Consider the following 71817-nt stretch of genomic DNA (forward strand, 5'->3'; position numbering starts at 1 on the left):
ATATATACATGCCACAGACATCAGGACATCCCAGTCCTTGAATGAGACCAGTTCATGCATGAGAACAGCTGGTTAAACTTAACCTATGCAATGTAGAAGTTATGGTGGTTGGGAGAGAAAAGCACATTGAGGAATCTTCAGTCACTGTGCAGTCTCCTTTGGCTGAAGACATATATACTCAACTGGTCAATTCTGTCCATAGTTTAGGAGTGCTACTGGATTCCTCACTAATGCTAAGCTCTCACATAGCAGTGTCCACCTGTATTTGGCAAGGAGACTCCATCCTATCCTGGAAAATGATGACTTAGCTTCAATTATACATGCCTTCACCACTTTCTGTCTGGACTACAGCAATGCAATGCACCTGGGCAAGAAGTCATCAGCTCTTAGGACATTCCAACTAATACAGATTGCTGAAGTGCATGTCCTCAGCAACATGTCTGTCCCAAGCCCATCAAACCTGTCCTCTGCTCTCTGCTCTGGTTTCCCGTGGACTATAACAAGTCATGTTCAAGATCTAGGTCTTTATCTTCAAGCTATTCTGTAGCCTGGAGCAAAGATACCTAGAAGATCACCTATGGCTTGGCGTGAGGATCATGGGTGGCTCAGGCACACTAGAACTGACTGGCACAAGGGCAAAGTGTGCCTGTGTAGGGGACAGAGCTTTCTCGGGTGCTGGCCTGAGACCATGAAACCCACAGGAACTAAGGTCCATTGCAAATCTCACCACTTTTGGCAGTAAGTGCCAGGCTCACTTCTTCAGCCTGGACTTCTCTAATACAAACACACAGCGTAGCATGCATATAATGATGTAAACAAAACTAACCACTACACACAATATTCCCCTGGGAAGGGGACGAGAGAAAGTCAACCACATGCGACAGAAGTTGTCACATCACTCACTGCACTTCTGGGAGTGCACACTGCACTCAAATACTACAGTGATGAAGGTGGCATAAGAACCTGAATAGAATAGCATATTGACTCAGCAACCCTGAGTTTCTGGAATACCTGTCCTCCTGCTGCTAGGAATGCCCATAGATTGGGCCCCTTTCAATGAGGATGCTAAGTAGAGCTCATCAGAATTTTCCAGAGGAATGATTTTCCAGCAGAAAATTCAGTTTCTGCAAAAATCAACATTTTTTGTGGAATAATTTCAATTTTGCCACAAAATTGTTCCCAGCTCAGTGGCTTCCCTGCTCCTCAACAGCCCAGCAGGTGGGCTGCCATGGAGCTGGGGTTCCCAGCACTTCCACTCTCCTGCCAAGTGGCCAGCCAGGGAGCTGTGGATCCCAGGGAACATACTGCATATCAGAAACACCCACATTTTCCTGTGGTGGGAACATATGGGTGCTGTTGAAAGGAAACATTGCAGAATTTCAGTTACTCCAAAAAATTAGAGTTGCGGGGCATTGTCCCAATTTGGGATGAAAACATACATAATCTGAAAACTCAATTTTGGGAGGAACTGAAATTCTGTTTTCTGGCCTGCTGTAGTGTTGAGGCAATTATTTTTCAAGTGCAATTAGAACTGCACTGGAATCTGTTTTAATGTTGTTCTCTTTTGCTGTACTATTGTTTCATTTATTGTTCTAAATGTGTGTTATTCTAAGTGGTGCCATATCAGTATTATAACCTATGTATAAACTGGCTTCCCAATTTCCCCCGATAGCTAAAATTCATGAGAGCTGAAATCAGCCTATTTATTATGATAAACAGTTAATCATTCCCCACTCAGCTGGTCCAGAAACAGAAAAAAATGATGTTATCATCATGACCTTTGTGTACATAATTACCATGGCTTTTTTCATTATCATCATCCTCTGTTTGCCTACAGCTGGTTCAATGAATGTCACCTCCTGTTTGATCTGTTCCATAGCTCTGATCTGAATCTCTGTTGGTTTTGTGATTTCCACTGTATCGCCAGGGATTTTGCAGCCTTTGTTGCGCTTTTAATGTCTGGAATCACGTCTAAGTATCCTTTTATTACCTACCTTTCTGATACTGCTGTGTGTTGGCCGTTGCTATTTGCTGTGTCCATCATCACAGTGGTTTATATTGCTTCAGCTTAACGAGATCAGTTGGGTTACTGTGATCAGTTGGGTTAACATTTATTACCTGTTAACAATTAACTCTTGTTATTGGTTAACATAAGTATAATTGCATGCTCGATTACTCTGTCTCTCTGATGGGGTCAGGGCAACATTCTTCACATCAGTTGTCAAGAATCAGATGTCTGTCTTTTCTGGGGGAAATGTGAAAATTGCCATGGGCAACAATGTCATAAAAGTTAGAGATGGAAAAGACCTGGCAGATCACCAGGCCAATCACTTTGTCAGTACAGGACTGTTCCTTTCTTTCCCCTTCTCCCCTCCCCCCAAGTTTGTCCGAAAAACAACCACTAAGCAATTTATTTATGATTACAGCTCTGGCTTTTGAGATGGCCCAGGGACGGGGAGCCAGTTTGGAGGATGTTCCTGAACAAACGTAGGCTGGACTTGCAGTTAAGTGTACAGCGTAACACTCTGCTAGCTGGCTCTCTTCCTATAGCCAACTGAGGGGATGTTTAGAGAAGGAGCACCTGGCAAATGTTAGTCTCTAAATTGGACAATGCTCCACACAAATGTGGTGTCCCCCTCATTTTCATTGCTGACATTTATTTGCATCAGACATGCAGAACCATGACACTGAGGTTACAGCAGGAGTTATTCACACACGGTGGATCGATCTCAAAGTATTTTAAGTTTCCTGCATTAACAGTTTTTTAGCCTTCATTTTGGGCCCGTATCAGACATTGCATCCCACATATGGGCCTTGTCAGGCTGAGGGGCAGGAAGGGAAGGAGACACAGAAGGGATGTGATCTCCTAAAAATAATCTCATTGGTGGGAATGAAGAACAGCTATGCCCGTGGGCCCCAAAATCCAAACACAAAAATCCTCTCTGTGGTGAAAGATACTCCATGGAGTCACACAGAACATGAGCCTAACATCATCTCAGCAATTAAAATGAAATGAGGATACACATTTGAATGAATATTTAAATAACCGTTTCTTTCAATTAATTCTATAGACTTCAAAAAACATTTTAAAGGAAATTAGACATTCTCATCACAATCCACACACTATAAATGTACAGTAAAGGTCTGAAAATGTTTTTTTCTTGTTCATTATAACACATAAACACTCCAGGAGAACTGACCTTTTTCAATTGATAAAACAAAAGATGGGTCCAAGATTACATGTGAAGTTATTTAGTAACAAGTTACTTGTTCGATGCCATCAAAAAATCTGTATGAGGTTGGGCAGGTGCTAAATTGCAACTACTACTTACCAGAAAAAGCTCGCTCATTTCAGTTACCTTGTCATCTCATTCCCATCACCGACCATTTGTTTGTTTCATCCAAGTGTTGCATCATGCCATAAGCCATGTTGTGGCAAGGGCTAGCTTCTTAACTTCAGGACTATACATAGTCTAGCACAATGACATCCTGTTGGGGTGTTATGGTGATACAAGTAAAAAATAACAACTCATGTGCAGACAGCCCAAAGCTTTTCCATGTGTCAGCAATAAAAAAAAAACATTCAGATCAAGTTACTGTAAACCAAGAAGTTATCGGCAAAGAAAACCAAATCTTCAGCAGGTTATATACCTGCAAGGGAGGAAGGAAGTCACCATCCTGAGCTAACCACACAATGTATTTTTATCAATAAAAATGCAATAATTAGAAAAGAAGTAGTAGAAACATTTTAATAAGAGAAACAACATACAAACCCTTGTCATGCTGCATATTCAAACACATTGGTCAGAGCATGAATAATAACATAACCCAACGGAGTTAGACCATGAATGAATTTGGTCCACTGTGGCAGTAGCTAAATGTTCTCACTGAGGCTTCATTGCCTTAATCGCCTTCTCCAAGGTTTAGCATTTAACACAGATGCATGGCAAAATCCCTTAGGAGCACTAAGAACTAAGATCTCGTTTTTTTAATGGACCAGCTATTGATTTTGTGAGAAACCCATTCTCCAGGATTTACCACAAGATTATATTGTGCCAAGACTATGCCTGTTATAATCTTTACCATGTGTGTGCCAGGGTGTCAGTGCCAACTGGCAGAGGGCACACTATACCATAACTCTCATCAGGCCTGATCCACTCATTGCCCCAACTCACTGTTGTCATAAACTGTATCTAAACGGTATCGTGTACATTGTCATATGTAAACTGGTGACATGCTGGTCATTAATATTTGTTGCTTGATATATGTATGGGCGGTGCATAAAGAAGTATAGATGCGTGCTGAAAATATTCCAAAGTAGCAGCCGTGTTAGTCTGTAGCCGCAAGAAGAACAGGTCCACAAGTACTCCTGTTCTTTTTGCTGAAAATATGTTCCTCCAATGTGTCTGAGCACAGCTTGGCCTAGACAAAGGCACGTTGTTTTGCCAGCTTGACTGTGTCTTCAATGTAAATTAAGCAAAGCGTGACCTAAGACAATGAAAAGCTCATTTACATGCAAGGTAAACTAGCCATCAGGCAAGCAAGTGGGGGAAGATGACCATTTAATATTCTCGATGGGGGATGGAGCCTGCACCTCCAGGAAGCCTCCTTGCCTCTTGAAACAGGGCCAATGAACTTTGGAAAGATACAAGCAGAGATAAAAAGCCATTTGGTCATTCAGCACTGAGGGGACAATAGGGTACAGCATCCTTAGAGCCTGTGAAATTTGGGTATCCCTAGCAGGAGGACTAGGGATGCTGATTCCTTACTTACATCAAGTTAACTGCTCAGGCAAAGCTTATAACTTGATAGAATGACATTTTAGTCACTATAAAGTTTGTACTATAAGAGTGTATAGAATCATAGAATCATAGAACTGGAAGGGACCGTGAGAGGTCATCTAGTCCAGTCCCCTGCACTCAAGGCAGGACTAAATATTACCTAGACCATCCCTGACAGGTGTTTGTCCAACCTGCTCTTAAAAATCCCCAATGATGGAGATTCCACAACCTCCCTAGGCAATTTATTCCAGTGCTTAACCACTCTGACAGTTAGGAAGTTTTTCCTAATGTCCAATCTAAACCGCTCTTGCTGCAATTTAAGCCCATTGCTTCTTGTCCTATCCTCAGAGGTTAAAAAGAACATTTTTTCTCCCTCCTCCTTGTAACAACCTTTTATGTACTTGAAAACTGTTATGTCCCCTCTCAGTCTTCTCTAGAGTAACTGAACCCAATTTTTTCAATCTTCCCTCATAGATCATGTTTTCTAGACCTTTAATCATTTTTGTTGCTCTTCTTTGGACTTTCTCCAATTTGTCCCCATCTTTCCTGAAATGTGGCGCCCAGAACTGGACACAATACTCCAGTTGAGGCCTAATCAGCACGGAGTAGAGTGGAAGAATTACTTCTCGTGTCTTGTTTACAATACTCCTGATAATACATCCCAGAATTATGTTAGCTTTTTTTGCAACAGCATTACACTGTTGACTCATATTTAGCTATGACCCCCAGATTCCTTTCCACAGTACTCCTTCCGAAGCAGTCATTTCCCAGAGTGAGGTCTGTTCTGAAAACTAATGACACATTGATTATTAATACTATTGTGAAATGTATGTATTAACACTGCATAAAGAATTATGGATACTCATTGATATTAGGCTGTACAGTCTGCCCAGACAGGAGGGAATGTCACATCTATCTGTCTGTCTCCTATGTAAATTAAGTATAGTTGAATCAAACAATGGAAGCTTCATTTACATAGAAATCATGCAGGGGGATGGGAAGCCCACAGGAAGGGAATAACCGTGTGAGGTCATCCTGCTTCTTGAACCAAGTTCATTGTACTTTGGGAGATATAAGCAAGGACAGAAGCCATCTTTTGGCATCCATCATTAGACACACACAGGAGGCCAGATTCTTGCAGGCTGAGAACTATGGGCCCTTCAACGAAAGTGGCAGGGAGGGAGGGTTGAGATCTCTGGAATTGAATATAGGTAAGAAACCTTCTTAGGCAAAGATCTTTCACCTAAGAAGACAAGGGAAGCCAGCACCTTGTACTTTTGTGGAAGGTTCTGCATGAGAGAGAGTCAGCCATGGCTGGGAAGAAGAATGACTGGTGAGAGAAACCATTTTGAGCAAAGCCTGTATCTTGCTAGATTAAGTTTTAGACTTTTAGATGTGTGTTTTTACTTTTATTTGCTTGTAACCCTTTCTAACTTTATTCCTTTTATCTAGCATCACTTAACCTATGTCCTATTGTTAATCAATTCATTTTAGTTTACTATAAACCAACTCAGTGAAATGATTAAAGGGAATTGTGTATTCACCCCCAGTTAAGTTAATAAGTTGGGATGTGATTTTTAGGCTTTAGAGGAACAAACGAACCACATTATTTCTCTGAACTGTTCAGGAAAGGGCTGGACATTGCAGAGCACATGGTTTTGGGAAAATTCGGGACTAGAAGTGTGTTGGGGCTCACCCTGCAAGTAGTAACCAAGGCTGGTAGAAGCCAGAGCAGGGCTGTGGACAGGCTGCTGGGGTCGGAGCTGCTGAACCACGGCCGTCTAGCACACAGACAGTTAGGGTGTGACCTACATGCTGATAGGTTGGTTGTGAGTGGCCCAGATTTAGAGCTACAGCAGAAAAGCATGGTGAGGACACCCAGAGTTACAGAGCAGGTGGTGACACAACCCCTCACTGGTCTGGATTGCACTCCAGAACGTGATTACCTTCAAGTCACCTTTCTCCCCAAGGGAGTTAAAAAGAAGGTATAATGAATTTAAATGTACTTGGAAACCAAAGAATACTTGCCTCATATCAGACAAAAAAAAATATCGCCTGCTCCTGCTCCCATTGAAGTCTATTACAAAGCTCCAACTTCAGGTGCATGCAGGAGTGGGCCCTTATATTGTAACAGGTTTTTACAACAATAATACACAGAACAGGGAACACTGTATTTTTCTGAATATTCATTTTAGTACAAATCAGAAATTCATTTTAATGGTGTTCATGATGGTTAGTATTCATTTTCCACACATATTCAGATGATGGATTTATTTTCTTCGCATGTGTGTGAAGAAAGCAAGTCTCATGCCTACTTGTGCAAATCTGTCTGCTGAAACTTTATGCTGGAAGTATTCATGAAGCCATTTGAAAATGTCTGTGATTTCCATCCTCCCAGTTCCCAATTAGATAGCAGAAATATCATTTGACTTATATAACCATGTACACACCATAAATAAATAAGTAATGCAAAATGAGGCGTCAAAGCAAATAATTTGGATACAACCTATAGGCTGGAATAAGATTGCCCAACAATTCTGAACAGTAACCAAAAAAAACAGTCTATTAGTAGCTAAAGGATAACATGTCTGGAGAAATAATAAAGCAATTATGTCCTGCAAATAGCCACCCCAGTTCTAAATCTGGCTAAGTCATTCATAGAAATTTAGAAATTAGATATGGAGAAGACCATTTAGATCATATAATCTATCTCCCTGACAATGCAGTGTTTCAAATTGGCTTTGCAGACATTTTCAGGGGGAAATCTTTTTCAGGAAATGCATTTATACAAGTAGTTATGAGACTTTCTGCTAACATTTGTGTTACTAAAAGCAATTACTTCTACAGGTATTCATGGCAAATGCATAGAAAGGTTCACAAATACTTTCCAAGTGAATCTGTAGTTTTTATTCAAACTAAATGATCTGGGAAAAGGGTAACCAGTGAGGTGGCAAAATTTGCAGATGATACAAAACTCCTCAAGATAGTTACGTAGGGTAACCAGATGTCCTGATTTTATCGGGACTGTCCCGATATTTGCTTCTTTGTCCCGCGTCCCAACCAATGTTTGGTCGGGACACTGGACAAACAAGAAATTTTGCCCTCCCGGAGGGACTCTCGCCCCCGGCTCTGCCCCCTCCTTCCCCCATTGGCTCCCTTCCCAAATCCCCGCCCTGGCCCCACCTCTTCCCCAACCACGTGGCATTCCTGCTCCCTCCCAGGTTTGCAGGTGCATGGCGGCGCAAGCCGGGAGGGAGGGGGTGGTGGCAGCGGCGCCTGGATCCTGGAGCTGGTGAGTCAGCTCCAGCACCCGGGCACCGAGCGGGCAAAGGGGGGCTGGCAAGGGAGGGAGGGAGACGGGGGGGCTCAGCTCTGAGCCCCCCGCCACGCCAGAGGGCTCCTGCCCGGCCCCGGGGAGCGCAGCGCGGAGGCTGCTCCAGCCCAATATTATTTTGCTGTTAGACCATGACCTTCAAGTTCTTTTTTATGTTGATTACTAACATAGATAAAATAAGAAGTCTCAGTTTTGTCTTTTTGCAAGTCCTCTTTCTCCTTTTGTTCACAGCAATATATATGCTTGTAAGATTAATAAGAATATAATTCTCAGAAATGTCAACCAAGTATTATCTCAGCACATTTCTCCAACCATCAGCGACTGTAAGAGAAGTTTAAAAGGAAGTCTTGCAAATGTGCCTACAACGTTTTCAAACAATGAAATACTGACAGATTTAATTTAATATCTTTTTCTGGAAACAGCAACTGTGCATTAAAGTCATGCAACAATGCCAGGTGAAAAGGAAAATCAATGACAAAATATTTTTTGTTGACAGCCTCATATCTGTCCTAATTCCCTGCTTATTTTAAGACCATCTTTCTATTTTGTTGAGGTTAATACTTGGAAAACAAATCTGAGATTCAAGCCCACATAATAAACAGGCACTATAAACAATATTCAAGCATACACTTATTCGGTCAGTGAAGGAAACAAACTATAGTTTAAAATGCAGCATTGTCCATATTTATTCATGAATCACAAACAAAAAAGTTTCCTGTGTAACTACCTGTGTTTGTTAATAACAATGTTAACGAGTGGAGGGATAAATAAATAAAATACATTTGCACATTTCTGGGAGCAGGGTTTTATTCTTTGTTTTTACATCTTACGCAGAGAATAAACTCTGGAGAACTATACTGGACCCCACTCCTGAAAACACTTACATGCATGGGTAGCCCCAATGGCTACTTAATTTCACTCATAAGTATAAATGTTAATAGGATCAGAGTCATTTATTAATCTATAAATGTCACCAAGTAGTGTAGATCCTACTACTTTTTCATTGTAGTTGTGGGAAGAGCTGGACAGGAATTTCCCAACAAAAATGCCAATTCATTGAACCTGAAATGTTTTGTGGAAACATAGAAATCTAGGGCTGGTAGGGGCTATGAGAGGTCATTGAGTCCAGCCCCTTGCACTGAGGAAGATGAGAATCAAGTCTAAAATGGCTGATTTCCCTCTTGTTGCTCATATGACCCTATTATAAATTTTCCACGTGTCCCACTACCCCCAACATCTAGCCCTCTGTTAAAGTTGCCTTTCTTTTAGGTCACCTGAGCGCTTTTGTCACCTGCCTCCTTTGAATCTAGATTAAAGCCAATTCCTTGGGTTTGAAGTCAGTGTGCAAAGATGCTCTTCCCCTTCTTGGACCCCAGTTCTTCCCAGCAGTCCTTCTTTCTGAAACAGCATTCCATGGACAAGGAAGCCAAAGTCCTCCCATCATAAGAACATAAGAATGGCCATACTGGGTCAGACCAAGGGTCCATCCAGCCCAGCACTCTGTCTGCCGACAGTGGCCAATGCCAGGTGCCCCAGAGGGAGTGAACCTAACAGGTAATGATCAAGTGATCTCTCTCCTGTCATCCATCTCCACCCTCTGAGAAACAGAGGCTAGGGACACCATTCCTTACCGATCTTGGCTAATAGCCATTAATGGACTTAACCTCCATGAATTTATCTAGTTCTCTTTTAAACCCTGTTATAGTCCTAGCCTTCACAATCTCCTCAAGCAAGGAGTTCCACAGATTGACTGTGCGCTGTGTGAAGAAGAACTTCCTTTTATTTGTTTTAAACCTGCTGCCCATTAATTTCATTTGCTGGCCCCAAGTTCTTATATTATGGGAACAAGTAAATAACTTTTCCTTATTCACTTTCTCCACATCATTCATGATTTTATATACCTCTATCATATCCCCCCTTAGTCTCCTCTTTTCCAAGCTGAAAAGTCCTAGCCTCTTTAATCTCTCCTCAAATGGGACCCATTCCAAATCCATAATCATTTTAGTTGCCCTTCTCTGAACCTTTTCTAATGCCGTATATCTTTTTTTAGGTGAGGAGAGCACATCTGTATGCAGTATTCAAGATGTGGACGTACCATGGATTTATATAAGGGCAATAAGATATTCTCCATCTTATTCTCTATCCCTTTTTTTAATGATTCCTAACATCCTGTTTGCTTTTTTGACTGCCGCTGCACACTGCATGGACGTCTTCGAAGAACTATCCACGATGACTCCAAGATCTCTTTCCTGATTAGTTGTAGCTAAATTAGCCCCCATCATATGGTATGTATAGTTGGGATTATTTTTTCCAGTGTGCATTACTTTACATTTATCCACATTAAATTTCATTTGCCATTTTGTTGCACAATCACTTAGTTTTGTGATATCATTTTGAAGTTCTTCACAGTCTGCTTTGGTCTTAACTATCTTGAGCAGTTTGCCACTTCACTGTTTACCCCTTTCTCCAAATCATTTATGAATAAGTTGAATAGGATTGGGGTCCTAGGACTGACCCTTGGAGAACACCACTAGTTACCCCTCTCCATTCTGAAAATTTACCATTTATTCCTACGCTTGTTCCCTGTCTTTTAACCCATTCTCAATCCATGAAAGGATCTTCCCTCTTATTCCCTGACAATTTAATTTACGTAAGAGCCTTTGGTGAGGGACCTTGTCAAAGGCTTTCTGGAAATCTCAGTATACTATGTCCACTGGATCCCCCTTGTCCACCTGTTTGTTGACCACTTCAAATAACTCTAGTAGATTAGTAAGACACGATTTCCCTTTACAGAAACCATGTTGACTTTTGCCCAACAATTTATGTTCTTCTATGTGTCTGACAATTTTATTCTTTACACTTGTTTCAACTAATTTGCCCAGTACTGACGTTAGACCTGTAATTGCGGCGATCACCTCTAGAGCCATTTTTAAATAGTGGCGTTACATTAGCTATCTTCCAGTCACTGGGTACAGAAGCTGATTTAAAGGACAGGTTACAAATCATAGTTAATAGTTCCTCAATTTCACATTTGAGTTCTTTCACAACTCTTGGGTGAATGCCATCTGGTCCTGGTGACTTGTTACTGTTAAGTTTATCAATTAATTCCAAAATCTCCTCTAATGACATTTCAATCTGTGACAATTCCTCAGATTTGTCACCTACAAAGGACAGCTCAGGTTTGGGAATCTTCCTAACATCCTCAGCCGTGAAGACTGAAGCAAAGAATTCATTTAGTTTCTCCACAATTACTTTATCGTCTTTAAGTGCTTCTTTTGTATCTCAATCGTCCAGGGGCCCCACTGGTTGTTTAGCAGGCTTCCTTATTACCTTTGGAGTTTTTGGCTAGCTGTTCTTCAAACTCCTTTTTGGCTTTTCTTATTATATTTTTACACTTAATTTGGCAGCGTTTATGCTCCTTTCTATTTACCTCACTAGGACTTGACTTCCACTTTTTAAGATGCCTTTTTATCTCTCACTGCTTCTTTTACATGGTTGTTATGCCATGGTGGCTCTTTTTTAGTTATTTTACTGTTTTTTTTTAATTTGGGGTATACATTTAAGTTGGGCCTCTATTATGGTGTCTTTGAAAAGTGTCCATGCAGCTTGCAGAGATTTCACTCTAGTCACTGTACCTTTTAATTTCTGTTTAACTAACCTCCTTATTTTTGCATAGTTCCCCTTTCTGAAATTAAATGCCACAGTGTTGGGCTGTTGAGGTGCTCTTCCCACCACAGGAATGTTAAATGTTATTATATTATGGTCACTATTTCCAAGCGGTCCTGTTATAGTTACCTCTTGGACCAGATCCTGCGCGCCACTCAGGACTAAATCAAGAATTACCTCATCCCTTGTGGGTTCCTGTACCAGGTGTTCAAAGAAGCAGTCATCTAAAGTATTGAGAAATTTTGTCTCTGCATTTTGTCCTGATGTAACATGTTCCAGTCAATATGGGAATAATTGAAATCCCCCACTATTATCGAGTTCTTTATTTTGATAGCCTCTCTAATCTCCTTTAGCATTTCATCGTCACTATCACTGTCCTGGTCAGGTGGTCGATAATAGATCCCTACTGTTATATTCTTATTAGTGCATGGAATTACACCTCTACCTCGATATAACGCTGTCCTCGGGAGCCAAAAAAATCTTACCACGTTATAGGTGAAACTGCGTTATACTGAACTTGCTTTGATCCACCGGAGTGCACAGCCCCGCCCCCCCGGAGCACTCTTTACCGCGTTATATCCGAATTCGTGTTATATCAGGTTGCGTTATATCGAGGTAGGGTTGTACTATCCATAGAGATTCTATGGAACATGTAGATTCATTTAAGATTTTTACTTCATTTGATTCTACATTTTCTTTCATTTTCTTTTTTCATTTCCCCCTTACCCCCCCCCCCCCCCCCCCGCATGACCGGTTCTGTCCTTCCAACATATTTTGTACCCCGGAATAATTGTATCCCATTGATTGTCCTCACTCCACCAGGTTTCTATGATGCCTATTATATCAATATCCTCCTTTAACACGAGGCACTTTAGTTCACCCATCTTATTATTTAGACTTCTAGCATTTGTGTACAAGCACTTTAAAAACTTGTCACTGTTTATTTGTCTGCCCTTTTCTGATGTGTCAGATTCTTTTTTATGTGAATGTTTCTCATCTGATCTGGCCCATATTTTATCCTCTTCCTCCTGACTAAAACCTAGAGAATCTCTATCAATAGACTCTCCTCCAAGAGAAGTCTCTGTCCGATCCATGTGCTCCTCTGCAGCAATCGGCTTTCCACCATCTCTTAGTTTAAAAACTGGTCTGCAACCATCCACACAATGTGTGCAGTCACGCATTCATGTCCAGGATGCACATGTCCCTGCTTGGGCCCTTACCCTCAACCAGGAGGATAGTTGAGAACATAACCTGTGCCCCCCAACTCCTTCACCCTCATTTACAGAGACCTGTAGCCACTGCTGATCTGCTCAGGGTCAGACCTGGCAGTATCATTAGTGCCCACAAGGATGAGAAGCATGGGGTAGTGGTCAGAGGAATAGATGAGCCTATGCAACCTTTCCAGAATGTCTCAGATGCAGGCTCCAGGCAAGCAGAACACCTTTCAGGACATCATGTCAGGTTGGCAGATGGATGTCTTCATATCCCACAGAAGGGAGTCCCTGACTACCAGCACCCTTCGCTTCATCCTCTTGGGTGCAGTGGCCATTGGCTTGGGCCCTGGGGCAGGTGGATCCTCCATCACAGCCACTGGGTCCACTCCTCACCTTCTGTTGCCAGTACAGCATACTGGTTCTTGATCACAATGGCCAGGGTACCTAGGTGGGAGGTGGAGCACTATCTACTGCCCGAGGTGGCCAGCAACCACTCTCTTCTCTGTAGAGTAGGTGCTCCTCTGGTGCTGCTGTAGACATCTGTAGCCAGCCAGCATCCTCTGTTCCAGACATCGCACGTGCATCCTGTCAAATAAGTCCTCATGCTCTTGGATGCTATGTAGATTTGAGTCACCTCTTCCCACAGCTCTCTTATCTGCTTCCTTATCCCACCAGGGTCACAGTGCAGGGTGCTAATCTGTTTTTAAATTACACTTCTGGGGGTGCTCATCAACCCCTGGGAGGAGAAGTCAGCCTTCTAGAGGGGACTCAAACACTAGGTTCTGGCTGGTTATGGCCGGCCAGCCTGCCAGCCAAATGGAGCAACTACCGATCAGTCAGCACTCTGGAGTTGGAGTCGAATCACTGACAGGAGTTACCAGGTAAAGAATTCTCCCTCCAATCAATTTTGCCATGACTTGGCTTATCTCTGGCATATTCTGCGGATTATGATTTTATTTTCATAAATAGCCGTGCATTTTCGGTAAGAACGAGAATCATAGCTGTAAAGAAAACAAGAGACAGTCAGTGAAGCTTTGTTTTACAAGTAAACTTTGAATCAGGGCTTCCCCTAAGGACCAAACTGACTGTGAATTGATAGTGATTGAGGCCTTCCCCTATGTTTACTGTAATGAGGTAATTTCTGTTTGTTTATTAACACTAGGAAGTTCCTAATGAGACCCAAAGGCTTTTTATTCTAGAGAGAAGCAATTACCATGAAAACAGATGGTATCATTTAAAGTGTGGATCTACCCAATAATGCCACTCTTGGGGGAAAAAGTCAGGATCAAGGTGTGTGGATAGCCAATCTTGGGGTTTGTTTTAAATGTGAATTTGGGGTGGTTGGGGCCCCTGACTCAGCCTCTCCTTTTTCTCCTTGTTTGTAGGTAGGAGCTTACCCAAGCAGACTCCTACATCACTGCAGAGGGCAGAGAAAACTGGAGTAACAGTCTCCAGAAAAGGGAGGGACTCAGAACAATCAGAAACCTGCCAAGGGAAAGCACCTGTGTCCCATTTCAGAGAATCTCTAGTAGCTAGTGATGAAGTGGAAGGATGGAGAAGGGTGGTTAAGAGGTATACTGTACCAGGCAGTTCCCTTTTTATCTCTGGGCATTTTGCCTACCTAATTTTCCCTATGTTTATAGCTGGCAATGGTAGTCTGTATTTCTTCACCTGTGCTGTTAAACAACTGCTGCATTTTACATAAGGTAGAGACAGAGATTCCCTGTTCATAGTTTGCAATGAAAGGCTTTGAACTACAGCTACTCCTCACTTAATGTCATAGGTACGTTCTTGAAAAATTCGACTTTGAGCGAAATGATGTTAGGCGAATCCAATTTAATAATGTACTCACCAATGATGATTGTGAAGCTTGGCTGAGGCAGGGGCGTAGCCACAGGAGGTGGGGGGGGGGCTGCAGCCCACCCACTTAGTGTCCAGGCCCACCCACCCGCAGCCCCAGCCCTGCTCCAACCCTAGCACTTGCCCCGCTCTGCCCGCCCCGTGCTCCAGCGGGCAGCACAGTCAGTCATTCTGAAAAAAATAGCTACAATTATCAATGCTTTCTTATTGGATCTCCAAATGACCAGAAGGCATTCCTTTGAAAATCCCTTGAGAGCTCCTGGTGTTTCGGAGTGGTACCTTGTCAGCGGTTTCATCTTCATATCTCTGGCAGCATTACCACATAGAAGCAAGGTTAGGTGATCTTTAGCTGCTTTAAATCTAGGTGCTGTCTTCTCCTCTCGGGAAATGTAAGTCCATTCAGGCATCCTCTTCTAGTAGAGCCTGTTTCATCGACATTAAAGACTTGCTTAGGTGAATAGCCGCCTTCCTCAATTATTTTCGTGAAATAGTCAGGGAATTTTTTAGCTGCTGCAGTATCAGAACTAGACGCCTCACCGGACATCTTGATGTTATGCAAGTGGAAGCACCTCTTGAACCGATCAAACTAACCCCGACTTGCTGTGAATGTCTCTGTCTGTGATCCTTCACCTTGGTCTCTCTTCAAATTGTCATACAAAACTTTTTGCCTTAGCTTGTATCACTAGCAAACTTAGAGGTATGTTTTGCTGGTTTTGGTCCTCTATCCACACTGAGAGAAGACACTCCATGTTTTCCATCAAACTACTTCTTGATCGACTTATTGTAGTACCACTAAGCGGTGTTACACACCAAGCACTAGTCCTGATCTTGTCGGCATTACTCCAAATTGTTCTCACAGTGGTCGGAGTAAGACCTAGAGCAATGCCAATGTCTACCACATGCTCGCCTGCATCAAAACGTCTTAAAACATCTAATTTAATACCCAAACTAATAGTATTTCTGGTTTTCTTACTGCTACTGCTAGACACTCCACTATCACATGCTGGGCGTTTTTGACTCATGATGCTGGGCGATACAATCACGAGTTAGAAATGTTCAGGGAATACTTGTACCGACATAATGTAAACAATAATGGCTGCCACACTGAAGCGGGAGCATCACTTGGCTTACGTCACAAAGTAGTTACCTGCTAGCAGGCGGTGGCCAAACAATGTTATAACCAAACATTGCACTTTAAACGAGTATGTTCTCTAATAGATCAGTGATGTAATAATGAAATAACGTTAACCGGGACGACATTAAGTGAGGAGTTACTGTACTATACATTGTTAGTTTTGTTATACTATTTCCTTCCCCACTCAGTATTATTCCAATTATTTTAGGGTAAATATATATTATAAGGTGTTTAAAATGATAAAATATTTAAGAATACCAAAGTTTAAGTAACATATTTAAAGTGATTGTTGGAAATGTCATACTATTTTAACACATTAAGTCACAATCCTGCAAACATTTATGTGAATGCTTAACATTACGCACAGGACTTTTTCTAAAAGTAAAAAACAACCAAGATAAACAAACCTACCTTTTGAGGCCTTCTTCATTCATCATCAGAAATGCACAACAACAAACCACAGACACCCATTTAAAAAAAAAATTCCTTTGCAGTCACCTTTAAAAAAAAATTTTTTTTTTTCAACAGTTTATGCACCTGATAGTCCATGAATAATATAATGTAACTATTAGCATTATTTAATATCTCCCCATGCGCCCCCCGCCCCAACCCTTGTTTTCTACAAGGAACTCTGACAAATACAGGGATTTAAAAAACAAACAAAAAAAATACTTTAATCCATTCTCTAAGGAATGACTCATTTTAAAGTGGAGTGTAACACGGTCTAATTATAGCTGCCAGGATTTTAGCTGCTCGCTAAACTTCACTCATGCTCTTGGAATAATTGCAGCCTGTCCTCCTGCACCCTTTAAGTTTTTGTTTCCAGTCTCAAAATGCAAGTTAATGGAATCAGTCTTCAAATTCATTACCTCAAGGCTCTTCCTCAAAATATACTTTGAAACTTAGATGGCTCACCGAATTTTTTCTTTAGTCCCAGTTGTTTCCCCTCCGCTAAGCCTGGTTAAAAGAACAGTCGTGAAGAACTGATCAATGCCATACATCAAGCAGCAGGTCTCTGCTTTGAATGCAAATTAGGCTCTGGCTTCTAGAAGTTTTGTATGCCTTCTTTTTGGGGGGAAGGGACACTTTTTTCAGTAAAAGAAAAAGATCTGAGAGCAACTTATTTTACCAAGCAACCAGAACTTAATTGTATTACTGCTAGATCCAATGTAATAGTTTAGTTATCTTTCACAAAGTCCTGGTCTCTGCTACAGCTGGGTAGCCCCATTAACTTCAATAGGCTCTGCACAGGAGTAAATGGGAGGTTATTTGTTTTTAAATACTCAGCTATAGACACTGCATGCATACATCACAAAGCAAAACTTATCCCTAACAGTTGTGCAGCCTTAACATTCCATGCATTTGGTTTTAAACAAGAACGCAGTATCATTCAATAGAATTCACTGTGTAAAAGTAATGACGTCTCCCTTTAAGGCTATTGCAACCTAAGAAACCCCGCAAGAGTGGAAATTAGTCTGGTAAATGAATTGTTGGGTCATGGAACAGCTTGCTACAACTCTGCAAATAAAGTGCATTAATTCTATAGCTCCATTTCTATAGCTCCCTCTCCAAGGGAGAACACAGGAAATTAATTTCCCTGCAGGCTTGGTGGAATTTTAGGGTTCCTGGATTGTATAAGAGGCCGGGAGATGACCGCTGTTTGAAAAGAAATAAGCAGAACAACCTTCCTGGCATCTACTCAGCAATTCTCTCTGTCTGGAAGAATAGTTCACAGCTGTTCCACAATCCACCACCACCTGAGCTATGCAAAATAGATCAATGAAGCACGAAAGCCTCAGGAATTCAGGCAAGCCCGACATCTTCCATACGCATCTGAGATATCAGAGGAGCGGGCAAAAAATACACCCCTTACTCCCTTCTGATGACAGCCACCCATCACTTCTCACTTGGCTCTTGCCACTGTCTAAGGTATTATCTGTCATGGGGCCCTTTGAGTTAAAAATGGTGTAAAAATCTAAATAGTTTGGATCTCCATTTCATAGGCTCTCTTATTGCAGGAGATCGATCCCGGTAGCTGAAGAATACCTCTGATGCACCCACAATGAGGCAGGGAGCAACAGAAATCTCTGTATCCTCATATCATTTAGATTTCACCATTGCACTGTTCCTGTGACACCCAAAAAGAACTGAATAACCAGCTGGGTGCTTCATTTAACACTGAACAAGCTTCTTTCCTCCCTCACACAAATCTCAGTCATAACATTCTTTATATCACCCTCTTCCTCAATATTTGTGAAGATTAAATGGAGAATAATAGGGTAAACTTAAAGAGAGCATCTCAGGAAGAGAGCAACAATTTATTATTAAACTCCCCCTCAACCTAGCATGACCATTCTTTTTCTCCTTTTTAGAGAAAATATCTAGATCTTACTGGGATCATAATGTAATTAAATTTAGCATCATTGTAGGTGGAAAATACTAGGAAAAACACACCTCAGCACACTAACAATTAACTTTAAAAAAAGAGAACTACACAAGAATGAGGGTGCTAGTTAGATGGAAATTAGAAAGAGCAGTCACAAGGGTAAAATGCCTGCAAGTAGCATGTAGACTACTTAAAAATACCATAATAGAAGCTCAGACTAAGTGTACACCTCAAATCAACATAGAACCAAAAGAATGCCACCATAGCTAATCAGCAAAGTAATGTTAGAGGCAAAAAGGCATCCTAATCCTAATAAGGAAAATAGGAAGGAGCATAAAATTTGGAAAGTAAAATGTAAAAGTATAATAAAGCAGGCCAAGAAAGAATTTGAGAAGCAACTTGGTAAAGACGCAAAAACTAACAGTGAAAATATTGTCACATGCATCAGAAGCGGGAAGCCTGCAAAACAGGAAGATAAGGCCATTGCAGTGAAGCTAAATGAATTCTTCACATTAGTCTTCAATGCAGAGAATGTGGGGGAGATACCCAAAAATAATAGCTCTGTTGTGAGTGACAGATCTGAAGTACTGTCTCAAATCCATGTGTCAATAGAAGGTGTTTTAGAATTAATTGATAAACTAAATAAGAAGTCACCAGGACCACCTGGTATTCAGCGAAAAGTTCTGAAGGAACTCAGATATGAAATTTACTCCTGAGGCAATTCTGAGCCAAAAAAATAAAAATTCTGCACACAATATTTTAAAATTCTGCAAATTTTATTTGTCAATAAATAAATGTGGAGGCTCCAGCATAGCAATGGGGAGCACTGGCGACTAGCTACACAGAGGTAGATCACCCTGCAGCCCCTCCCAGTCCCCTGGGATACAAACTTGACGGTGAGGCTGCACCCAATCCTGTCACAGAGCAAGGGCTGGGCCTGCCCCAGAGGTCCATGTCCCAGGGACTACAGGGTGCAGAAATCTGCATGGACCAAATTCTGCACACATGCAGTGGCACAGAATTCCCCCAGGTGTAGAAATTATAGAACTACTAACTGAGGTATGTAACTGTCACTGAAATCAGCCTCTGTACCAGAAGACTGGAAGATAGCTAATAAAATGCTGATTTTTAAAAAGGGCTTCCAAAGAAATCCTGGTAACTAGAGGCCAATTGATTAAACTGAGAATAATAGTTAGTGAGCCTAACTTTAGCACTGGTCAAATTGGCAGAAACTATAGTGAAGAACAGAATTCTCAGACACAAACATGAGTTGTTGGGGAAGACTCAGCTTGGCTTTTGTAAAAGGAAATCATGCCTCACCAATCTATTAGAATTCTTTGAAGGTCTTAACAAGCATGTGGATAAGAGTGATCCAGTTGATATGGTGTATCTGGATTTTCAGAAAGCTGTTGACATGGTCCTTCACCAAAGGCTCTTGAGGAAACGAAGTAGCCATGGAATAGGAGGAAAGGCTAAAAAGATTAGGTCTGATTAGCTTAGATAAAGAGACAACTAAGGGATAATATGATACAGGTCTATAAAATTGTAAATGGTGTGGAAAAGTGAATAGAAGTGTTATTTACTCTTTCCCACAATTCAAAAACCAGGGGTCACCAAATGAAATTAATAGGCAGCAGGTTTAATATAAACTAGCAGAAGTACTTTTTCACACAACAATGCTGTTGACTCAATAGAACATTGTGATGCCAAAAGTATAAGTGAGTTAAAAAGAGAGCTAGGTAAGTACATAGAGGATAAGTCCATCAGTAGGTATAGCCTAGATGATTATGGATGTAACCCCATGCTCGGAAAGACCCTCAATTTGTGACTATCAGAAGCTAGGAGTGGAAGACAGGGATGAAGCACTCCGTGGTTGACATGTTCTGTACACTCCTCCTGATGCTCTGGCACAGGACCACTGTTGGAGACGGGATACTGGACAAGATGGACCATGGTCTGACCCAGTATGGCAGCTCTTATGTTCCTATGACATTAAAGAGGGAGCAAGCTTGTATAGGAATCAGAATCATAGAAGATTAGGGTTGGAAGAGACCTCAGAAGCTAAGTTCCCTCTAAGCTGTGCAGCTGCCTATTAACGCAGACCTGCCACGGCCAGGAGAGGCGCCCCTCCCCGCTGGCCCCAGCGCAGACCTGCCACAGCAGAGAGAGGTGTCTCTTACATACAGTGCAACTCCCCCACCTTTGCTCCCCTCACCGGTCCTTCCTGAACAGTTTATACCCATCCATGACAGTGCTCCACTCATGTGAGTTACCCCACCAAGTCTCTGTTATTCCAATCACATCATATTTCCTTGACTGTGCCAGGACTTCCAATTATTTGTGCTTGTTTCCCAGGCTTCTTGCATTTGTTTACAGGCATCTAAGATAACTAGCCGATTGCCTTACTTTCTCAGTCTGACTGGTGGCCAGCCCTGGAGCCACGGATCCCGGAAGCCCGGCAAGCAAGCTAGTAGGAAACTAGACTTGTAGTTTTGTCAACATTGTTTAATTTAACCTTCTGAGACAGCATCCACTCACTGTTCCTCCTCTCTGCCTCAGGAACTTGTTCATATTCTTATTTTTTCCTAGTATCTTTCAGACTGAGGCCTGATCTACACTACAAAGTTAGGTTAATATAAACCACCTGGGGTCAACCTAGTTGTGCATGTGTCTACACTTAAATTGGTCTTCCACCCATGTAAGCTCTTCATTACACCAACATAGTAACACCAGCTCCTGAGCAGTGTAGAGCCATGGTCACTATGCTGAGGTTAACACAGCACAAGTGTAGACACTGTTAGCTATGTTGACAGCAGCTGTCCCCCAATGCCCAACACTGACCACTCATCACAATTGTTAACTCTGCTCCTTATTTAAGCAGCAGAAAGAAGAGGACTTGGGATGTCATGGTCTCTGAGATCTTGCAAGCCAGTGCTGCATCTGACCATGAACAGAGGGCCTGAAGGATGAATATTGCATACTGTCTGGAGAGGGTAAGAGCAGACAGGAGAAAGGTGCAGCAGTAAAAAGAGATGGAGAAGCACAAGGACATAATGGGGCTTCTCTGGCAGCAAATACAGATGCTGCAGCATTTTGTGACCCTACAGCTTCAACAATCCCAGACTCTCCTCCATTTGGAGTCCATGGAGACCTTCAGCATAGCACTTCCCTAACCCCTCTCTCACACACACACACACACACACCTTCCACTTGGCATCAGAAGTTGCATCCCTACCACCACAACAGGGGACAATAAGGACAACCACAGCTTCACACTCTCACTGCTGGGAGGAAGGAAGCCAAGTAGATTTAATACAGGATAAAAAACCATCCTAGAAACTTGGATGGAGAAAACACAAGCTAAATGGCGTAACTCTGCACTGCCAGGCTCCCTGTGCAAATACCATGATAGGAACTTCATGGGATATCTCCAGTGGAGTTGGGGAACAGCTACAATCCCTGGCACCCTCAGGCTTCTCAGCACAGGAAATATTCATATCAACTTCCATTGTATGTTAGCATTTTCATGCTCTATATCCAAACCACCCTGATGTTACATAGGTGGGACTGCCACCTGCATCTTTATTATATAATAGTAACTTGCCACAGAGCTACTTTAGTGTTTCCTTGACCTCACCGAGAACAACATTGGTATGGAGGAGAATATTCATTAAAAAATAATCCACATCATGGGCCAAATCCTGGCTTGGCTTTGCTCAGGCAAGTGTTCCTGCTGACTATTTCAATCAGTTTGGGGAGCAGAAGATGATCAGCGCCGTTTCACACTCTTCAAAGGAAAGGCTGCACACAATGTGTAAGAGCATTCTTTTCCACCTCTGCATCACTTTAACTGGCTGAAGTAATTATGTGAAGACTCTGTAAAAATATTATCATAGTGACACTCTTAAATGAAGAAGCCATTGCTAGTAAGCACTTAGTGTAAAGTTGACTTTTGTCCTTTTGCTACAGTTTCCCTTGCTATTCTAGTGCCATTAAACTCAAAGGACTTCCATTCCTCTCTTTTCAGTTATCTATAATTTAGGTTTATTTATTTCAAACAACAAATTAAACTGAATATTGTAGCTCAAACAAGTTTGTGAAGGTGACATGCAAAAAAATTTTAATTGGATTCATGCCCTTTTTTATCGTCTATGAAGGCAACCTAAAAAGGATTCTTCAAGACAGTTTCCCAAGCCAGATTTTATTTCTGCTCTTTAAATCTATCTATATCTATCTCAAGACTCATGGTCTTCCCTAGATTAGCAGATTTCTCAGCTATGTATTTGTGAACTATCATGCTTTCAAAGCTGCATCTTCAGTTAACGTCCCAGACATCTGGTGATGTTAAACAGGTGTTAATTTAAAAAAATTAAGTAGACTAGAAATCCCTTCCCATGAACTACTCAGGTTCTTTAATCTTATATAATAAATTCACTAGTTCTCCTATCCCTATAGACTTTTCCAGGCAAAAAGAGAGAGAACCAAACATGGTTTTCCTTTGCAGTCACCTCCCAAAATACCCCTTCACAGCAACTTGGGAAAATTTAATGCATAACATATACTTGTTTAAAGAATTTATTGTATAAAATTATGATTGGCATGAAATAGTTCTTTTTAATGCATATTTCCCATTAACCTGTACACAAGTATTACAAGCATCAAGCAAAATGCAATAATTCTAAGAACTAATTCCATACTACAAAAAGCATTCACATAGTGAAGCTACTCTGGTTACAAAATATTAAATAAAAACACTTCAAAATATGTATTTGGGAAATGTTATTAAATGATCAATGCTTGCTTAAATTATTTAAACAAATAAGACACCTCTCTCACACACACACACAAATACACCTTTGTTGGTTCAACCCACATGGAGTAAAGTTCAGATCCATTCATTTACTGGGATTATTCTTGGAAGAAAAAACTTTGTTACTAAAGGGATCATGCCATCAAGAAGTAAACCAGTTCTCTCATGGTTTTCATACAGAAAGGAATGCAGTTGTTGGGAGGCCAACATGTGCAAACACACACACCTCAAGGCATGTACCGACTGTCTCTTTAAAAAGACATTTCGAACTTAACTGTTTAATTTAACTAATTCAGCTCCTGAGGTCACAAGACCGAAGAACAGGGGTCTACAAAGGATACTTGCACTACTGCGAAGTCTGTAGGTGTCAATTTTTTTTTTTTTTTAAGTATGATACATCCTCACTATAAGACTGTTAAAAAGTTATCAAATCTCTGCTCCCCAGCTACCTTTAAGGCCCTTGTCCTCTACACCAAGTGATTTATTTAATCACTGGTAAATCCTGTGCTTGCACATCCCCAGAACAGCCTTACACAAAGGAGGCACTGTAATAAGCAATTACATTCTAACACAAAATATCAAAAGACCAGAAATGATTTTTACAGCTTAAAGCAAAATAACTACAAAGGTCATTTCTCAAAAGAAAAGGTAATAAATCAAGCTATTTTTGTGCCAGTTACTTTTCATCTGTTTGAGGCAGCTGAGTAGTGTTTATATGTATATCTACAGTATGTAACTCACACATACATATATGTATAAACACAAAGGTACTGTATCTACACACACAAGCACTAACATACTGAAGAACAATCCACAGCTCACACAAAAGGAGCACTATCCCATAATTCTAGTATAATTTTGTCTTTTTCAAAATGGATTCTGAATTCCTGAGTCTCAAAGACATTGCTGTCCTTCTCTATTAATTGATCTGAAGGAAAGCCTCGAGTTTGCATTTCTACCTAAGGGTACAATAGTTTAAATATTTTAAAAATGTAATGGGAGGGGGAAGCGTGACTGGAATTAGTTTGATTTTTAAAGCATTTTTAAAAGGAATAAAGGATCTTCACCACTATATAATAAAGGCCACCTTAGTCTAAGACCAATTATGCTAGTATCCCAACATTTTTGTGGCAGGGAGAGATTTAGATCCCTATTCTTACTGTACGCATCACGCGCAATGAAAACAAAAATCCATCCTTTAAATATTTTTTTTTAAAAAACCTTTATAAATAGAATTGCAATGGAACAGCCCTTTTGTTACAATCCATGTGGTAAAGTCACTGGAGCAGATAATTCATGAGTTCTCCCTCAAATAGTGCTATATTCACCATAACCCATTATGTCCTCTATAGTTTCCCTTTTACTTTGCATATTACAGTGTAACTTAAAATGTTATTTAAGAGCACTTCAGTCCCACAATGTAGGATTTAAGCTTGTGTGAATAAGTACAAGTGGCTCTGCAACATTTCAATGATTTACAAAAATACATTCAACCAAAAATTTATATAAGGTTCTCTTTTTTAAAATAAAAAATGAAGGGAAAGTCAAATGGTCCCATAATTGGCAAAGTAATACACTATATCATTTCTGGAAATATTTCCAAAGCAAAGCACATTCAAGAGTATTGTACATTGAACTGCATACTTTTTACTCATTCATCTTTATCAGTAATAAAGGTCTACTGTATATAATTATTCAACATTATAAATAATGCTAAGCAGAAAAATATTTACCTCTGGGCCATTTTTATCAGTTTCTTGGAACAAACACAAAACAAAATCTAAAGTGCAGGCTACAGATCATGACAGGCATAATAAAGGACAAAAGGTGCAGTAATTTGCATCTACATTTCAAAGTTGGTTAACCATCTATTGTTTCTTGCTAAATATCACCCTCCTTGTGCAATTTAATAACTGGTGAGTTGGTCTGTGTCACAGTACAACCTGTAACCATTTGGGGTTTTTGTTTTTTTACACTGGTTATAGTTGTCCATAGACATTTCTAGGTAATAGCTTACATTTACAAAACCTTACATTTTTAATACTTTAAATCACACAATATTGATCCCACCCCCTGAAAATGTTATTGTCCTCTTGTTGCAGAATGTTGTTGAAGAAGTGATGCTTGGTTGGCTGCCTGGAGCAAAGGAAGTTTTCATTTCCATTTCACATGCCACGATAGCTGCATTCAATTCCACTTGAGCTCGGTGAACAACATAAAACATGAGACCGATGCTTATAACAATCTATGAATAAAACAAACACACTGCAGTTGAAAAAAAATATATATAGCAAAAAACAGGAATACAAAGCAAATACTTTAGGTGAAGCATTAAGATAAGGCGTTCTCAGTACACAGCTTTATAGATCACTTGTTAATGTCTGGAGGTAAATGCATTCAGAGGAAGATAAGCCTAACCAATAGGATAATCCACATCTAATACACTGCCATTGATATGTGAGAAGCCAGAGATTAGATGGGACTTCAGAATTGGCAGGTGCTGTAAGTCTAGGTGCTTTCTTCCATATGTTGTTATAATTGACAAACTTGTAAAGGTGGTTTTGCTATTCATCTCCTGGTAAAGAAATCCCTCCCTCTACCCCGCAAGAAAAGGTGTACGTGCGGGTGAGAACCACAGCACTTCCCTAGTAGATATTAAGTAAAATTAATTCAAATGCTCAGTTACATTCTGATGAAGGTGTGTGATTTGCAGAACAGTAGAGATAATACTCTACTGATGTCGGGGACAAAAGGAAACAAGCTATTTTCTCTCTTGGCCCTCCATTACTGAACACATCCAGAAACAACAGAGCATTGCCTAGGCTCCTGCAGTTCCTGTATAGTACAACACGATGAAATAGACTAGGATGGTGTTCAGGAAGTTTATTTAACCCTGCCCAGGAAGGAATTTTACAGCTGCACATGTGGGGTGGATCTCTGCAGTACCAAAGAAAAAGTGAATCCAAATGGTTTAATGGGGAGAATAAATATCCCAAATAGTGTATCATTTATAGCAACAATTTATAGGAAAACTCCAAGCCCATTACTGCAGCCCAACAGTCTGAATGCTCACACAGGAAGGGGGAGGAGGGGAAATCAAATGCACAACTACAAAAATGCAGAATAACGGGCTCGGTGGTAATACTGCTAAAAAGGATCTGGGGTTACAGTGGATCACAAATTGGATATGAGTGAACGATGGGAAGCAACTGTGAAAAAGTAGGATTACCATTCGTCCAGATTCTCCCGGACATGTCCAGCTTTTTAGGTTAAAAATAGAGTCGGGGGGGGGGGGGGGGAAAGAAGAGGGGATTTGTAAATATCTTAAAATGTCCGCCATTCTCCCCCCCTGTAGAGCACGGCGCGGGTGATAGGGCGGCTGGCTGGATTGAGCCACTGGGATGGTGCTCCAGCAGCCAGAGCCTCTCCTCCGCTTCCCCCTCCTCTCCCCTGCACTTCAAATCACTGGGCAGGCGGCCTCCGGCAGCTCTAGAGCTCCTCCCTCCTCCTCCTCCCTCTCCCCTGCTGCCCAGCGTGCTGCTCCCTGGGGAGAGCCGGGGCACGGCTGTTCTAACCTGCTTTTGCAGGGGGGAGAGAACCGCCCCGCAGCAGGGAAAACAGAGAGTTTAGCTCCTGTCTGGAGCCCAGGTGTCCGTTTTCTCGCGGGGCGCTGGTCGTGCTCTCGCTGGAACGGAGCGGGGGCAGGGGGAGAGTGACTGCGGGGTACTTGACCAATGGAAAGGACGCCTGGCAGCAGTAGCCATGCCCAGCCTGGTGCTGGGCGATAGATTTTTGGGGAAGATTTAAAAAACTATAAGGGTAGTTAAACTGTGGAATAAACTTCCAAGGAAGGTTGTGGAATCCCCATCACTGCATGTTTTTAAAAACAGTTTGCACAAGCATCCGTCCAGGGATGGTCTGGGTTTACTTGGTACTGCTTCAGCCCAGGGGACTAGACTTGACTTCTCAAGGTTCCTTACAACCCTACATTTCAAGGATTCTATCATTTGTGAGCTTCACTGGAAATGTAGCTAGGATGGAGGTCTCTTTTGTATAGATGGAGATTAGGCTGGGTTATAAAATTAAGATTGACTTTAGGAATTAATCTTCAAATTCCCTGCTTTTACAGCATGGAGGAGGGTTGGGATTTTTTTATGTTGATTTTAAGGACATTATATTCTCAATCTTAATTGAATGTGTGTCTGGGATTCTCCCCCACCCCCCAATTGAGGCCTTTTTTATGCTCTTGTAATTAAAAAACATCTGAATGGGTTTTGCTTCTTAAGGCCTATATATCTCCAGTGATGTCTCAAAGTTAACTCCAACAGCATAGTGTGTTGTTTCAGTGAAGCCTCAGCTATGGTTGTCAGGGGAACGACTCACAAAACAAAACTGCTTTCCAGCTGTTCGAAACACAGGTTTTGCCTAACAGGAACCACTTGAAGAGGTTACCCCATTTTAGATTATGTCTAGCAGAATTAAACAATCCCAAACAAACACACTTTAGCTCAGGTAGAACTTCCTCTGACCCTCCAAAAAACATAACCCCACAGAATCTAAAATTCCCAAATGTAAGGAAATTGAGTTTGCATTAAGGACCATCACATATAAAATACTTTTATATCAAGCCATCTGAAGCAGCAGTGGACAAACTAAAAACACTTCAGTACAAGATACGAAAAAAAAACCTGTTTCAAACATCCCAACATAAATTAACTTCAAATGTTCCATAGAGACAAAATTATTCTCTGAGCAAAGGCTACACTTGAAAGTTTTCAGTCAGAAGACAGTTTTAGTCAGAAACTTACAAAGAGGTACAAGGAATTCAAAATAGGGCTTAGAATACAAGTTGTTTTGCAAACGGAAAAAAAGATTCTGGAAGGGTGAAAGTAATTTCAAAATATTGCTTCCTACATTAAACACACCACATACTCATAGACAAACAGGAACACCACAAACCAAAACTGTTATTAAATCTTAGCTGAATATTCTCACTACTCTTGTTGCTCACGTTTTCATTTAACCTCATTTAAGGCAACAGTCAATTTCACCTTTAGGTTCTGCAGCAGCACAATTTGAAATGTTTTGTTGTGAACACTGCAGGGAAATGTTAATTGGCTTGAAAACTGTTTCAGCTGAGATTTAAACAACAAAAACCATAAAACATGGCTACTCTTCACCTCTATTTTAAAAGTTTATATGGAGATATAAAGCCTAAATTTGGAGTCACATTTGACCTAACATTGTCCCTCTATGTCAGTGTTCTCAAAGCCAGGGGGCTGCGGGAAGCGGCGTGGGCCAAGGGATGTGCTGGCCGCCCTTCCCGCAGCCCCCATTGGCCTGGGACAGCGCACCACGGCCAGTGGGAGCTGCAATCGGCCAAACCTGCAGACGCGGCAGGTAAACAAACCGGCTCGGCCCGCCAGGGGCTTTCCCTGAACAAGCGGCGGACCGGCTTTGATAACCACTGCTCTATGTGGTCACCAGAGGCACCAGCTTCCTCTGAGCCCCGGGAGTGCTCAAACCCCCGCTTTGCCCCAGGCCCCACCCACCCCCTTCCCACCTCCACGCTGCCTCTTCATGAAAGGTTCCACCCCCTCCCCTGACTGCAACCCATCCTGCTCCTCCCCCTGCCCCCCAGCGCCTCCTGCACCCACACAATCGGCACCTATTGGCACTATTTGACATAGGAAGCATTCACCACTTAAATAGAGTCGCCTCCAGGGTGAAATGTGGCAAATCATTCGGCACCAAGGATAAACAATTGTTCTTAGAAAAGCAAATTAATAAGAACTTTCCAAGTGGAACTACAGAAGGAATTACAAGTAGGCAGAAGTAACTACTAACACTGAAACTGGGCAAGGGCAGCAAGATTAATACCATTCAAAAAGTGCTGCAGAATATTTAACAAGAAATGATCAAATTCTCATTTAAGCTGCATCTGAAAGACAGCACTTCCAGCAGAACAATATCCCATACATAGCACAAAGCTGAGGATGGTTCACTTCCAGTTCAGAAACCTGCCAACTATTACCACCACAAAAATGAATCAAGGGCTGGGGGAAAAAATGCCTTACAGTGACAGATTTACAGAGCTCAATCTGTTTAGTTTATCAAAAAGAAGACAGAGACAGTGTAATCAAGTCACCTCTCAAAGTATCACCACAAGGAAAAGATACCAAGTTCTACAGGGCTCTTTAATCTAGTGGAGAAAGACAAAACAAGAACCAATAGCTGGAAGCTGAAGCCAGACAAATTCAAATTAGAAATAGGCACACATTTAAACAGTTAAGGTAATTAGCTATTGGAACAAACTACCAAGACAAGTGGTGGGTTCTCCATCTCTTGCGGTCTCAATCAAGACTGGATGCCTTTCTGGAAACATCTTTTAGCCAAACAAGTGAGGTAACTGGGTGAAATTATATGGCCGGTGTTGTACAAGACATAAGGCTAGATGATCTAATGGCCCTTTCTAGCCTTAAACTATGAACCTACTCAATAATTAATGGTAATTGTTGCAGCACCTGATTTTCTTTTGTTGAGGACAGATACTGACAAGGGCCAAATCTATTAACTCCATAAAGACTAATAAAACAGTCAACAGTGATATAACTTCACACACTTCCTGTCTGAGTGGCATACTCCAGAGGTCCCAAACATTCAAAACAGCATTTTACATTGGTATCCTGCAAATTACAAATTAAAGCTCTGTCCTTACAATTTGCTGCATGCAGGCGGAGATCCTCTGAAGTCAATGGGGCTCCATGTGGGTGAAGGGATCCTTTTGCATACAAGTTACGGGATCAGTGCCCAAGATATTTAACATTTATTACTAATCTTACACATTGAAATATATGATTTTGACTCTCCCCACACCCCAAACCAGATTAACTTCTGCTGCTGTTTGATAAAACTGGGTTAAATAGTACAATTTGACAAATTTAGCCTTTGTTTACAAACTGTGCATGGAGAGTTTAACAAATTTGGGAAAATTTTATTCAGGATTATTCACCAAACAGTTTCTAAAAATATTTGATCTGTCAATTGAACATTCATACCAAAATGTTCATAAGCAATGTTCAAAACATTTAGTTTCAGCAAACATTACTGCCAGTAAGCTTGTCCCTTAGAATATTCTTTGAAAGCAACCACAAAAGTAGCTAAAGCAAATCACATTTCGTATTTCAGAAATGTTCAGAGTAGTTGTTTTTTCGAGCTATTTACTGAGCTCTAAGTTACTGATTAGGGCCCAAATGTCCAGCCCTGGTAGCCAGGCAAAGTGCTGGGAAAAAGCATTAGAAGTGGGTGGTGTGAATTAAAGGATTCCTCCAGTAACTGATCCTTCCCCCCTCTTCAGTCACCTCCTTTTCTGAACCCTTCCTATATTCAGCCTCCCCAACGTGCACCTGAACCATGACAGTTCCACTACATAGGCAGCCTCTGTACCTATGAAGGGGGTGGCTGGATTTAGCCCTTAGCAATTCTTAAAACAAACCACAGAACTAGCACAGTAACAGAACTTCATAAGTAAAATGAAAGATGTTCAAATAACCTTTTTATTTTCTCTCATCTTTCCAGTTTATTTAACCCATGCTGTTACACAAATGTCAATATTCTCAAGCAAGCTTCATCAGCAAACAAGTAGCACATACAGATTTATTTAAATAGGGCCTGGTGTTCATTTTGTATCTTATTCTTTTTATAAAGAGATTTTAAGATTGTAAAAATTGAACAAGACAACTACAGTATGATCTGCAAATTTGCAAGCAAATGGTTGTAATTGCTATTCAAATCCAAACCGAAATCAAATCAACTGACAGTGTCAGGTGATGCTTTAATGCCTCTTCTGCTACTGGTATAGCAATGCCAGTTCACCATGCTCCCCACTCAAGGGATCTAACAACATTGCTCACTGCCTAGGATTTCATGACAGGTTGACTGTAAATCAACTTTCGGGTAAACAACAGAGGTCTATAAAATCATGACTTGTGTGGAGAACGTGAACAGGGAAGTGTTATTTACCACTTCACATAACACAAGAACCAGGGGTCACCCAATGAAATTAATAGGCAGCAGGTTTAAAAACAAAACAGAGGAAGTAAAATTTCACACAATCCACCATCAAGCCATGGAACTCATTGGCATGGGATGTTGTGAAGGCCAAAAGAGTAACTGGGTTCAACAAAAATTAGGTAAATTCCTGGAGGATAGTTCCATCAATGGCTATTAGCCAAGATGATCAAGGGCACAACATCATTCTCCAGGTATCCCTAAATCTCTGACTGCCAGAAGCTTTGACTGAACAGCAGGTAATGGATCATTCAATAATTGGCTTTTTTTCTTCATTCTCTCTGAAGTATCTGGTACTGATCACTGTCAGAAGACAGGATACTAGGTGCTAGATGGACCCCTGGTCTTACCCAGTATGACCATTGCTATAGAAGTTCTTAATTCATACTTCTCATTAAGTCAGAATTACTTTCTAAATGGGGATGTTTCCAATAGGCCACCACTACAACCACTTATTTCTATAGCAACTTTCATCTAAAAACTGTATAAGCTGGGATCATGCTATACTCTTTTAATACTGAAGCACAGCCAATACTGGAATGGAACAGGGCAGATATTCTGGGCTTAAGGGAGGCTCCAAAGTGGAGTGAATGGCTATTGCTCTAATGGCTCACTACAGCAGCAGTGACTAGCTGAGCTCATTAGCACTCCAAACACAACCTCTCTCATCTCCCTATATTCCCCTTATATTGGAGGCTGGAGAAGCTGGTGGAGGAGGAGGAACCAGCTATGCTGATTCCATGTCAGATGCACACACACTGGGGGAAAATCCCCACCTGGGAGATCCACTGGCTTTTACATCCTTTGCACCACCAGAGGCACAAAAGGTACAGATTACAGGAAAGACTCTTTCTTGTCCAACAGCATAGTAGTACCTAAGATCATGTCAGGACATTGGTTCTGTAACAACTCAAAGAAGATTGCCCAACCCACTGAATCACCAGTATTTCAGCTGGATTTTCCTAGAATGTCTCCCATTAGTTGGAGGACGAACAAGATCACAACCCTAAAGTAGTATGGCCACATGCAAAAAAAAAATACAAGTTTCCAAATGTAACTGCTTTGTCTCCAGAGTCACCCAAACTACAATAAATATACTGGCTTTAAGATTAATGACTATGACAATAATATTATTAAATAATTTTTAAAAACCACTCACCTGTAAAGTAAATATAAAATAGCCACTAACACTTTGCTCTGCAATGACATCTTCCATAGTTCGCAAGGTGGTGCCTAAGTAGGAGTTTAGGAGCTGAGTAGGAAGCAGTCCAACTGAGGAAGCCATTAGATAGTTGGGTAACGATAGATCTGTAATCTAAATGAAATCAAGTGTGAAAAGCAATGTACAATTTCGATATAATTTTCCCATAACCAGTCTTGACTGCCTCCTCCACAACGGTCTAAGCAAAAGTTTAGAATTCATTATATTACAATATTCTGAAAATGACTGAGTGCAAAAGTTCAGTAAAAGATCAGTTCAACAAGGCAACACTTTTAAACTTGCCCTTTTAAAATTCTGTTCAATTATATTTCATCTTTTGTTGGGCTGCATCTTCAACTGGACATCCTAAGGATGCAATTACACTATCCCTTTGCTTAGTTAAAATGCATGAAGTGTAGCTACAATATTTTTGTAAGGAAAAAAATATGAATCATTTAAAACATCCTTCATGGAAGGTTTTTTTATATTACATTTTAATTGGCCAAGGCACAGAATTAGAGCTAGCCAGATATTTTTGAAAGTGGTGATGAAAAACAGGAAAAAGAAGAAAGTGTGAATATTCTTTTGAGTCCCCCTCTCCTGCCCCAACAACCCCCGAGTTTCTTTTTCCATTTTGAGTAGCTCTTAGCTATTATGCAGACAATTTGTACTGGGGCAAGGTACACAGTACCAGCTAAATAAAGTCAAATGGGATCAGGAGAGGTTGAGAAATACAGAGGAATGTAAAAGATGAGAGTCCAGAAGGGCATAGGATGCATTCATGCAGGCAATGAAAACAGAAGGCAAGAGAGTGGGTTAAAAATAAAGTGAATACAATTTTATGGATGCTAAGGGCTGGTCCCCACTTAGTCCGGACTTCGGACTAAGGTACGCAAATTCAGCTACGTTAATAACGTAGCTGAATTCGAAGTACCTTAGTCCGGACTTACCGCGGTCCAGACGCGGCCGGAAGTCTCCCCCCGTCGACGCCGCGTACTCCTCTCGGCGAGCTGGAGTACCGGCGCCGACTGTGAGCACTTCCGGGATCGATCCGGGATCGATTTATCGCGTCTTAACCAGACGCGATAAATCGATCCCAGAACATCGATGGCGTGCCGCCGGACCAGCCGGTAAGTGAAGACTAGGCCTGAGGGACATAAACTAATCTACAAGCAGATCCCTGGATTATTTTCCTCTGTGATTATGAAAGCTTTAGACACTGAAGTTTTCATTCTCTCCTGACTCCAACAAAACAGGCTAAGCATTGGCAATAGCACATTCCTAGCCAATGTGATTCAATCCTTACTTGAAGGGACCACTTTTAGGGCTGAGAGAATAATTCAACTGCCAAACTTTTAGCCATGACGTCTCTGTGGAAGCTGTCAATAATGATGCCAACTGGCATCAACTCTGATGTGACAATCTAAAAACAAAAATAAGACCACCAACTCATTTCAAATAAAATCCCTGAAAAAGGTTACCAGAGGTTGCGTGTTGGGAAAAGGTTTCCTTCCACTGATTTTTATGAACTGATGTTTTGAATACATACACTGCAAAATTTCTCTGATAAAGTCTTAGGCCTCTCATTGTGGTTGTTTAAACTGCTTAGCTATAAGTAAGTGGTGTACATATCATAACATTAACAAAACAGCCCACAAGACCAAGTTGGATCTTCAGTTTGTAGAATGGAGGTAAGTAAAAATAGATCCTCAATATACCGATCAGTCACAATAAATGATATGGTATTGACACATTAATAAAAACCAGTCTGTTAATGATAACACTGACAAATACTAGTCTTGCCAAAAAGTCATTGTCAAACATATCTATTGACTTTGGAATGGGTCTAGCAATGTGTGCTTAAAGACTGGATTGCTGTGATTATTTGATTCATACACCTGTCGGAAGTTTGACACAAGCTGTCCGTTGTTCCTAAAGAATTTCTGCAGACTATCCAACAGAACACATTACATGAAAGAAAACAACTTCTAAAGTTCTAATTAAGCAGAGTCAGTGCCACTGAGCTTCTACAAGGAAATAACTGACAATGGCACAAATCTGTAAAAAGTCAAGGACAAGAACAAAGACATCAACAGAGTTAAGTTATTTTAAGGGCTGTGCAATGAAATAAGTGACTAGTCTGTGAGTGCACCATTAAGGGCAGTGTAATTATTTTAAAACAACAGATTAAATAATGTAATATCATAGTAACATTATTTTGAAAAGTTAAAAGTCACATTGCCAAAATCCCAAAGAGTTCTTAGCATGAAATATTAGTGAAAGGTTTTTTGGGGAAGGGAGAGGGAAGATGGAAAATAAAAGACTAGGGTTTGGTTTTGTTATTCCACTGGAAGAAAATAATTTCCCACTCTTCCCAAGTAACTTAGGAAGACGCTTCCAAAATACATGTTGCAAATTTTGCTTGCTAGATTTGAACATATGCCAGCAACATGACTAATATATTTTCTCACTGTGGGTGTATTGACAGATTACTCTAGACCTAATTATTTGACAGATGTTCTCAGAGGAGTACTTCTTAAAAAAAAAAAAAAAACCACACCAGTAGAAATCTGGGCCATGGTGGAGCTATGCACAGACCTCCTTTATTATCAAGAGAATGCAGTCAGTGCTATTACTGTCTTTAAAATACTAAAGCAGATATAAGATTTGCTAAATAGGCCTTGTCATTAAATCTAATGGAATTGGGAAACAAATCACAAAGAATCTTTGGGGAACTTCTTCCCTTTGTGAATATATAGTATAGCATTTTACTTGCAGATACCTAAGTTTGCGTTTCTGATTTTGTCCCGCAACAAGGACATAGGAAAGACCATTTCCAACTGAAGGAGAAACAGACAGTAAGTTTAAAACTGATGTACATCCCATCAACCCTGAGACCAAGAGGCTCGTGCCAGAGAAAACAATGCAGCACACATGCCTTTTGCTCACAGTTTGCAGGATTTGGGTCTATGCTGATACTGAATAAGGGGCTTCTGCTGGTACTGTTTCCTTTAAAAGGGATAGGAAGTAGAGGCTGATAATGCTTATCGCTGATAAAATGTTTGTACCCAAAACCTTTTCCATGGGGGATAAGAAATCCCCAAAGACTTTATAGCAGACCTGGTTTCAACTGTTTGTCTAGAACCTCATCTCTTCCTCCACCACCAAAAGGGAGGTCTTATACCTGGATTTTTTTTTTCCTGGCAAAGCACTTCTAAGTAATCACACAGTTTACAGCTCTAGATGACATATTAGAAGTAGAGGATACTCTCAAGGTGTGTTTTGCAACAAGTTGACCTTCAGCAATAAGGGCTTTGGCCAGCTGGTCTTCCACCAGTGACTGGACAAACAATGCTATTTTCTCCCACAGGTAACATTGGTATCAGGCAGTAACGTCCAGATAAGTTGCCACACTAATGCTGAGTGTGGCAGGTGAGAACATCTTTCTACCCAGCAAATCTAACTTCTTACCCTCTCTATCAGAAAGGGTAGAATGGACTTGATCCCCTTTAGCTCTTTGAATGGCAGTTGCCACCACCAATGAATTTGCAGCTAGGTGAGTCCAGAAGAACAAGAACCCCTCAGGAAGCAGCTGGTATAACTTTTCTTTTTTAGAAGCTGCCTGTGCTGAGTTTAACTAGATAAATTTTAGCATCTGTAATAAGCCATCTAAGACTGACAAGGCAATCTTCCTCCAAGAGAGTAAGCCCAAAATATTGAAAAACAGCTGTGTAATTTACTCTAAGGTTACTGAAGGGTTGTTCAAGACAGTAGCTATCCTTTCCATAAGTTGTGAAATTGGAGCATACCTTCTAGAGGGGAGGAAGATGATGCACCCACATTGTCATTTGGAGAAGTTTAACCATCCAGATTTGTACCTACATTCAGAGATTCAATGGGCCCCCTTTAGTTCTTCTTCAGACTGTGTGTCTGGGACAAGCAAAGGAGACTGTTTCCTTGGTACCAGTGAGAGCAACAGGTCCAGCGAAGAATATTTCCCTTGAACACTTTTTGGAGAAGGCTCCCTTTCTTGCTGCCTTTCTTCAACCTTTTAAATTCAGAGTAATACCTAGGGGAAGGCCAATATGGCCACACTTCCTTTAGTATTCCTCCCAGTATCCAGTGAGAAATTTCCTATCAATCCCTTGATGAGGGAGGATGAGCTTGTGGTTTGAAAGGGTGGAACAGTGAATCTCATAATGCTCTCCAAGTTATCTGATCCTTTTCCTTGGCGGGGAAGAGCAAGGAAAGGTACCAGGCTGGTCATGGTACAATTTCAGGTCAGAGTGCAATCCGAAAGAGGTTTCCAATGGTTACAACAAATGACTTGGTTAAGTGAAAAGCCAGAAGTTGTAAAATATTTCTGTGGGAAACAAGGAGGAGAGTCATGCATCTCCAGCAAGATTTGCATAGTTAGGGAAACATATTAAGGAGTATTCTAATGAGAAAACTGTATCACCAAAGCTTAAAAATGTGCTTGAAAACTATGCTAACAATACAGTACTTGACACCTTACACGAAAAAGTCTCAATTTTTTCAGTCAGTTTCTACAGAAATCACAACTTGGACCCTATACATAGAATTTATTTTGTGTTTGTGTATATTGTTAACTTGTGTGAATACTATAGCTGCATGGGAGCGCTACTATAGTTAAGGTTGCATCATGACATCTGTTTAAAGGTCCACTGAAGTTCCCTAAAATTGGCATTCTTAGTCAGATTCATTTAAAATATAGTGTGCATCAAGATTAATGTTAGTGATCCAAATTTGGAGTCATTTGAGTTAGGGCTTGAGGAGATATAAGTCCAGGAGGAAAAAAGTCATTTTTCAAAAAGTTGCCAGGTGTTTTTTGGGTTTGGTTTGGGGTTTTTTTGCTCAGAGCTACAGATCAAACTATTGATGTGATGCAAGTCAAAATGGTCTCAAACTGTTGAATATTAACGAAGGTAGTGCATGGCATACATTCTATCTTTGGGGGACTTGGACTGAACAGTATTTAAGAAAATTTTTACTCTGCACATTTGCTAATATAGAAAAATGACTAGAGGATTTAAAATTCAACTCTTATACGTGCTTTAAAATCTAAACAGTTACTCAGATTGCTTTGAAATATGGTGTGCCTCATGGGGGGGGTGGTAATGTTAGTGATCCAAATTTGGGGTCATTTGACAGAGGGGTTCCCAAGTTACAACCCCCGCATCCAAAAAAACCTAGTTTCCTTCCGTCCACTGCCTTATACTGTGGCTAGAGATTGCTACAATGTGAGAGTCCAGGTGGCAATTTTATTTTGGAATGGAATGTAAATCAAAGTATTTAATTAATTTAATTCTAGTCCCACCATTTTTTAGGCTTTTATATGCACACCTCAGCTCTGCCAGTGCACCCCAACCTACTGTACCTGTCAGCTCTGACTACACACAACATGCTGAATACATAAAACTAAACAAACCCCATAATTATTACCATCTTTCAGTTATGACAATCTTAGGTTAAAAAAATTCAGAAAGAAAAAGATTTTTTTTAAACTGCGTCCATTTAGTTTTATCAAGGGAATCTGCATCCTTCCTACCAAACTTGCATTTTAATCAGACTTTCTCCAGATCTAGCCAATCTCATTTAAAATGAGACTCATTCATTCTGAATCACTTTTAAAAGGCAGTTCTTTTAAAACTCTCTCTTCTGTGAGATTTGCTTTATACTATGTTCCTTTTGCATAATATACAAGACTGAGAATCTTCTATCACAACCAACATAAAATGATTCCAGCAAAATCTCAGCTAATGATGTCTTGAGAATCTTTCTTTCTCAAGCAATCCTAGAGGTGGCCTGTAATAGCAGATGGTGGGGGAGAACAGAATGCCAAATCTATCGCTGGAAGAGAGACACCCTAATTGGGAGATTAATTTTAAAAGACTACTCAATGTAATGGTCATATTCCTGTCCAATTTTTTCCTCTATTATTCAAACAACACTTATGATTACTAGAACCGGAAGAACTGAAAAAAAATACTGTGGTTTCAGTTCGCTTACTACGTGCGAGTCACAGTACTTTTCACTGTTTTACAGCACCACCTATGAGGCCCAGAGCTGGCAGCCAGAGCAGTGCTGTCCTATTGAAGTCAGTGGGCAGTAACATGGGCCCAAGGGTCCATCCAGGCAGAGTTGACTACAGGATCAGGCCCTGATCTTGCAACCGCATCCCTGAGGGCAGACCTTTGCCAGGCGCATGGATACATTTGCCTAAGGCAGTTTCTGTTTGTGAAGGTCTTTCACACAGCAACAGAGGAAAGAGGCTTCCAATCTAAAAAAACTGTGATTATGAAACTGCAAAAGCAGGGAACTCCGACTACGAATAAGTTATGTGTTTTGCAGTGTTCAGTGGTGTGAAAATCAGTGAAATTGTCAGTTCCTACAGCTCTGATATGGGCTCCATGGGGCGAAATCATGGCCTCACTGAAGTCAGTGGGAGACTCTCATTGATTTCAATCAAGACACCCCCCACTCCCTACCGCCACAGGCAGGGCCCTGCTCGTGGGAGCCACTCACCGAGAACACCGCGTTTTGGAGCCCGAAGGGGATGGGCGTGAGCCTGGCCAGGGCCACCACTTTGAGGCCGCTTCCTCCCTCTACTACGCGGATAACGGCGCTGAGCTTCTCGCTGCCCTGGATCCTCGCTAGCACCCAGCGGGCCAGCAGCTTCTTGCAGACCACGTGGGCGATGAAAGTGCCGATGAGGACCCCGAGCACCATCAGCCCCATGCCCAGCACGAAGCCGTACAGGTAGCCGGCGGCCACGTTCAGCACGATGTAGCCCCAGCCGCAGGGGAAGGAGACCACGATGAAGCCCACGGTGAAGAGCAGCACCCCGGCCACGCTGTCCAGGCTCTCGGCCCAGAGCAGCAGGTCCCGCACGTACTGGCGCACCAGGGCCAGCGAGGCGAAGCACAGCGCGGCCAGGACGCACACGCCCAGGCAGCTCTTGCACCAGCAGGTGCCCAGCAGGCAGCACGAGCAGCGCCACGTCCTGGCCTCGGGCAGCCCGGGCCCCGCGCCACCCGCCTCGGGCAGCTGGCACAGCAGCAGCTCCGAGTGCTGCAGCCCGTTCTGCTCCGGGTACGGCCCGCGCAGGAGCCCAGCCGTGTCTCCCTGGGCTCCGCCGGCCGGCTCCCCGCCTCCGCCTGCCCGGGCCAGCCAGCGGCTGAGGTCCTGCCGGGCTCCCTGGGCAGCCGCGAACTTGGCGGCCCGGCAGAGGAGCTGGAGCACGGCGCCCCCGGAGCTCCACATGCCGCCGGGCCCGGCAGCCGGCTCTAGCCCAGCAGCGCGCTCCGCCGGGCGGGGATCGAGCCGCCGCGCTGGGCCAGTCCCCGCTCCCCGAAGCCACTGGGCAGGGGCGGCCGCTCGTTCATCGCCCCGCCATGGCCCGGCTCCCGCGGCGACGAAGAGACCGAGCTGCTGACGGCGGCGGGAGAGAGGCGCGCGCGCTTCGCGGAGGCCGGGCGGGTCCCGGGTGCTGAGCGCGCGGGCGGCGGCTCGGGTTTAGGCGGCGGCTCCGGGCTGGCGGCCCTGGCAGATGGGGAGTCCTGGGGGGCGGCCTTGGCGGCAGCGGGGCTCCATCTCCCAGCGCGCTCGGCTCCGGAGGACGCTGAGCCCGGCGGTGCAGATGTGGCAAATCCGGCGGCGGCCGTGCCGAGCAGGGGGCGGCGCCCAGTTGGGAGTGGGGGAGGAGGCTCGGGGCGGTGCCTCCTCCTCCTCCTCCTCCTCCCCAGCGCACGGCCGGGGGCAGGGGTAGGCTCCGGTGCACTGGTCTGGCAGCCCATTGGGAGCGAGCTGGAAGCGCGTCTCACCCCTAGGTCCTGGGGATCCCTTCCTTGCCCTAAGGGGCTCCCTCCCACCCACTACTGGGCTGTGCTGCTTTGACCCCCCAATGGCCGTTCCCAACTGCCGCGGACCTTTCCCACCACGGGACAAACCTTGAACTCGGTCGTGGCGGCTGACTGAGGAAAACCAACAGCCCCCCCTTTCCCTGTCTGCTGCCATGGTTCTTCCTAACTGCAGGGGTTGGAGGATTACAGACCCCACAATCGGGCCGTAGGGTGACCAGATGTCCCGATTTTATAGGGACAGTCCCGATTTTGGGGTCTTTTTCTTATATAGGCTCCTATTACCCCCCACCCCGGTCCCGATTTTTCACACTTGCTATCTGGTCACCCGGGCCCAGAAGTAGGGTTGCCAACCCACCACAATTGTCCTGTCCTGTCATCTCCAGGAATGAAAGATTAATCTTTAATTAAAGATTGTGCCATGTGGTGAAACCTCCAGGAATATGTCCAACCAAAATTGGCAACCCTACAAGAAGTGTAGCTCCGGGGGCATCTCTGACTGTGAAGTTACTGTTCGACTTCTTCCACACAACTCCAGGAAGGATTTTGTGTGTTGCTGAATATTTTGAAAAAAGTTTAATGATATACAGCTGAGAGACACTTTCAGATGAAGCACTGACCCACATTTTTTAGTGCAGGTTAGGTACTAAATCTCTGCCTAGGTGGAAAGATGAGCTGTGTTGCAGATAGGATGACCAGATAGCAAGTGTGAAAAATCGGGACAGGAAGTGGGGGGGTAATAGGTACCTATGTAAGAAAAAGCCCCAAAATCAGGACAGTCCCTATAAAATCAGGACATCTGGTCACCCTAGTTGCAGAGGTTGTTTTGCCATATTCAGAAGCCTTGTTTATGCTACCCAGGTTCATACCTACAAGTCTTGTTGGTGCATAATTACTGATGGTAGCAAGAGGGAAGATATAGGGTGGAAGCCGACTCAGGCATCAGCATCCACTGGGAGCTGCACTGGTGAGGAATTTCTTCAATTAATGTTGCAAGCATAGACAGAGCCAGAGCAGGTGTGAAAGTTGGGAGGTGGAAGAATGATTATCAGATTATATAGACCAGTGGTTCTCAAGCTTGCGGCCTAATCAGCACAGAGATGCGGCCCATGTGACATCTTCAGGGCCATACAGGTAGTATTAGATGTGGCCCACCTAACACATTGTGGGCCACATATGTGCCCACAATGGTAAATAGGTTGAGAACCACTGATACAGACATACACATGCATTCGAGAATGAAGAATTAGACTATGGTCTGAAGGACTTGCCACAAATAAGTGTGTTTACTATTATTACAAAATACATCTCTTCATTAGAGACAATAAAGTAGGAGTGGTCCAGGAAACAGAAAAAGCAACAAAGGACCTTTGAACAACACCATTAGGAAGTTCCCAGACCTGAAGAAGAGCTCTGTGTAGGTCGAAGGCTTGTCTCTCTCACCAACAGACTTTGGTCCAGTACAAGATATTACCTCACCCACCTTGTCTCATCATTGGGAGAAAACATTTCCGGGAGACTCCATCTTATTGGAAAGGTTGTTGTCCCAACACAGTCTGTCCTGCTTGTTGTTATCCATTGTCTGACTCTGATCTGCTTTTTGGGGTGCTCATGCCTCCCTACTTATATTACATACTCACAGAGGGCATCAGTACAAAAATAGCAATAGATAAAAAAGCACTGCATTATTGTGCAGCAAGGATTGCATGCACCAAACATAAATCTAGTAATACATTCCAGCAAACTGGTTTGTAAAAGATGTTTGGCCATAAACAAGCAAGGAAGACAGAACAATTGGTTTAATTACAGTATATGGGCAAACATTAAGGTAAGGCTCTCATGCAGAGCCAGTGTATGCACAATTTTGTTGGGGTATTTTTGTTTGTTTGTTTGCTTTTTCAACACATGAAAAAGCATCCCTAATTGAGAAGCCTATCAGGGTTATGTGCTTTAAACTGTCCATCAATTTCTCCATTCAAGTGCATAACTTATGTGATCAGTCAAGTCTTTGTGCTGGAACAGATCCCATGGGGCCTCTGATGTAAATGTTACAGGGCTATATGCAGAGTCACATTATAGTATCAGGTCAAGTTCAGAGGTGTAAAGGGAGGGAGTATAAATTACAGGTTGGTAAATGTGTCTGAGTTTGTCGGTCAGTGAAAGTTTAAACACCCATTTTGACTTCCTCCCAACTCACCTCTAATTTGGGGCTGATGTCTTTCTTGACTCAGTATTCTATTTTGATACATGTCAATAGAGGGGTAGATTGTACAGCCAGTGTAGTATATTGCTTTGAAAGAAGTGTTTGTTGTACAAGAGTGCTTTTAATATGATACAGGTCATTTCCTAAATGGAGGGATTTTTGCTACATATACGGAAAGAATGAAGACCCCAGAAGGACATATGATGTTTCTTTGTTCCTGCATCAAGGATTCAAAATCTGGAATAGTAATTTTCAAATGATTGACACAGGTTCCGTACTCTTAAAGGTCTACTGTTGACCCGTCAAACACAATAGAAAATATTCTGTTTAGTGACAATACTGCTTTCACCTACACTTCATGTATTTCTCTTGCCTCAGTTTTATTTCAGAGAATATTAACAAGAAAACAAGATTTGTATTTTTAAATGAACTTCTACTGCTGCTTAATCTGCACTGATGCCATATTCTGTTCATGGCCTTATACTGCATCCATCACTGTGTTATTTGAGCACCTTTCAAATATGCATTCAGCTGCATGACTAGCATCTTTCGCTTATGGTGCCTTCTCCATTCCTGTCCCCTCCCCAGGGGGAAAAATTGGGTTTGAACTGTTGTTATGAAGTGCTGTATACTTTTATTAGGCTGAAGAAATGCACCTTGCACTTGTACAAAAAACTGTAAGATTTGCAGTGGTTCTTAGGACTTGATTCTGCAAATTGCTGAAGTCTCTGGCCCTGATCCAGCAGAACACTCATCTTGGAGCCAATGGCACAGCTCCCATTCTTAAAGTTAAGCAGGTGCTTAAGTACTTTGCTGGATCAGGGACAGAGGGCTTGGTATCTAACACCAAATTATTTATATTTCTTCACGTGTTGCAGTAAGGCTGTTACCATATTTGACTTACTAGACTTACTCACATTTAAACAAACTCCCAAAAGTTGCCTTGACATATTGAGCATACATTTCTCAGATTATGGGAATATATAGTCTTCATCAAATTAAAGTTATTGCTTAATAAATCTGATAGTGTGGGGACATGATTATAATTAGCAACATATTAAACTCAAATGTATTAAATAACAGAGAAATAGTGTGATCAGAATCTCACTGTGTAAAAATTAAAAAAAAGATACCCATCTGAAGCAGTGACTAATCATGTCCCAAAAATAATTCTAAAAGAAGAAGAAAAGCCAATCCATGATATCAGAAATGTAAAAAAGAACAAGTAGCATATTTCCCTTCAATAAGGTCCTGATTCAGTAAGGTACTTAAGCCCATGCCTAACTTTAAGCACATGAGTTGTGCCAAACCAATGGGATGATTTATGTCCTTTAAGTTAGGCATGTGCTAAGATATCTTGCTGAATAGGGGCTCTGAAGCCAGAGACAACAGGTACATTATGCCAAAAATGAGTCAGAAGCTGAAATGATTCTGACTCTGAGTTGCAAACTACTGAAACTTCATTGTAGTTATCGTCAAGTTAACTTTTTTGGGGGGGTCAGAGGTAGCTGATCTGTGGGTAAGCCTTTTTTGTTTGGTTAGATCATAACATTAAGGGGTTTATATGTGGGTCAGCTTATATGTGAATATATATGCTATTTTAACTCCACAGATAATAAGGTGAATGTCCTTCCAAAGGAACGGCAACTGAATGACTTAAGCTATTATATGTTAAAATATGGATATATTCAAGAATTTGTTACAGGGAATGGGAAGTGTGTTGGAGGGAAAAAATGCCAGTACGTTACTAGAGGAGTTGCAAGAGGAGGGATGGCAGCATTACCAGTTAAATCAAAGTATAGATTACTGTCAACTTCTCACAACTCATGGTTGTCCAGTGTTTTCATTTTTCGGACCAAAAAAACAAAAAAACCAAAAAATTGATCAAGGTATAATAAAGCTAACACTTCTTTGCCTTCACGTGTTGATTAGGAAAGAATCTTAAATACTATATATACAAAACATTACCCAAAGTTAATATGAAAGACCAGTAAAACCCAGTTTTAAAGATATACTCTTTTTAAGGATTGGGTTGTAAATCAGGTATGTGTTGACTTGCATCACAATTGTGTTTGAATTGACTGAGTTTCCATAGCAGCCTGTCAGATACATGTGTGACTAAAAACTGTAAATGTACTTAGAGTTGCAGTCTCCCAGCTAGATGTATTGAGGTCATTTTGAAAACATTTCATTAATTCAGATATGCACTCATACATAATTGTGGAGATTATGGAAGAGGGGGACACGCATCAGGGCCCCAAAGGTGCCCTGTGTGATCGCTACTTCCCACCACCCAACACAGATGCAATGAGGTTGAGTAGTGTCCGCAAAAGAGAAATTAAAACAACTAATTATTCCTCAAAGAAGGTTTTTTAATGATTTACGGCTATAAAGGCAACACAGACAGAATAGGAAAAGGAAAATTAAGGACCAGCACTGAATAAGATCAATATAGATAACTAAAGACAGGGACAGCAACTTGCCAAGCTATTATCACTCATTAACTATTAACTTCACATGCACTGTGTCCGTTCCCAGTAAACACAAGAACATATGCAGTTATTATATATTGATTAACTTTTTACTACTACCATTCCTAAACAATTTTCTACTATTATTAAACTTTTTACTAATATTCTTAACCCTATAGTATTGATACAGACTTAAGAGTAACCGGCTGGAGCACAATCAGACTTCTTTACTCCAAAACATTACCCTACATTTTCCCGAGAATGTTACTCTTCAGTCGACCACTTTCCACACTGGCCAGGCACAGATAGTTGATGAAGCGCAAGTCCCTTCGGTTCAGGGTGTGTGTGAGAGCCCAATCAAAGAGAGATCTCTTTTAGGTCAATACACACACACACACACACACACACACACACACACACACATGCGTCTTTGCACCTTTTTATACATTACTTGTTGGCCGTGTTTCAAAGCAGGTCAACCAATTAAGGTGGCCAAATATTTTAGTGTGGTAGTTTGCGATTGTTTTGATCTTATGAACTGTGCACCTGTGCCCAGCTCATCTTTTCTTTATGCGGCCTGTTGTCCTAATTGTGATCAATTTGCTAGACTCAAAAACATTCGAGTCAGCCTAAAAAAGTATCTGGTTGCAGTGCATAGTAACCACAAGTCTGTATCTAATTTCACAGAATTTCATTTTTGCTCAATCTTAGTCTATAAAGCTTCCTAGCTAGGTTTTGCTTATGCCTGTAGGATTTTATTGCGCTCACTCTTTGCAGCTCTCGGAAGTTTTAGGCCTAACACTGACAATACTCAAGTATCAGAGGGGTAGCCGTCTGGATCTGGATCTGTAAAAAGCAACAAAGAATCCTGTGGCACCTTATAAACTAACAGATGTTTTTCATTTTAAGCTTGACAATACTCTTGTTCAAATTATTCACAATAATTAGGAAACTGTATAATAGATGATTATGCATCCATTTACACAGAAAAACCATACAGATTTTTTAAAACTATATCTGTAAGAAACTTTAAACCAATAAGTACAACATGTAATAGTAGAACACAGTTAAGTAATGTATTGAAACACTTTCTACTCTGGAGGAGACTCTGAGACATTTATCACCTTGGCATTATATATTTTATAGAAGAAGTACCAGCTGGTGTAAATCCATTTCAATGGAGCTATGATGACTTACATTTACACCAACTGAGTATCCAGTCCAAAAAGGGTAAATGAACAAGATCCTGAAAACTTATAAGTAAATTAAAAATGAGGCCAGATTCTCAGTCCAGCTGCTGCTGCTTTGAGCTGCTCCAGAAGTGCAAAACAGCCCTCAATTCAGCTTAAAGTGTCACTTGAGGTTCTTCCTGTAAATGGCAACAGAGGGTCCTGTGGCACCTTTGAGACTAACAGAAGTACTGGGAGCATAAGCTTTCGTGGGTAAGAACCTCACTTCTTCAGATGCAAGTTATGGAAATTTCCAGAGGCAGGTATATATCAGTATGGAGATAACGAGGTTAGTTCAATCAGGGAGGGTGAGGTGCTCTGCTAGCAGTTGAGGTGTGAACACCAAGGGAGGAGAAACTGCTTCTGTAGTTGGATAGCCATTCACAGTCTTTGTTTAATCCTGATCTGATGGTGTCAAATTTGCAAATGAACTGGAGCTCAGCAGTTTCTCTTTGGAGTCTGGTCTTGAAGTTTTTTTGCTGTAAGATGGCTACCTTTACATCTGCTATTGTGTGGCCAGGGAGGTTGAAGTGTTCTCCTACAGGTTTTTGTATATTGCCATTCCTGATATCTGACTTGTGTCCATTTATCCTCTTGCGTAGTGACTGTCCAGTTCATATTCTCACCAGCAACCACACACCGCACCATAACAACTCTAACTCAGGAACCAACCCATGCAACAAACCTCGATGCCAACTCTGCCCACATATCTACACCAGCAACACCATCACAGGACCTAACCAGATCAGCTACAACATCACCAGCTCATTCACCTGCATGTCCACCAATGTTATATATGCCATCATGTGCCAGCAATGCCCCTCTGCTATGTACATTGGCCAAACTGGACAGTCACTATGCAAGAGGATAAACGGACACAAGTCAGATATCAAGAATGGCAATATACAAAAACCTGTAGGAGAACACTTCAATCTCCCTGGCCACACAATAGCAGATGTAAAGGTAGCCATCTTACAGCAAAAAAAACTTCAGGACCAGACTCCAAAGAGAAACTGCTGAGCTCCAGTTCATTTGCAAATTTGACACCATCAGATCAGGATTAAACAAAGACTGTGAATGGCTATCCAACTACAGAAGCAGTTTCTCCTCCCTTGGTGTTCACACCTCAACTGCTAGCAGAGCACCTCACCCTCCCTGATTGAACTAGCCTTGTTATCTCCATACTGATTTATACCTGCCTCTGGAAATTTCCATTACTTGCATCTGAAGAAGTGAGGTTCTTACCCACAAAAGCTTATGCTCCCAATACTTCTGTTAGTCTTAAAGATGCCACAGGACCCTCTGTTGCTTTTTACAGATTCAGACTAACATGGCTATCCCTCTGATTCCTGCAAATGGAAATCCTCAGGTGCCTTCAAGCCATTGTAGTTACTCTTATGCCATCTCTTGGCACTAGGGGCATGGCTGGGGTATCCCTATATCCCAGCACTTCCAGAACAGCTCCTTGGAGCCACAGGCAGCTGGTGTAATATAGAGCACCCAGCAGGGGTGCTGGAACTAGGTGTACTGCGGGTGCGACCACACCCCCTGGCTTGAAGTAGTTTTTATCATATACACGGTTTACAGTTTTGTTCAATGGCTTTCAGCATCCCCCACTATAAAAATTGTTCCAACGCCACTGGCACCCAGTGTAATGTTCAGCGGATATGAAATCATCCTCTAGTCTACATTACTCCAGAGCACTGGACAAGCCCTGGCAGCCCCAGGATAAAAGTAGATATAAATGATGCTTAAGTTTACTTTTGTACTACAGTCCTGAACTGCACTAAGCACAAGTTGGATGCATCCCAGGATGTTAGCCATGGTATTGTTTGAATTACCCATACCCCCAGTTCAGAATATGAATATTATAACAACAGAATAACTGATGCAGTTCTTGAGAGCACTGATGTTTGCAAATACTATTTTTTAGAGGTTTTGCTTTAGCAATGAATTATAGATGCCATGAAATAACACACAAAGAGCAGAGCAAGTTCAATAGATAACTGCCTCAACAAATATTTTAGTGGGGTTGTTTAGGTACAGATGCTTATTTGTTTAACAATCAATAAAGTCACTAGTAACAGCAGACCTAAATATCTAGCATGTTCAAGTGAACTTTTGGGATAAAAAGATTAGGAATACAGAACTGTCAACACCCCTTTACAATCATATTTTCACCTGCTCATACAGTATACATTTATATCTTCTTGGAAAAATACTTTGCTAGGCTTCAAGAAACTCCCAAACTAATTCTGGTATCTTGGCATCAGTTATAATTTGTTATATAAAATCTAATTGTCCCCTTTTAAAATATACTCCGCTAAATTGTACATACACAAATAGATTGTATTTCCTATCTATTTGTCCAGTAATGATGTATCTGTAGCAGTGCTGCATGTTGGAGTTTAGTTTTTAATGATACTTTTAGTGAGATTTTTTTACAAGTAGCATTTAATCCATATACTGGTTAATCCCAAGAATCAAGTATTTTGATTTAGCAGCACATTCAGTTTTGTCAAGCAGATGTGAAGTCAGCCTCAACCCATCACAGAGGCAGAACTCTTTATCTGGGTAACAATCGCTTGTAACAGTATGTAAATATATAATGGGCCAGTTTCTGATCTCAGTTATATCAGAGTAAGATCAGACAGTACCTCAGTGTATCTATCTTTAATACATTTTCTTGTTATTAAATTCTTCACTTAGAAAAGTGTAAGTAGCCTTTTTATCTCTATTATTCAGTATCTGAGGTACCACAGTGCGGTAAATGTTGGCAAATGGTTAACATGATAGTTGAACATGACACTGTAGAAAGACTATAGGTGAAATCCTGACACCATTAAAATCATTGGGAAAACTCTCACCTGAGTACCTTACAATATCACACCTTGTTTACAATACCAAATATAACCATATCCAGTAACCTGGTGCCACCTAATGTGTTACAAACTTGATTCCAATGTGTAGCATTGTTTTAATCTTAATTCCTTTTTCTAGCCAGGCTATAGCCTTGGCCAGACCTATAAATCCAATCCAGAGAGAAGCCAAGCCACTCCTAGGATGCTCTGATTAGAGGGCAGTCAGAAACTCTAGAAGGTGTTCAGCATCTAGCAATTTCAGGCAATTAAGTAGATATAGCTACAACACTCAGTTACGGATCATATGGGAGAGCAGAGGCAGAAAGCACAGCACTATGTTTTCCAGTATAGACCGTGTTGGAAAATGAAGGGAGGAAAGACTGTTTTATCTTTTCTGTACAGCATCCAAGATGTCAGAAGAGAGCGTGTGGCCTTAGAAAGACCCTGGTAGTACTGCTGCAATAGAGCTGTGGAGGAGAGGGCCACCAGAGCTAGTGTGGAGGCACAGGGCTTCCCTCTGGATGAACCTGGCCTCCACAACTTTATTGCCACCTCCATCCTGCACGATCCAACAGGTTTGGGGACCACTGTTTCATAAGGGGAAGGGAAGGCTTTTCACATAGCAAGAGAAAACCTGCCCCAAGGTAATTAAGGTTATTCATTTAAAGTTAATGAGTTTGCTAGAAGCTGATCAGTGTCTCCATACTGAGCAGTCTGTGCAACTAAAACTCCAGATGTATGACAGTTTGGACTTTTTAGAAGAAATATTCACAAACAGCCCACCTTACTTGGATCAATAAAGCTAGGGTGGTATTTGATAAAAGCCCTGGGACCATGTTTAAATAATTTCCTTACTTTGAGACTGACTTACATTGGGGAATGAATATACAGTTCATTTGACAAAAAAAAAAGTTTATTTTAAAACTGAAGTCATTTACTAGATCTGATTTATTTAAATAATATTATTAATCATCTTACAAGAACCTAAGAGTAAATTAGGAAAAGGATTCAGGCCCTGATATTCCAAAGACTTAATAGCATGCTTAACTTAACCTATCCGAGTAATCACTTACACACTAATGTGCTGGCAGTAGCACACTTTGCTAAATTCTATATCAGTTGTAGTTTATACAGCCTAAAGATTCTAAGGGATACAGTAGATAATTGAATATTGCCTTGCCAAGCAAATTGAAACAAATTGTTCCAGATATTGACATGCTCAGGCAAACAGGCCCAGTATTTTCATTGCTACACTTGACTGTTCTTATTTCCTTCTGTTCAAATTTTTCTACTTGGTCTGATCTGAAGCGTTTGGTTGTTTTTTTAAACACTCTCTGTGCCCTTGCTTCTCAATTCCATCTATCAACTTCAAGCTTCTCCAGAGTCCATAGAGCTATAATGAATCTTTCAAATGTCTTCCTCTCCAAATTTGCATCTTCAAAATGCTATACAAGCGTTATGTATTTGGATTTATTGCACCTATCAGTTATTTCTAGGCACTTGTGATTTATTTTTTTAAAATTATATTAAATACATTTGAGGCTCTTCCCCAGCCATAAACACAAAACAGCCACTTCACAAACCCAGTTAACCTCCACAGAGTATAAACACACCTGCCACATGTCAAAAATATCTGGGAAGATCTTCTCAGCCATAAAATACACTCCTTTCCCAATATCACCTCATAATAATGCCCATTGAAATCACTTCCCAGGAAGAGCCTGGGAGAACAGATAACTCTTGTAGTGTGCATCAAATCCAGGTTCTGGAGAACTGAGAGGTAAAGTGAGTTTCAAAGTCAAGGTTTTCTCAAATAGCCAGGACTCCCATCAATGGGAGTTAGGTGCCTAAATATCTTTGAGGATCTGGACCATACATCATTTTGAGCCAAGTAGTCAAAACAAGCACCTTAAACTTTACCCACAAGTCAACTGGCAGCTAGATTAAGGAATCCTAATACCACCCTGGTGGAAAGGGTTGCATATTCTTATCCCCATTTTACAGATAAGCAGACTGAGGCAGAAAGTTAAGTAATTTGTCCAAGGTCAGAGATGGAATTAGTATCAAAGCTGATATTAGAAATCAGAATTTTTTTTCAATCCCACTCCTCAGACTGCACCTCTTTCTTGAGATCCACATTTCTCTTAAATTAAAACAGGCTCACAAATATTTTTCTTTAATAGTTAGTTTGTTCATCAGATAAGTTTCCCCAAATATTCTTGAAAATCAGTTTAATCAAAAACGGTTAATATTTCTTCATAAAATCATATGTATTATTAATTTACTCACTAGCTTTGCATTTTTATGAAGACATCAGCCTTCAGCATTATGTATTATGCTTCTGGTATTTTTTAGTATGATCATTAATTCCTATTCTTTAATATCTAAATTGGGGCAATGGGAGTCGTCTATATTTTTCTTTCTGCTGTCTCTCCTTTCTCCTTCCTGGAACTCTGCCTATAGACTTAGAGTGGAATGCATATAGCTCACTTCTCTTTAGTGCTTTGAGAACTTACATCAGTTCCTCCCGTTACAGTCTTTGAACTAACTGATCTCTTTGACATCTCTCTCTCAGCAGCTGTTGCTGCTCTATCACTTTACCATCAGCTGGGAAAACAGGCAAAAATCTTTCTCAAGGACCAGTGCAGCTGCCGTTCTATTCCTGAAATAGTGGATTTTTTAAATATCTCACTGGAAACTTAGTGTTTGAATTCAATGAGGCATCAGATCTCACTTGTCCTTTTATCCTGACCGAGCTCCAGAATTAAAAATAATCAATTTTTGCAAAAGATCTGCTTAAGAATAACTTATGCCCTGGCACTGATGGCTCAACTGGTGATTTAATTAATTGTCACATGACAGAAAGCCATGTGTTAGGAGCTAACACGCCATGCTGTCTCAATCTCTCAAAGGAGGTTTAGCATAAACATTATTAGTGGCAAATCCTAGATTGAGGGATGTTCTGTGAACTCAGCTAAGCTGGAAGAAAGGAAGAAGGAATACAGATTGAAGTGTGTGTGTGTGTGCGAGGCAGGGGGGGATGGCTTCTTCCTGCAGAATGAAGGGGTGAAGTAAAACCGCAGCATGCAATTTCATGTGGCCTCCCTTATTTGAGTCATCCTTTTCAGAAAGCAGCAAGCTAGTTGTCCCTGTGTGGCTGAAGGGTAGGCCTGTGCCACGATTCTTAGGAGCCTCATGCAAAATGAATAAAAACCAAATGTATTAATTCAAAAATCTACCACTGATTTAAAACCAAACCAAACCAGATGTTATCTTGTTATCAGTAAAAAGCAACAGAGAGTCCTGTGGCACCTTTAAGACTAACAGAAGTATTGGGAGCATAAGCTTTCGTGGGTAAGAGCCGAAGTGAGGCTCTTACCCACGAAAACTTATGCTCCCAATACTTCTGTTAGTCTTAAAGGTGCCACAGGACCCTCTGTTGCTTTTTACAGATTCAGACTAACACAGCTACCCCTCTGATACTTGTTTTCAGTGTCACTGATGTAGCTGTGTTGACGTCAGTGGACTGCCTCCTGATTTACACAGTTGTCAATGAGTTCAGAATCAGACCTATGTTGCTCAGAAAGTTATTCTTAGCATTTCTATCTGTTCCCATAATTTTCTACAAAAATATATTACTTTAAAATGTAATGAATCATAGTGCCCTGCAACGGGGAGATGGGGCCATCCTGGCTGTGCCTAGGGCTTTGAGTTGTCTTAATTCGGCTTTTGTATCTTTGTGCCACATATAAGGTTCAAGTTATCACCTTCATGGAAAAAATGTAATGAATTTGGGATATTTTGTGTGTCAACCCCTTTTGGGTGTGACAGATGAAGCAGTATCAGTTTTTAGACTAGCCAGAATTTCTTTATTGCTTCCATCAACTCGTTGGACTGGCTTCCTATGTAATGTGTTAGTGGCTTCCAGACAATGCAGCAGTATTGGTATTTCAGGCCTTTAACCGGCATTCTAAGCTCCACCCCTTACATTAGTAATGAGCTTTCTGTGCTGGAGAAATGCACCTGCTTGCCTTTTGTTCCGCTGGACCCATAAATGTTTTCTGCCAAATGGTAACATAAAAGAGGGCCTCATTATTAGAAATGCTCTCCAGTTTTGAGGGAGCAATTTTGAGCCTGCAAAGTAGAATGTGTTTCTGAAATTGGGGCCCAAATTGGGTCTGTTCCGCATAATTTAACCAAATTATTTTCCTTACTAGAACATAAATTGACTTTATCAAAGTTCTAAACGATTTCTGATAAGGGCCTGTGTTCCAGATTTGAATTTCTGAGTTCTTTTTAAGGTAATTGTTAGACCCACATATACACAGGGACAGTGTAGATACAATGGAGTGACAATAGTCACTCAGTAATTCAGATTGAAGATAACTTTCCACTATAAGACTGATTTTCAGTGTAATCAGAATTTCAAAAAAAGATGTTATACGTATCAATACATTTTGTTTATATACATGAGTATCTGTAGGTTGACCTCTGACTTTTGGTTATTGATAAGGCTGCGAGTCTGTCACAGAGGTCACGGAAATCATGGATTCTATGACTTTCCGGGACCTCTGTGACTTCTGCAGCAACCAGTGCGGCTGGTTTCGAGGCTGCCTGAGCAGCTCAGGAGGTTATATCGAGGTAGAGGTGTAATATTCCTGGAGATATAAGAAAACAAGATAAATATCTCATAAGTTTAAAAATTCAGAAAACGAATAGGTAAGGTTATTTAAAGTAGTGTTGTAACTGTGTTGGTCCCAGGATATTTGAGAGACGAGGTGGGTGAGTAATATGTTCTATTGCAAGGGTTCTCAATCTTTTTCTTTCTGAGGTCCACCCAACATGCTATAAAAACTCCACAGCTCACCTGTGCCACAACAACTGTTTTTCTCCATATAAAAGCCAGGGTTGGTGTTAAGGGGTAGCAAGCAGGGCAGTTGCCCTGGGCACCACACCACAGGGGGCACAGCAAAGCTAAGTTGCTCAGGTTTCAGTTTCAGGACCAGGTGTTGGCGCTCGGGGCCCCAAGTGTGGAGAAGCTCCATAGAGACTCAATGAGGCTAAAGCAGTGGTGGGCAACCCGCAGGCCACACACAGCCCATCATGGTAATCCACTGGCAGGCTGCAAGACAATGTTTACAGTGTGGCCCATGGGTCGCAGGTTGCCCACCACTGTGCTAAAATGTAGCAAACTTATGAAAGGCTACCTAAAATACCCTAATTAGTTAATTTTTTTACATGAGAAAGAGAGTACCCTAAAAGGGACCAATAGTAGCAGCAACACTCTAATGAAGTGTTATTTACTGTATGTGACAGATTCATACATTTTTAAGGCCAGAAGGGACAATTATGATCATCTAGTCTGACCTGTATAACACAGCTCCTAGAATTTCACCCAGTAATTCCTGTAACTGCTTGTGGAGCTAGGGTTTATCTTCCTGAAAGATATCCAGTCCTGATTTAAAGATTTCAAGTGATGGAGAATCCACCACGCCTCTTGGTAGGTTGTTTTAATAGTTAATTAGCCTCATTGTTAAAAGTGCACGCTTTATTTCCAGTCTGATTTTTTCCAGCTTCAGCTTCCAGCCACTGACTTTTGTTACGCTTTTGTTGGATAGATTAGAGAGCTCTCTACTGTCAGAAATCTTCCAATATAGGTACCGTACTTATTTTAATTCCTAGTTGTGAAGAAGGAACTATGTTGATTTGAAAGTTGTTTGATATGAGATGCTTTCATAGGATAAATGTTAAGCAAGATTGTATAATGGGGTACATTGTAGGATGAAGACCAAAAAGAACATACACCTCTGGCTGCATGGAGACAGAGGATTGGACTCCTGGATGGAAGCTCCACACAGACTGCCCCTTTGGAACTTTGGGGGATTGAATTTGAGGGATCATCGTGGAGCAGGATCACAGAGGAAGTTGGAGATCTAGACTGTGGTCATGAGGGGAAGCACTACCGGTCTCTTATAAGCGTAGGCTATCCTTCTTGGAGTAAGAAGTAGAAGGGTTACTGAACACATCTGTTTTGTTTAATCAGGTTAAATAGAAGCTTAGAATATTCTCAAACCCAGAAGTTAGAGGTGTAATAAAGTGGTGAATTTTGAAGACATCTATGGGGCCTTCCAAACAGAGCTAAGAAAAGCAGCCAAGGCTACACAATATTTACAGGCAAGTGTTCTGAGAGGAAGATTAGAAGGGCAAAAAGGCTGTACTAGTGACTAAGAGATACCAGTGTTGAATAAGGTGTGTGCCCAGGAAGGGGCAGGTCGTGACACTAGTGCACATAGTCTTTCAATTTTATCAGACTTATGTAGCACTTTTCCACTTTAGCAAGTTAAGATTTTTTCCAGAATATTTGTGAACAAGATTATTGGGGTTGCTTTATATTTTGGTCCTGAAACAATCAAAGGCAAAATCAACTCCATCTAGACTAAAACCCACACTAGGCCTAGACCTCAATAAAACAATATAGAATTCTCTTAAAATATTTGTGGTGATGCTTGGTATCTAGATGTCCACTCCTTCTCCACACACCCATTTGCCTCCTGCAAGTCTGACAATATTTCTGATGCAACACCTTTGGAGTTAACTTCAGAATTAAACAACTGGTGAAATAATAAAGTTGTCTAATGCTAAAGTTTTGCTTTAGAGGCTCCCTGTTGTGGGCAATTCCTTGCCAGGCTACCACTAGTGAGACATACTACAGCAACTCATCAGTGAATTGGCCTCTAGACACCATCTAGGATATAGAGTTCCATCTACTGCACTCAGTTGTACTGAATGGCTCATATTAAGTTTTGGTAACCTGTACAAAGGATTTAGATATAGCCTCTTTCCCTGACACTGCCCCCCTCCTCTTCTCTTACCCACACTCTTTAAAATGTAGTAATTTACCTTCACTTCAGCTATTTAGAACCTTACCATATATCTCTGACATCAGACTAAATCATGACAGGGTATCTTTGTCTCTGGATGAGCCATTTGCTTCCATCACCAACCAGGACTTTCCTGTTCCCAGAACTTATGGAACTGGTGAGTCAAGGATCTGATTACAAAGTCAGTTATTCAAAATATGTTTGCTACAGTTTTAAGGAGATTTGAGAGAGAACAAAAAAAAAAAGTATATCCAGAAAATAGCTACAGTAAACAGTATTACTCCACTCTTACACCAGTGTAACCTCTGAAATCAGCAGAAAACTGGAGAAAACACACTGAGTAATTAGGCCCACTGTTCCTCCAATTTAAAAGATCAACTGCTTCAACAACCTAGATTTAACAAATAATTTTAATTTCCTGTGACTAAAGCTGACTTGAAGTGAAGGTGGCAATTATGTTTCTCTGCTGTGTAAGTAGCCACAGCATTAGAATTCCTAGTTATAGGTTCTTTTGAAAGAACATTATGGGGTACCAGTTCTAAAGACTTCATCCAGTTTGCCATATCTAAGTGCATTAAAGATTACACAGATGTACTGCTCAGGCGAGCTCTTTATTTGATTATTTTCCCTAGAGGGGAAACTAAGTAACAAGTAGTAGGGTGTTTTTTGTTTGTTTGTTTGTTTTAATTTATAATTTTACATTACTGAAATTTGATTCTGCTCACCTTCTCCCTGACTGGAAAAAGTGCAGGATCTCAATAGGAACAGATGGATTGATCAGATGAAGAGTATAATTGAGACTCATGGAGGGTATAGAGCTGTGCATATAACATATTTTTTAGTTCACTGTAGAACAGAAAAACATTAATTTAGGTTGACCCCAAAAAGGAATCTTCTGAAATTTTCAGTGAATCAAAAAACTGGGGGGGGGGAAATCATTTGGTCAAAGAAAATGTTTTATTCAACCTGAAATGTTTCAAGTTCAAGCTCTTTTCCTTTTAAATTTAAAAATATATATTTTAAATATAATTTTGAAATGAAAAGTCACTTCAAATTGAAAAGTCAAAATGTTTAGTTTAAAAAATGTCAAAACAAAAACTTTTTAAAGGCTTTATTCTATCAAGTATCAGAGGGGTAGCCGTGTTAGTCTGAATCTGTAAAAAGCAACAGAGGGTCCTGTGGCACCTTTGAGACTAACAGAAGTACTGGGAGCATAAGCTTTCGTGGGTAAGAACCTCACTTCTTGCATCTGAAGAAGTGAGGTTCTTACCCACGAAAGCTTATGCTCCCAGTACTTCTGTTAGTCTCAAAGGTGCCACAGGACCCTCGGTTGCTTTTATTCTATCAGTGTGCCAAAATCAACCCAAATTCACTAAATGTTTTGGTTGATGCGAATCTGCATTTTTCACAGAAAAAAGTTTGTTAAAAAATGTTGCTCAGCTCTAGGTGGAAAAGTCTTAAACGTACTGTGATCCAAACAGCACCCCAATGCAAGAGGGCAAGGTGTTCACTGGTATGTGGTAGTGAGTTTCAGCTAGCCTGACCAGTTCAGTGTACCCCCAACTCACAAATTCCATAACCCGTAACTAAAACGCTGTCATGTAAGATATCAATAGAAAGCAAATAACATACTGATCATTACTATAATTGTGTGGTGTATGTACAGAGGACTAATTCAAAATGTCAAATATATTGAGAATTATGTTCTTAGGTGTGTCTGCCAGGCAGGGCTGAAATTACCCCACCCTAGAGAAAGGAATGTGGTTCTGCCACCTTGTTGGCACTTCCAAGATAAATTAAGAAACAGTGGGAATGTATTTACATAAAAGGCAAACAGAACAATCAAGCTAAGAAGGGCAGGAGAGAACCACTCAGCATCAAGGCAGGGGGAGGAGATTGCAGGAACAGATCAATCTTCATTTTAGCAAACACAGGGCTGGGGTGGAGTGGAGGGGGAAGAGGGAAGAAACCAGCATGGACCTTCTTTTACCACAGGTCTCCTTCTTTACAGCTTGGATTAACTTTACTTTGGGGAGGTAACCTTCAGAAGAATCCATTTCAAAGGTTCATTGCATATAAAGGAGAGGGGCAAAGAACCCCAGGTTATCGTTCACCTAAGAAGACAAAGGAACTAAGCACTTTGGATTTTGTGGGAGATCCTGACCAGAAGGGTTGGTCGGCCCTCTTGCTGGAAGGTAGCATGATAAGAATCTTAGCTTGAACCAAGATTGTAGTTATGTTAAATATCAGTCTCTAGAAAGTGTTTTTCACTTTTATTTGCTTATAACCATGTCTTACTATACCCTTTACACTTGAACTTAAAATCCTAATTCCTGTTGTTAATAAAATTACTTTACTTTTAATCTAAACCAATCAAGTGCTGTGCTTGAACTGAAATGATTGTTAACTCCAAAATGATAAGCTGTGCATTTTGTTTCTTTAGAGTAGCAAATGAACCTTCTTATTCCTCTGAATGGTCCAGGGCAGGACTGGACATTACAGAGCACAACATTTAGGGAAAATTCAGGACTGGAGGATGTTGGGGGTCATCTTACCAGGTGTAACCAAAAAAGCTGGTGGAAATCAGAGTGTGGCTGAGTCAAAGTGCATGCTTGTATGCTGGCTGGGAGCATTCAGACAAGGGAGTTGCAGTAGCATAGCATTTTAAGGCACCCAGGGCTACAAGGCAGCTGATGATACCACCCCTCACTGGTCTGGATCACACCCTGAAATGTGACAGGTACTGACTGGGAAAAGATGCAAGAAGGCAAAGAAGAGCCTTTGCGAGAAGCAAGTTCTGAAGAGAAGGGTTTTAGTTTTTCTATTAGTCTTTTCAATAGGATGTGACACCTTCCACGTTTACTTTGATCTGCATAGTTTTGATTAGTTTGTATTCATGGAATAAGACATTTCTTCATGTATAACAGTGAAGCAGCTGTACATTTGCAAATCCTATAGAGAAGTATGGAATGTGTGTTAAATCCAAAGAATTCTTAAGGCAGTGGATTCGTTTATATAACTTGCATTTTCTTCTGAGTCTAGAAGCAGCTGTGTTTGTTGGGTACAATCTGGGGCAGATCAGGTGTGGAGAGAGTAGGGCAGGTGCTCAAAGTTTCGCACTTATTTAGCCATTTCTTATGTCATGTACATCTTGTACATGGTAGGTTGCAGGGCTGCTACTAGCAGGTCAGGCTTCGGTACCAGATATGGCTAAAGAACTTCCATGTCAGAGATACACACCATATGTGTTCATTGTAACATCCTTTAATGCACTGTCAGGTATGGCTGAGGTTAGCATAAATAAGGGTTGTTACACACAGTGCCACCTCGTCACTGAATAATATAATCCAGTTTAGCATTCCATCACACCCTTCTACACCTTATGCAGTCATTTACACCAGCGCAAAGTGAATGTAAAATGCTATTGCTGTGATGAAGTAAGCCCCTTGAGTCCCTCTTCATTCCCTCCACCAATCCTTTCTCTTGCACAGGCTATGCTTAATAATCATATAATAGTCTATAACAGTCATTGCCTCAGCGTGGTTTGGAACTAAAACTGAAGAGGAATGCTACGATTTCCAAGTAATAAAATATGCAGAACCTACTGGGTACAGACATTTGATTGAACTGCATGTGTGTGCTTTGTCTGCTTGTTCCCAGATTCCAAAGCCAGAAAGGACCATTGTGGTCATCTAGTCTGTCCTCCTGCTTAACACAGGCCAGTGTACTTCCCCAAAATAATTCCTTTTGAACTAAAGCATATCTTTAAAAAAATCCAATCTTGATTTAAAAATTGGCAGTGATGGAGAATTCACCACAACCCTTGGTAAATTGTTCCACTGGTTGATTACTTTCACTGTTAAAAATGTATGCCTTATTTCCAGTCGGAATTTGTCTAGCTTTGACTTCCAGCCATTGGCTTGTGCTATACCTGTCTCTGCTAGACTGAAGAGCCCATTATCAAATATTTGTTCCTCGTGTAGGTACTCGTAGACTGTAATCATGTCACCCTTTAACCTTCTCTCTGTTAAGCTAAATAGATTGAACTTCTTGAGTTGAACACTACAAGGGAAGTTTTCTAATCCTTTCATCGTTCTTGTAGTTCTTCTCTGAACCCTCTCCAATTTTTCAACATCCTTCTTGAGTTATTAACTCCAGAACTGGACACAATATTCCAGCAACAGCCCCGCCAGTGGCAAATACAGAGGTAAAATAACCACTCTATTCCTAACTGAGATTGCCCTGTTTATGCAGCCCAGGATTGCATTAGCTCTTTTGGTCACAGCATCACACTGGGAGCTCACGTTCTGCTGATTATCCAGCACAATCCCCCAATCTTTATCAGAATCATGGTTTCCCCTCAGGATACAGTACGGTAGCCAGTAAGCATGGCCTACATTCTATGGTCCTAGATATATTCATTCATTCGTTCACCCCCACCTCTTCCCTGCGATCTCAGGCCTGGGGCAGCACTGGTGGAGCTCCCCCCACACCTCGTGCGCCTGTCCCAGCCCCGCCATTATTCAAATGTGGAGGCCGGGGAGCATGGGGTTCCCAGACCAGGCAGGGCAGGAAGCAGCACTGGCACCCAGTGGACACCCCAACCAGTGGGTGCTCCTTGCTCCAGGTAAGCCCCCTTGGCATGGGCCCTGTGGAACAACTAAAGTCCCTTTGTCCCATCCCCCCACCAGCGCCCTTTGGGGAGACCCAGTGCCCCCTGCCCTGCCCCATCCCCCCACCAGTGCCCTTGGGTGGAGACCCAGTGCCCCCTGCCCATCCCCCCACCAGCACCCTTGGAGGAGACTGGACCTCCCCAAGTTTCCCCTGCCCTAGCCCCCCACCAGCGCCCCTGGTCTAGGGAAGGATGTGGGTTGGGTCCGGTTCAGGGGGTTTGGTCTGGGGAGGGATGCGGGTTAGGTCCAATTTGGAGGGTTGCCTGGTCTTTTGGGGGCACAGCTAGTCCTGATCCTAGTCTCTGTGCCTCTCTGCCTGGGGGAAGGACTAGAAAGACTAGTATGAATAATGACACTGTATATAAAATGTATTGAAGTTTTTAATATTTTTTATTCTTAAAATGTTTTAAACAGTGTGACCGGGGTCCTAGTGGGGAGCCAGCTGTGGTCACTCAATTAGGGTGAACTGCAAAGAACGGGGCAGCCAAACCCCAAAAAGTTGGTGGCTATTACTAAGCCAGCATAAAACAGCTTCTTTATTACTGTACTGGTTACTCAGAAGTCCAAACAACACAGTTCCCTTGAAGTGATCCAGCCTCAGGCCTCCATCCAGGTACCCATGTCAAATATAATGATTTCTGAAAATCTTATTTCATCATATAAAAGAAAAGGTCCTACTAATCCCAAAGGATCAGACACATTACCTCCCAGGTTAATGAATGTTTCAGATCTTACCCAAATACATGCTACAGCCAATTCTGATTAACTAAACTAAAATTTATTAAAAAACAAAAGAGAGAGAATATGGTTAAAAGATCAATATACATACAGACATGAGTTCAATCCATTGAGGTTCAGATTCATAGCAGAGATGCTGAGCTTTGTAGTTGCAAAGAGTTCCTTTAGAATTCAGTTCATAGGTCATAGTCCAATGTCCAAATATCGCATTCGGGGAGTACCAGCATAACTGGGACCTCAGTCTTGCGACTCAAACTTCCCCTGATGAAGCCTGAGCTGATCTGAATTGACAGAATCAGGACCCAAGGATCTTTTATACAATTTCATGTCTTTTGACAAGTTGGGATTCCTCAGGGAACAAAAGATCATTAGGATGACTTTGAAAGAGGTCCATCACCAGTACTTAGCGATACAAATTAACATAAGGCCATTTGCTTGTTCCACCACCATTCACAGTACATTTCAAAGAAGAAATGAATACTGAGATATCCCGTGTTTACAATTCATTTAAATGATAGGCTGTTCTTTTGACCTCTGAATGATCAGAATACAGCATAGACAGGGACTGTTGGTTACATTGTCCACCCTACACATACATATGTAAATACATAAAAACACAAACGTTATCTCCCCACATGTCTTTTCTTAATTTGCAGGATGTTTAACCCTTTCTAGCCATGCATCACAAACAGTTTTTAAATTTGCCCCAATTTCACACAGAAATGTAATTCATATGGTAGTTCATATGAGAAATGTGAAGGATGAGAGAGTGTGGTGGTTCCCTTTTAGTGGGAGCAGCACATGGCTGGTGTTTTGGCCAGCTTCAGATTTTGTTAGCTGTTTTTACCCACACACTCTCTCTCACACACAGTCTCCCTCACACAGTCCCCACAACACACACACCAGGGTATACCTGCATCTAGGTCACTTTCCCCACCTCGGCAGCAGTGCTGTGAGGCATCAGGAGCTGCTGCTCTCATGCCTTCTCCTTAGGCATCCCAGGTGAGGAAAGTGACCTGGATGCAGGGAGCCCTGATGTTGCTCCTCGCTCCCCCCTCACAGCCCCCAGAGGTGCAGCAATCGGGGAGGGGGAGAGACCGAGCAGCAATGGCAGCTGCTTCATCGGCAGTGCAAGTAGGGCGGTACGGTACGCCATACCAGCAAGATATTTATAGTTGTTATGGCGTACCAGAAAGAAGAGCAGCAGAATGTGGGGTCGCTGGGCAGCCCCATGCCGGCAGCCCCTCGGGCGCAGCTGTACTGCCCCCAACCCTTCCACACAGGGTTTCCCCCTTCTGTACAGCAGCCCCGCTGGAGGACAGGGCTGGGGGCAGTACAGCCACGCCAGAGGAGCTGCAGGCCTGAGGCCGTCCGGTGGCCCCATGTTCTGCTCCTTTCCCCGCTGTGGTTCCCACAACCGGGAAAGGAGCAGAACCCCCAGCGCCACCCCCTGCCCTTCCACAGAGCTGCGTCTCCTCCGGCTCCCAGCAGCAGCATTGCAGGAGGACATGGCTGGGGGCGGGGATGGAGGCAGTACAGCTGCTGGAGGAGCTACCGGCGTTCTGTTCCTTTCCCCGCTGCGGTGCCCAGGAAAGCACTGAACTGGAGTCTGCAAAACATGAGTGGAAGTTTCATAAGAGAGGGGTTTGGTTCTGTTTAGCTCTAGAAATGGGCAACTGTTTTGTAAGAGGATGGAGGGCTTATTTTGACACATCTCGTTATAGCTCCATTACTTTTCAATCTGAGTAGATTTGAAGCCTGGATTTAAGAGAATAAAGGTTATGGTATGCCACATTGTCAGAGTAAGGCATCAGTTAAGTAATCTGACAGAATGAAAGAAAGGGGCTATTATTCTTTCATCACCAGATACAAGATTAGTCCTACAGCTTCAAATTCAAACTTACACCTGCAGATACATTTTTTATGATTCAACAAGAATCGAAAGAGATCAGTCTTCAAAAGATTGAAGTTTTCACATAACTCTCAAAAATGTTTCTCTTTAGCATTCAGTAGGAATCATTCAGAAACATCAGAAGTCTACTCACCTCAGGATGCCTTGTATCTTTTTAGCAAAGCAAAACAAATCAATTAAAGTCTTTGTGCCACACAATTTTATTCTGGCTATCCTAGTCTAATTTAAAACAAGAGCATGTCAATCAGATTTTCTCAGAAGGTACATTAACCTCTGCCCTCTAGAAAGCATTGGCTCTCAACAGCATCTGATAGGCATTTGATATGAATTCATAAATCTCCCACAGCACTGCACCCTGTCATTCAGTGTGGTCTTTAGAAACAATGACAATACAGCCTTTGAGAGTGATTCTTGTTTCTTTGTGGGAGGGAGGACCAGAAAAGTGTACATTAGCAGTCCATAGAAAAGAGAATGGCTCTCAGACATTACACTTCCCCACATCATTATTACAAACACTGACTGTGACAAGGTCCCTGGGACGGACCACACTGAGAATGTCACACTCAGAGCAGACTTCAAGAAACAGGGCAGACAATCCCTGTTTATGCTATAATTAGATTCACCAAGCCAGTAACAAAGGAGCTTCTGTAGCACCACACTGGTTAACAAGAAGCCAAACACAGTCCCCTTTAGGCATCCCAGCCTTTGCCTCTCATCCAGACAAACAGGTTTAATATAGTGAGAGGTTACTGAAAACCCAATTCACCATATATGGGGTTCTAGTAATCCCAAAGGATCAGACACTTACTTCCAGGTCAATATGTATGTCAGATCTTACCCAAATACCACACTATCAGCCAATCCTTAGTAAACTAACTAAAGATTTTATTAATAAAAGAAAAGAAAAGCATTATAAATTATTAATAGATCATATACATACAAATGATTGCAAAGTTCTTATATCAGGTTTGTAGCAGTAATGGAATAGACTGCTGGCTTGCAAAAGTCAGTCTGGTAACTTTCAAAAGATTGGAAGGTCCTCAGTCCATTGTTCAAAATACTCCTTGTAAATCCACAGTCCAGAGAATTGGAGCAGGAATGAGGCAAAATGGAGATGTCTCAGGTGTTTTTTATATCCTCTACCATGTGCATGGAAATTTACTGTTCCAAACAAAGCCCACAGCTCTATAACTTTCAGTAATAGAAAGTTACTGACAAAGATGGAGTCCGAGGTCACAAGTCCACATCACATGCCCTTACATGTTTTGCTGAATCACAAGGGTGACCATTGGCTCCTTGCTGTCTGAGGCATCCCCAGGAAGACTCATTGAAGGGCTGATATCCCTTAATGGCCCATCACCACCTGAATGGTCCATTCACAATTGAATGGTTCATCCACACTCAGCTGGCTAGATAGGATGTAAACTACCTTGTGGGTGTCACCCAAGAATAAAACACATTTGAGATACAAATACATTGCAAATATTAATAACTTCAGACATAAAGTTGATACATGCATATAAAGAGGATTATCATACTAGCAGATTACAATTTTTCCATTGACATCTTACATGATCTATTTTGTGTCAAATTTAGTGCAATTGTGCAACAGTGGCTGCAACAATGATACAAATTGTCATCTTCGTTTTCTTGCAGCATCACACTGGCCCAACAACCAGACTCTGGTGTGAAAGGGCTAATTTATTTCTGGAAATACAAAAAGCAGTACAGTGACTGGGGGGAAGTCACATAAGTATGAATGAGCTGTTAACCTGTGACTTGAGCTACCCAATCATGAATTATTCAGCGAACATTGTATCAACTTCATAAGTTTTATATATACCTGTGTGGGCTACAGGAGAGTTACCAGCATTTCCTGAAGGAACTAAAGGCACTGGTGGCAATTAATATAAATCCCTATGTTGGTAAACAAGTGTGGAGAAGCCACACACACCAACACCCTTGAGGGAAACAGCATATCCTGAAGGCATCTACCAAACCAAGAATTGGGAATAGTATGAAGTGGCCAGCTTGTCACAGGGGAGAGATCACTCTCACCCAAGGCAAGAACTGACTGCAATGGAAGATCCTGCTGAAAGTGTTTAAGGACTTTGAGACCTCCACAGGTCCTACTCAGTAGACAGATTTATTACCTGATAAGCATGTGAGTGAGGTGTTTATTGTTTTTGATGTTTTCTCTGTAATGCTTTTGTTCAGAAAAAAATAGTATTGTGCTTTCTGAAGGCTGGCTAGTTACTGGTTAAACCCATCATTGCCCCTGAGAGAACACTGCAGGTGCTGAACTAAAGTCCAAATTGCTAAGGTGATTACAGTGAATTGCAGGAAGCGTTGCAGCCTAAATCTACAGTCTGGAGAGCGAGGAACACTGCTTCCTGCCCCAAGAAAAGGTGCTGATTAGATGCTTGTGACCTAAATGGGGTGCCCTCAAGGAGGCCATGAAGGCGTAAGAGGTGCAGTTACCTAGAGAATTGTAGTAAAGGGCTACAGATGCCCTGTGGAAATGAGTTTAGTACATCCATACACCTCCTGGACAGAGGCAGAGCAGTGCAAACACAGAAAGAACACCGTGACTCCATTCAAGACGCATTTATGTTTTACTCATTTCTTCTGTGACCGTTGTTGCAAAAAGCCTTTTTGTTCCAATTTTTCAACAAACAAAAAATGTCTGCCATGTGGAAACTCTCCTTATTTTCTGTTGAAAACTAAATGCTAATTGTGATCAGTGAGATGGGGAAGGAAGATGAAGCCAATGAGAAAAACATTCTGGGGGTGGTTTTGTTTTTTTATAGGAAAATAATGACAGGACTGGTCAACCCACTCTACACAAAATGAGTAACATGTCCTCTTCTTCAGATTTATTTTACTCTGATAAGGTCTAAACCTAAGTTCTTCCTTGGTTTTTCTCAGACAAAAAAAAAAAAACATTAACTTTCAACCAGTGTACCCAAGTAATGACTGAGGTGAGACCTCATGATTTGGCCCATCATGCATTTACAGTCAATAGAATCATAGAATATTAGGGTTGGAAGAGACCTCAGGACGTCATCTAGTCCAATCCCCTACTCAAAGCAGGACCAACACCAACTAAATCATCCCAGCCAGGGCTTTGTCAAGCCGGGCCTTAAAAACCTCTAAGGATGGAGATTCCACCACCTCACTAGGTAACCCATTCCAGTGCTTCACCACCCTCCTAGTGAAATAGTATTTCCTAATATCCAACCTAGATCTCCTCCACTGCAACTTGAGACCATTGCTTCTTGTCTTGTCATCTGTCACCACTGTGAACAACCTAGCTCCATCCTCTTTGGAACCCCCCTTCAGGTAGTTGAAGGCTGCTATCAAATCCCCCTTCACTCTTCTCTTCTGCAGACTAAATAGCCCCAGTTCCCTCAACCTCTCCTCATAAGTCATGTGCCCCATCCCCCTAATGATTTTCGTTGCCCTCCGCTGGAATCTCTCCAATTTGCCCACATCCCTTCTGTAGTGGAGGCACCAAATCTGGACGCAATACTCCAGGTGTGGCCTCACCAGTGCCGAATAGAGGGGAATAATCACTTCCCTCCATCTGCTGGCAATGCTCCTACTAATACAGCCCAATATGTCATTGGCCTTTTTGGCAGTAACACAAAATAACACAAAACAAAAGCATAACTTTATGGTCAGGCACAAGTCTGTCTAATTTTTTTCATCCTCATCATGTCTTCTATTGTACTCTTAATTGTTGCCAAAGAAGAAATCAGGGATGCTTTGAGAAACATTGAAGAAAAGGAAGTACTGGTCAACATGCCTGCATCTGGTAACCAGTCCACTCTTAGCTCAGATAAGCAGGTCACCCCAGGTGAAATCTATGGAACTACTTACAGGAGTAAGGCCTACAGAATTGGTCCTTAAGAATTCTGTTCCAATAAGTACTGACTGGTCGGGAAATTTAGATGCAGGCTTTCAATGCTAACAAATCTACCCATATTCAATTTCCCCAGAAAATTTGGAAGTAAAGGCTACTTCTCTGATTTTGTTACCAACTAAACATTTTTTTGAATTTCTAAATGAAAAGTAACTCTGCCTTCCTTGTTAGTGGTTCCTCACTCTCAAAAGGTGATTAAAAATACACACACACTTTTGTTTATATTTACTATTGTACCAATAAATGTGGGCCAAATGTTTTTCCACTACTGCTGTTGCAGCTGTTTTCTCAGATTGTCTTCCAAAATTATACTATTTTTTTCAGTGTTTACAGACAGTATAAGACTCTCAAAACTTTACTTTCTGGACTTCACATTCTAAACCTGACATGAAAGTGGAGGGTAATGACCCCTGGACTGTTTTGATTGCAAGAGTATCTGTACAGTGTGGAGGTTTGGATTTTAAAAAACAACAACAACAACAAAAACCTTAAAGCTTAAGCTTCCAGTTCTGCCAAGCTCATATTCTGCTTAGATCCAGTACTTGTCAGGTCTTTTGCCAATGTGACAGCTGTGATGTCTCTTTAGTTTTCAAATTAGCTTTTCCAATCCAGCTTGCCTAGTTTCTCTCTGCTTTCGTCAAGACCAAGGTCTGTAGAAAAACAGCAGATAACTAAACATACATATATTGTTCATGGAACCATTTGGGAGTTTTATTGTATTTATACAATATTGGAGCCCCTCTTCCAACTGCAAGAATCCCCCGCCCCATTTTTCCTTACTTCTACCATCCTCATGACCCTGTGTCATGATGAGCATCCTGCAGGCTAAGGATGGAGACGTTAACATCACACAAACCTACTAGAGGGGCAAGTTTGGAGTTGCATAAGTTACTTCCTGTCATAAGCACCAAGGGCATTTCTTTCACTGTAAGATATCAAAGTCAAGTGTTGAATCTGAATCCTCCTCCCTGGTTGAAAGTTGTGCTACTGCCAAATAGTTAGGTCATCTTGGGAAGATTTTTTGCTAAGCAGTATTCACTCTATATAATGGTTTTCTATTTACAGTCACTTGGCAAATGTGACAGAAGGAAGCTGTCATTGACTGAAGAGTAGATAAGACTGTCCAATAACAGGGAAAAACAGCAAAATAATCTTTGTTATGTGCTATCCAGGCTCAAAAATCCTGTTGTTCAAAACAATACGGTACTACCCTTCTCACAACCATTTCGTTTAAAAATGTTATATTGATCTAGATAGAGGTACAATGAAATAATCACAGAGATATTGGGAGTGATGGAGCTGTGCACAGTCTTGAAAGCAAAGATAAGGAGCTTAACATTTATGCCTTAGGAAAGAAGAAACCAATGATGGGATGGGACTAAATGAGGAGGACGAGGTGACAGGGTCAGAATCTTTTATTTCCAATGCTATCTTAACAATGTGATTCCCACTGATGCTGGTAAGTGCAATGTCATAAAATCCCCACACACCACTTGAAAATTTAAGGATAATTGTTCACTCTAATTATCAGTGTAATCTAATTAGAGATGTGCAGCTGAATTTAAGTGGTATGATTATTGTCAGAAAGTACCTGTAAAAAACCAGTATCTTCATATTCAACATACCTTCCTGCCCTCTGCCGTCCCATGTATCTTTGGGGCAGATTTGCTTATTTTGCAGACAAAAGAAAGTTTTTACTTGTATTATTAAAGCTGCAGAGATAATGGAACTAGCCAGTAGGTGAAAGAATGAGGTGAATTCTGTTCTGGCTCATGTACTATTAACAAAATTGTCAGCTAAATTGTAAATGCAGATCCTTTAACTGGTGATGATGCAAGAGACAGAAGGCTCATAGCTGGATTTTCAGGTCCCAGACTGAGGAGCTGATTCGGATTGCATACAGAACTCGAACTCCCCTGGCTTCTGTGGAGATTCTCCTGATTTACACCAGCCTAAATGAGGAAGGTCAGGTCCTGACTTTGCAGCACTGGCACTTAAGAAAATAGAAGTGAGACGTGAAGTTGGCACTAACAGCATAAATCTGGAGTAACTTCAATGTAACACTCATGTAACTGAGAAGATAAAACTTGCCAAACATTTGGGGGAATGTTATGTATAAATTGAGCAAATTGATGTGAAAATCATTATGTCATTCCGTGGTGTCAGAGACACTTTTCAGAACAGAACTGATTTTTCATAAGCTTGGTTAATTAGTACTGAATTTCATTATTAAGCTAACTTTACAGGTCAGGTCACTGTGGTTGTTTGTCCATGTATCTGTTGAGCAATGTATGCCAAGAAACATCCTGCAAATAGATTTCAACAGCACTGGTCTCTTTACTATGAACCACTGTAGATGCCAGTATTCTAATTAACTCATTCAATGATCAGATCAACAGCTAAATATACCTACTATGCCCCTCACAATATTTTTACCTTTTATTTTTGGACTGCTATTATAGTTGCTATTCTCCAGTCTCCACTAAGTAACCTCTGGGCCAATATCTGATCTCACGTGCACCAGTAGAAATAATACCAATTTAATTACTCCGGGTTTACATCTGCATACATGAGAAAAGAATTTGACCCATTTGCCAAGCAGAGCTCTGGTTTAAACTTAAAATGTAAATTGACCACTCTACATCACTCCACTCACACTCCTGAGTGCCATAGTTAAGCCAACCTAACCCTCAGTGTAGATACAGCTAGGTAGAGGGAAGAATTTTCTGTTGACGTAGCTACCACCTCTCAGGGAGGCTGATTATCTACAGCGATGAAAAAAACCTTTCATCACTGTAGAAAGCATCTACACTGTAGTGCTACAGCAGCATAGCTACTGCGCCACTGTAGTGCCCAGGTAGTGCCAGTGTAAACATGCCCTTAGACTTTGGTTCTAAAAGTTAATGTAGCATCAATTACTACTTTCCAACTAGCTGGTAAATTCATTTCCAGATGCATGATTAAATATTTAGAGCTGATTGAAACTTGGAGTTTATGTTCCACAGGAAATTCTAACATTTCAACATTTATTTTTGTCCCAAATTGGAATGAAAACAAAATAATGTTGACATTTTCCACAAAACAAAATTCTGGAAAAAAAATTGTTTTGGGTCCATCAAAATGTTTTGGTCCAACGAAATGGAAACTTTTAATTTTATATTAGGATATATCACATAAAATTGAAATGACAAGTTGTTTTGAAACAGAAAATTGAAACATTCCTTTCAGAAAAAAATGAAATGGAGCATTTCATCCTTATATAAATGCTTTTTTTCAATTTTGTTCTCAAAATTTTAATTGAAATCAACGCATATAGATTTAGATTTTGACAAAATGCTATTTTTCTGATGGAAAAACATTTTGAATGCACAAAATTTTCCCCTTCCTCTGTATTTTTTTAAAATTTGCTTTCTTTTGGGTACGATTATGGCACATTCATCTGCTAGTGCAATAGTGTATTACAGCAACAGACTTGCCAACTCTATTGTGTAAGGTTTTTTTAAAATATAGTTACCCCTTTTGACCCAAGTAGTTAGTAAAATTTTGGGGCTATGTAGGTTGTTCCAGTGAGGAGGAAAAATTGCTAATGAAGTCTAGTATATTCTCTGCTGCAATCTTATTTATTTACAAGGAATGTAAAAAGTCTTGCTTCTCTGAACACAGGAAGAATAAAAAATATCACCACCATCAACAAAAACAGGATAACTTGTTTACTTACTGCACCAATCCTTTCTAGCCAGAACCAGACCCAGAATCCCCCTCTCTAGCTTCTTCCAGGATCATGCACAATGCTTGTCCAGGCCCTGTATGCCTTCGGCACGCATGCGTGCACACACACACACAACAGTTCTACCAATCAAAACCTCAGCACCTACGTTTTAAAATCCTTGTGTTACATGATTCAGCATCTACTCAGCATTTCCACGTGCCTGTGATTTTGGTGCTACTGCTATTGTTTCAGCCTCCTGAGTATAAAGCTTTCTTTACATTTACCCCGACTGAAATGCCACGGTTACATCTGATCCATAACAATGTTTCGCCCAAACCTAAGGATATTATATTTTGCTCACCAAACAGGTAACATTATTTAACCAATCATATCAGTAAGAGCAGCGGTTCTAGTTTTGTATCGTTTTGATCACTTCTGGAGAACAGAAGGGTCTCATTTAGTTAGCACTCAATTCAGAGAAATGGGTGGATTAGGAAAAGAAGCTTAACGAAAACTCAGAGTAGGAGCAGCGGATTGGAAACCGAACAACACAGAGTATCTCAATTAACAGGAACACCTTTTCAAAGTATCAACATTGTAGCGAGCTGTTGAAAAAAATAATTGGTTCTCTTTTGAGTACCATGGAATTAGAGAGAGAGGATGAAGAAGTATTAGTGAAATTCCACAACAGATTTATATCAGTCTTTGCTAAGGGCTGGAGATTTCTTCCATTGTGAGATCATATTTTTAGAAGACAATAAAAAGCAATAGCAATTATTGTCTTCAGCCACATGTGCAGGCTGAAACCTAGATGCTGGTTGCTAAAGCAAAAGACTTGGGAAATGTAAGCTGCCAAAGGTGTCCTGTCCAGCGGCAAA

The 71817-nt window shown here is 41.4% G+C and overlaps 1 protein-coding gene across 1 annotated transcript; it reads right to left on the reverse strand.

Moving 5' to 3' along the window:
- Positions 1-22935: 22935 nt before the first annotated feature.
- On the reverse strand, positions 22936-44841 carry TMEM64 (transmembrane protein 64). Its single transcript, XM_005291665.4, has 3 exons — positions 39004-44841; positions 32416-32571; positions 22936-25431 (listed from the first exon to the last, which is right to left on the reverse strand). The coding sequence occupies exons 1-3, from the start codon at positions 39739-39741 to the stop codon at positions 25237-25239; spliced, it is 1089 nt and encodes a 362-aa protein (XP_005291722.2). The 5' UTR covers positions 39742-44841; the 3' UTR covers positions 22936-25236.
- Positions 44842-71817: the final 26976 nt, after the last annotated feature.

This window comes from Chrysemys picta, chromosome 2, assembly GCF_011386835.1.
Source record: "Chrysemys picta bellii isolate R12L10 chromosome 2, ASM1138683v2, whole genome shotgun sequence".
Classification (NCBI taxonomy): domain Eukaryota; kingdom Metazoa; phylum Chordata; order Testudines; family Emydidae; genus Chrysemys; species Chrysemys picta.

Coding starts and splice junctions, on each gene's coding strand:
- TMEM64 (XM_005291665.4), bottom strand. CDS start 39,741: ATGTGGAGCTCCGGGGGCGCCGTGCTCCAGCTCCTCTGCCGGGCCGCC. Junction 32,572..39,003: donor TCCAAAACGCGGTGTTCTCG/GTGAGTGGCTCC, acceptor GATTTCATTTAG/ATTACAGATCTATCGTTACC. Junction 25,432..32,415: donor ATTTTATATTTACTTTACAG/GTGAGTGGTTTT, acceptor TTTTATTCATAG/ATTGTTATAAGCATCGGTCT.